Source organism: Triticum urartu, chromosome 3A (genome assembly GCF_056163025.1).
Source record: "Triticum urartu cultivar PI428250 chromosome 3A, HENAU_Tu73, whole genome shotgun sequence".
NCBI lineage: Eukaryota > Viridiplantae > Streptophyta > Magnoliopsida > Poales > Poaceae > Triticum > Triticum urartu.
This window is the reverse complement of record NC_141875.1, coordinates 475,959,428-476,031,516: the sequence shown is the minus strand read 5'-3', so window position 1 is coordinate 476,031,516 and position 72,089 is coordinate 475,959,428. Positions and strand designations below refer to the sequence as shown.

Here is a 72,089-nt window from a genome sequence, read left to right as displayed (position 1 = left end):
AGGAATGCTACAGAGCTCCCACTCACTTTCTTGTAAATACAGACTTCTCCAAAAGTCTGTATGAGACCATATGCTTTGATCACACTATCAAAACATTTATTCCAACTCCGAGAAGCTTACACCAGTCCATAAATGGATCGCTGGAGCTTGCACACTTTGTTAGCACCCTTTGGATCGATAAAACCTTCAGGTTGCATCATATACAACTCTTCTTCCAGAAATCCATTCAGGAATGCAGTTTTTACATCATTTGCCAAATTTCATAATCATAAAACGCGACAATAGCTAACATGATTCGGACGGACTTAAGCATCGCTACGGGTGAGAAGGTCTCATCGTAGTCAACTCCTTGAACTTGTCGAAAACATTTCGCAACAAGTCGAGCTTTATAGACAGTAACATTACCATCAGCGTCTGTCTTCTTCTTGAAGATCCATTTATTCTCGATGGCTTGCCGATCATCGAGCAAGTCAACCAAAGTCCACACTGTTGGGGAACGTTGTAGAAAACAAAAATTTTCCTACGGTTTCACCAAGATCCATCTATGAGTTCATCTAGCAACGAGTGATCGGATTGCATCTACATACCTTTGTAGATCACGCGCGGAAGCGTTCAAAGAACGGGGATGATGAAGGCGTACTCGACGTGATCCAAATCACCGGAGATCCTAGCGCCGAACGGACGGCACCTCCGCGTTCAACACACGTATGGTCAGCATGACGTCTCCTTCTTCTTGATCCAGCAAGGAGGAAGGAGAGGTTGAGGAAGATGGCTCCAGCAGCAGCACGACGGCGTGGTGGTGGTGGAGCTGCAGTACTCCGGCAGGGCTTCGCCAAGCACTATGGAGGAGGAGGATGTGTTGGAGAGAGAGAGGGAGGCACCAAAGGCGTGGGGTGAGAAGTCCTCCATCTCCCCACTATATATATGAGGGCCAAGGGGGGGCGCCGTCCCTAGGAGATCCAATCTCCTAGGGGGGGCGGCGGCCAAGGGAGGAATCCCTCCTCCCCAAGGCACCTAGGAGGTGCCTTCCCCCTTTGGGACTCTTCCCTTCTTGAACCCTAGGCGCATGGGCCTCTTGGGGCTGGTGCCCTTGGCCCATGTAGGCCAAGGCGCATACCCCTACAGCCCATGTGGCCCCCCGGGTCAGGTGGCCCCACCCGGTGGACCCCCGGGACCCTTCCGGTGGTCCCGGTACAATACCGGTGACCCCGAAACTTGTCCCGATGCCCGAAATAGCACTTCATATATATAATTCTTTACCTCCGGACCATTCCGGAACTCCTCGTGACGTCCGGGATCTCATCCGGGACTCCGAACAACATTCGGGTTACTGCATATACATATCCCTACAACCCTAGCGTCACCGAACCTTAAGTGTGTAGACCCTACGGGTTCGGGAGACATGTAGACATGACCGAGATCGCTCTCCGGTCAATAACCAACAGCGGGATCTGGATACCCATGTTGGCTCCCACATGCTCCTCGATGATCTCATCGGATGAACCACGATGTCGAGGATTCAATCAATCCCGTATACAATTCCCTTTGTCAATCGATATGTTACTTGCCCGAGATTCGATCGTCGGTATCCCAATACCTTGTTCAATCTCGTTACCGGCAAGTCACTTTACTCGTACCGTAATGCATGATCCCGTGGCCAGACACTTGGTCACTTTGAGCTCATTATGATGATGCATTACCGAGTGGGCCCAGTGATACCTCTCCGTCATACGGAGTGACAAATCCCAGTCTTGATCCGTGTCAACCCAACAGACACTTTCGGAGATACCCGTAGTATACCTTTATAGTCACCCAGTTACGTTGTGACGTTTGGTACCCAAAGCACTCCTACGGTATCTGGGAGTTACACGATCTCATGGTCTAAGGAAAAGATACTTGACATTGGAAAACTCTAGCAAACGAACTATACGATCTTGTGCTATGTTTAGGATTGGGTCTTGTCCATCACATCATTCTCCTAATGATGTGATCTCGTTATCAATGACATCCAATGTCCATAGTCAGGAAACCATGACTATCTGTTGATCAACGAGCTAGTCAACTAGAGGCTTACTAGGGACATGTTGGTGTCTATTATTCACACATGTATTATGATTTCTGGATAACACAATTATAGCATGAATAAAGACAATTATCATGAATAAGGAAATATAATAATAATGCTTTTATTATTGCCTCTAGGGCATATTTCCAATAGTCTCCCACTTGCACTAGAGTCAATAATCTAGTTACATTGTGATGAATCGAACACCCATGGAATTCTGGTGTTGATCATGTTTTGCTCTAGGGAGAGGTTTAGTCAACGGATCTGCTACATTCAGATCTGTATGGACTTTACAAATTTCTATGTCTCCATCTTGAACATTTTCACGAATGGAGTTGAAGCGACGCTTGATGTGCCTTGTCTTCTTGTGAAACCTGGGCTCCTTGGCAAGAGCAATAGCTCCAGTGTTGTCACAGAAAAGCTTGATCGGCCCCGACGCATTGGGTATGACTCCTAGGTCAGTGATGAATACTTCACCCAAATTGCTTCATGCGCTGCCTCCGAGGCTGCCATGTACTCCGCTTCACATGTAGATCCCGCCACGACGCTCTGCTTGCAACTGCACCAGCTTACTGCCCCACCATTCAATATATACACGTATCCGGTTTGTGACTTAGAGTCATCCAGATCTGTATCGAAGCTAGCGTCGACGTAACCTTTTACGACGAGCTCTTCGTCACCTCCATAAACGAGAAACATTTCCTTAGTCCTTTTCAGGTACTTCAAGATATTCTTGACCGCTGTCCAGTGTTCCTTGCCGGGATTACTTTGGTACCTTCCTACCAAACTTACGGCAAGGTTTACATCAGGTCTGGTACACAGCATGGCATACATAATAGAACCTACGGCTGAGGCATAGGGGATGACACTCATCTCTTCTATATCTTCTGCCGTGGTCGAACATTGAGCCGAGCTCAATTTCACACCTTGCAACACAGGCAAGAACCCCTTCTTAGACTGATCCATATTGAACTTCTTCAATATCTTATCAAGGTAGGTGCTTTGTGAAAGACCTATGAGGCATCTTGATCTATCTCTATAGATCTTGATGCCTAATATATATGCAGCTTCTCCAAGGTCCTTCATTGAAAAACTCTTATTCAAGTAGGCCTTAATGCTGTCCAAGAGTTCTATATCACTTCCCATCAAAAGTATGTCATCTACATATAATATGAGAAATGCTACAGAGCTCCCACTCACTTTCTTGTAAACACAGGCTTCTCCATAAGTCTGCGTAAACCCAAACGCTTTGATCATCTCATCAAAGCGAATGTTCCAACTCCGAGATGCTTGCACCAGCCCATAAATCGAGCGTTGGAACTTGCACACCTTGTCAGCATTCTTAGGATCGACGAAACCTTCCGGCTGCATCATATACAATTCTTCCTTTAGGAAACCATTAAGGAATGCCATTTTGACGTCCATTTGCCATATCTCATAATCGTAGAATGTGGCAATAGCTAACATGATTCGGATGGACTTTAGCTTCGCTACCGGTGAGAAAGTCTCATCGTAGTCAACCCCTTGAACTTGTCGATAACCCTTAGCGACAAGCCGAGATTTATAGATGGTCACATTACCATCCGCGTCTGTCTTCTTCTTAAAGATCCATTTATTTTCTATGGCTCGCCGCTCAACAGGCAAGTCAGTCAAAGTCCATACTTCATTTTCATACATGGATCCTATCTCGGATTTCAAGGCTTCCAGCCATTTGTCGGAATCCGGGCCCGCCATCGCTTCTTCATAGTTCGAAGGTTCACTGTTGTCCAACAACATGATTTCCAAGACAGGGTTGCCGTACCACTCTGGTGCGGAACGTGTCCTTGTGGACCTTCGAATTTCAGTAGGAGCTTGATCAGAAGTATCTTGATCATTATCATTAACTTCCTCTCTAGTCGGTGCAGGCACCTCAGGAACATTTTCTTGAGTTGCGCCATTTTCCGGTTCAAGAGGTAATACTTCATCAAGGTCTACTTTCATCCCACTTACTTCTTTCGAGAGAAACTCCTTCTCTAGAAAGGATCCATTCTTGGCAACAAAGATCTTGCCTTCGGATCTGAGGTAGAAGGTATACCCAATAGTTTCTTTAGGGTATCCTATGAAGACGCATTTTTCCGACTTGGGTTCGAGCTTTTCAGGTTGAAGTTTCTTGACATAAGCATTGCATCCCCAAACTTTTAGAAACGACAGCTTAGGTTTCTTCCCAAACCATAATTCATACGGTGTCGTCTCAACAGATTTCGACGGAGCCCTATTTAAAGTGAATGCGGCAGTCTCTAAAGCATAGCCCCAAAAAGAAAGCGGTAAATCGGCAAGAGACATCATAGATCGCACCATATCTAATAGAGTGTGATTACGACGTTCGGACACACCATTACGCTGAGGTGTTCCAGGCGGCGTGAGTTGTGAAACTATTCCACATTTTCTTAAGTGCGTGCCAAACTCGTGACTCAAGTATTCTCCTCCGCGATCTGATCGCAGGAACTTGATTTTCCTGTCACGTTGATTCTCAACCTCACTCTGAAATTCCTTGAACTTTTCAAAGGTTTCAGACTTGTGTTTCATTAAGTAGACATACCCATATCTACTCAAGTCATCAATGAGGGTGAGAACATAACGATAGCCACCGTGAGCCTCAACACTCATTGGACCGCACACATCAGTATGTATGATTTCCAATAAGTTGGTTGCTCGCTCCATTGTTCCTGAGAACGGAGTCTTGGTCATTTTACCCATGAGGCATGGTTCGCACATGTCAAATGATTCGTAATCAAGAGACTCTAAAAGTCCATCAGCATGGAGCTTCTTCATGCGTTTGACACCTATGTGACCAGGGCGGCAGTGCCACAAGTATGTGGGACTATCATTATCAATCTTACATCTTTTGGTACTCACACTATGAACATGTGTAGTATTACGCTCGAGATTCATTAAGAATAAACCATTCACCATCGGAGCATGACCATAAAACATATCTCTCATATAAATAGAACAACCATTATTCTCGGATTTAAATGAGTAGCCATCTCGAATTAAACGAGATCCTGATACAATGTTCATGCTCAAAGCTGGCACTAAATAACAATTATTAAGGTTTAAAACTAATCCCGAAGGTAAATGTAGAGGTAGCGTGCCGACGGCGATCACATTGACCTTGGAACCATTCCCGACTCGCATCGTCACCTCGTCCTTCGCCAGTCTCCGCTTATTCCGCAGCTCCTGTTTTGAGTTACAAATGTGAGCAACCGCACCGGTATCAAATACCCAGGAGCTACTACGAATACTGGTAAGGTACACATCAATTACATGTATATCACATATACCTTTCGTTTTGCCGGCCTTCTTGTCCGCTAAGTACTTGGGGTAGTTCCGCTTCCAGTGACCACTTCCCTTGCAATAAAAGCACTCAGTCTCGGGCTTGGGTCCATTCTTTGGCTTCTTCCCGGCAGCTTGCTTACCGGGCGCGGCAACTCCCTTGCCATCCTTCTTGAAGTTCTTCTTACCCTTGCCTTTCTTGAACTTAGTGGTTTTATTCACCATCAACACTTGATGTTCCTTTTTGACTTCTACCTCTGCTGATTTCAGCATTGCAAATAATTCGGGAATGGTCTTTTCCATCCCCTGCATATTGAAGTTCATCACAAAGCACTTGTAGCTCGGTGGAAGCGACTGGAGGATTTTTTCAATGACCGCGTCATCCGGGAGATTAACTCCCAGCTGAGTCAAGCGGTTATGTAACCCAGACATAGTGAGTATGTGCTCACTGACAGAACTGTTTTCCTCCATCTTACAGCTGAAGAATTTGTCAGAGACTTCATATCTCTCGACCCGGGCATGAGCTTGAAAAACCATTTTCAGCTCTTCGAACATCTCATATGCTCCATGTCTCTCAAAACGCTTTTGGAGCCCCGGCTCTAAGCTGTAAAGCATGCCGCATTGAACGAGGGAGTAGTCATCAACACGTGTCTGCCAAGCGTTCATAACGTCTTGGTTCTGTGGTACGGGTGCGTCACCTAGCGGTGCTTGTAGGACATAATCTTTCTTGGCAGCTATGAGGATGATCCTCAGGTTCCGGACCCAGTCTGTATAGTTGCTGCCATCGTCTTTCAGCTTGGTTTTCTTTAGGAACGCGTTGAAGTTGAGGACTACGTTGGCCATTTGATCTACAAGACATATTGTAAAGATTTTAGACTAAGTTCATGATAATTAAGTTCATCTAATCAAATTATACAATGAACTCCCACTTAGATAGACATCCCTCTAGTAATCTAAGTATAACATGATCCGAGTTAACTAGGCCGTGTCCGATCATCACGTGAGACGGACTAGTCAACATCGGTGAACATCTTCATGTTGATCGTATCTTCTATACGACTCATGCTCGACCTTTCGGTCTTCTGTGTTCCGAGGCCATGTCTGTACATGCTAGGCTCGTCAAGTCAACCTAAGTGTTTGCATGTGTAAATCTGTCTTACACCCGTTGTATGTGAACGTTAGAATCTAACACCCGATCATCACGTGGTGCTTCGAAACAACGTACTGTCGCAACGGTGCACAGTTAGGGGGAACACTTTCTTGAAATTATTATGAGGGATCATCTTATTTACTACCGTTGTTCTAAATAAACAAGATGCAAAACATGATAAACATCACATGCAATCAAATAATAAAAGTGACATGATATGGCCAATATCACATAGCTCCTTTGATCTCCATCTTGGGGCTCCATGATCATCTTGTCACCGGCATGACACCATGATCTCCATCATCATGATCTCCATCATCGTGTCTCCATGAAGTTGCTCGCCAACTATTACTTCTACTACTATGGCTAACGCGTTTAGCAATAAAGTAAAGTAATTTACATGGCGTTTCTGAATGACACGCAGGTCATACAAAAAATAAAGACAACTCCTATATCTCCTGCCGGTTGTCATACTCATTGACATGCAAGTCGTGATTCCTATTACAATAGCATGAACATCTCATACATCACATATATATCATTCATCATTCATCACAACTTTGGCCATATCATATCACAAAGCACTTGCTGCAAAAACAAGTTAGACGTCTTCTAATTGTTGTTGCAAGTTTTACGTGGCTGAAATAGGGTTCTAGCAAGAACGTTTTCTTACCTATGTGAAAGCCACAACGTGATTTGTCAACTTATATTTACCCTTCATAAGGACCCTTTTCATTGAATCCGCTCCAACTAAAGTGGGAGAGACAGACACCCGCCAGCCACCTTATGCAACTTGTGCATGTTAGTCGGTGGAACCGGTCTCACATAAGCGTACGTGTAAGGTTGGTCCGGGCCGCTTCATCCCACAATACCGCTAAAGCAAGATAATACTAGTAGCGGCAAGAAAGTTGACAACATCTACGCCCACAACAAATTGTGTTCTACTCGTGCAAGAGAACTACGCATAGACCTAGCTCATGATGCCACTGTTGGGGAACGTTGCAGAAAACAAAAATTTTCCTACGGTTTCACCAAGATCCATCTATGAGTTCATCTAGCAATGAGTGATCGGATTGCATCTACATACCTTTGTAGATCACGCGCGGAAGCGTTCAAAGAACGGGGATGATGAAGGCGTACTCGACGTGATCCAAATCACCGGAGATCCTAGCGCCGAACGGACGGCACCTCCGCGTTCAACACACGTACGGTCAGCGTGACGTCTCCTTCTTCTTGATCCAGCAAGGAGGAAGGAGACGTTGAGGAAGATGGCTCCAGCAACAGCACGACGGCGTGGTGGTGGTGGAGCTGCAGTACTCCGGCAGGGCTTCGCCAAGCACTATGGAGGAGGAGGATGTGTTGGAGAGAGAGAGGGAGGCACCAAAGGCGTGGGGTGAGAAGTCCTCCATCTCCCCACTATATATAGGAGGGCCAAGGGGGGGGGCGCCGGCCCTAGGAGATCCAATCTCCTAGGGGGGCGGCGGCCAAGGGAGGAATCCCTCCTCCCCAAGGCACCTAGGAGGTGCCTTCCCCCTTTGGGACTCTTCCCTTCTTGAACCCTAGGCGCATGGGCCTCTTGGGCTGGTGACCTTGGCCCATGTAGGCCAAGGCACATACCCCTACAGCCCATGTGGCCCCCCAGGGCAGGTGGCCCCACCCGGTGGACCCCCGGGACCCTTCCGGTGGTCCCGGTACAATACCGGTGACCCCGAAACTTGTCCCGATGCCCGAAATAGCACTTCCTATATATAATTCTTTACCTCCGGACCATTCCGGAACTCCTCGTGACGTCCGGGATCTCATCCGGGACTCCGAACAACATTTGGGTTACTGCATATACATATCCCTACAACCCTAGCGTCACCGAACCTTAAGTGTGTAGACCCTACGGGTTCGGGAGACATGTAGACATGACCGAGATCGCTCTCCGGTCAATAACCAACAGCGGGATCTGGATACCCATGTTGGCTCCCACATGCTCCTCGATGATCTCATCGGATGAACCACGATGTCGAGGATTCAATCAATCCCGTATACAATTCCCTTTGTCAATCGATATGTTACTTGCCCGAGATTCGATCGTCGGTATCCCAATACCTCGTTCAATCTCGTTACAGGCAAGTCACTTTACTCGTACCGTAATGCATGATCCCGTGACCAGACACTCGGTCACTTTGAGCTCATTATGATGATGCATTACCGAGTGGGCCCAGTGATACCTCTCCGTCATACGGAGTGACAAATCCCAGTCTTGATCCGTGTCAACCCAACAGACACTTTCGGAGATACCCGTAGTATACCTTTATAGTCACCCAGTTACGTTGTGATGTTTGGTACACCCAAAGCACTCCTACAGTATCCGGGAGTTACACGATCTCATGGTCTAAGGAAAAGATACTTGACATTGGAAAACTCTAGCAAACGAACTATACGATCTTGTGCTATGTTTAGGATTGGGTCTTGTCCATCACATCATTCTCCTAATGATGTGATCTCGTTATCAATGACATCCAATGTCCATAGTCAGGAAACCATGACTATCTGTTGATCAACGAGCTAGTCAACTAGAGGCTTACTAGGGACATGTTGGTGTCTATTATTCACACATGTATTACGATTTCCGGATAACACAATTATAGCATGAATAAAGACAATTATCATGAACAAGGAAATATAATAATAATGCTTTTATTATTGCCTCTAGGGCATATTTCCAACACACACTTTGTTCTCATACATGGATCCCATCTCAGATTTCATGGCCTCAAGCCATTTTGCGGAATCTGGGCTCATCATCGCTTCCTCATAGTTCGTAGGTTCGTCATGGTCTAGTAACATGACCTCCAGAACAGGATTACCATACCACTCTGGTGCGGATCTTACTCTGGTTGACCAACGAGGTTCGGTAGTAACTTGATATGAAGTTTCTTGATCATCATCATTAGCTTCCTCACTAATTGGTGTAGATGTCACAGGAACCGGTTTCTGTAACGAGCTACTTTCCAATAAGGGAGCAGGTACAGTTACCTCATCAAGTTCTACTTTCCTCCCACTCACTTCTTTCGAGAAAAACTCCTTCTCTAGAAAGGATCCATTCTTAGCAACAAAAGTCTTGCCTTTGGATCTGTGATAGAAGGTGTACCCAACTGTCTCTTTTGGGTATCCTATGAAGACACATTTCTCATATTTGGGTTTGAGCTTATCAGGTTGAAGCTTTTTCACATAAGCATCGCAGCCCCAAACTTTAAGAAACGACAACTTTGGTTTCTTGCCAAACCACAGTTCATAAGGAGTCATCTCAACGGATTTAGATGGTGCCCTATTTAATGTGAATGCATCCATCTCTAAAGCATAACCCCAAAACGATAGCGGTAAATCTGTAAGAGACATCATGGATTGCACCATATCTAGTAAAGTACGATTACGACGTTCAGACACACCATTACGCTGTGGTGTTCCAGGTGGTGTGAGTTGCGAAACTATTCTGCATTGTTTCAAATGAAGACCAAACTCATAACTCAAATATTTTCCTCCATGATCAGATCATAGAAACTTTATATTCTTGTTACGATGATTTTCCACTTCACTCTGAAATTCTTTGAACTTTTCAAATGTTTCAGAATTATGTTTCATCAAGTAGATATACCCATATCTGCTCAAATCATCAGTGAAGGTGAGAAAATAACGATACCCGCCGCGAACCTCAATATTCATCAGACCACATACATCAGTATGTATGATTTCCAACAAATCTGTTGCTCGCTCCATAGTTTCGGAGAACGGCGTTTTAGTCATCTTGCCCATGAGGCATGGTTCGCAAGTACCAAGTGATTCCAAAAGTCCATCAGAATGGAGTTTCTTCATGCGCTTTATATCAATATGACCTAAACGGCGGTGCCACAAATAAGTTGCACTATCATTATTGACTCTGCATCTTTTAGCTTCAATACTATGAATATGTGTATCTCCACTATCGAGATTCAAAAAAATAGACCACTCTTTAAGGGTGCATGACCATAAAAGATATTACTCATATAAATAGAACAACCATTATTCTCTGATTTAAATGAATAACCGTCTTGCATCAAACAAGATCCAGATATAATGTTCATGCTCAACGGTGGCACCAAATAACAATTATTCGGGTCTAATACTAATCCCGAAGGTAGATGTAGAGGTAGTGTGCCGACTGCAATCACATCGAGTTTGGAACCATTTCCCACGCGCATCGTCACCTCGTCCTTTGCCAATCTTCGCTTAATCCGTAGTCCCTATTTCGAGTTGCAAATATTAGCAACAGAACCAGTATCAAATACCCAGGCACTACTGTGAGAATTAGTAAGGTACACATCAATAACATGTATACCACATATACCTTTGTTCACCTTGGCATCCTTCCTATCCGCCAAATACTTGGGGCAGTTCCGCTTCCAGTGACCAGTCTGTTTGCAGTAGAAGCACTCAGTCTCAGGCTTAGGTCCATACTTGGGTTTCTTCTCTTGAGCAGCAACTTGTTTGCCGTTCTTCTTGAAGTACCATTTCCTCTTCCCTTTACCCTTTTTCTTGAAACTGGTGGTCTTGTTAACCATCAACACTTGATGCTCCTTCTTGATTTCTACCTCCACAGCCTTTAGCATTGCGAAGAGATTGGGAATTGTTTTATTCAGCCCTTGCATGTCATAGTTCATCATGAAGCTCTTGTAGCTTGGTGGCAGTGATTGAAGAACTATGTCAATGACACTATCAACTGGAAGATTAACTCCCAGTTGAGTCAAGTGGTTATGGTACCCAGATATTCTGAGTATATGTTCACTGACAGAACTATTCTCCTCCATCTTGTAGCTGTAGAACTTATTGGAGACTTCATATCTCTCAATCCGGGCATTTGCTTGAAATATTAACTTCAACTCCTGGAACATCTCATATGCTCGATGACGTTCAAAATGTCGCTGAAGTCCCGGTTCTAAGCCATAAAGCATGGCACACTGAACTATCGAGTAGTCATCAGCTTTGCTCTACCAGACGTTCATAATATCTGGTGTTGCTCCTACAGCAGGTTTGGCACCTAGCGATGCTTCTAGGACGTAATTCTTCTGTGCAGCAATGAGGATAATCCTCAAGTTACGGACCCAGTCCGTGTAATTTCTACCATCATCTTTCAACTTTGCTTTCTCAAGGAACGCATTAAAATTCAACGGAACAACAGCACGGGCCATCTATCTACAACAATATAGACATGCAAAATATTATCAGGTACTAAGTTCATGATAAATTAAGGTTCAGTTAATCAAATTATTAAAGAACTCCCACTTAGATAGACATCCCTCTAATCATCTAAGTGATCACGTGATCCATATCAACTAAACCATGTCTGATCATCACGTGAGATGGAGTAGTTTTCAATGGTGAACATCAATATGTTGATCATATCTTCTATATGATTCACGCTCGACCTTTCGGTCTCCAATGTTCTGAGGCCATATCTGCATATGCTAGGCTCGTCAAGTTTAACCCGAGTATTCTGCCTGTGCAAAACTGCCTTGCACCCGTTGTATGTGAACGTAGAGCTTATCGCACCTGATCATCACGTGGTGTCTCGGCACGACGAACTTTCGCAATGGTGCATACTCAGGGAGAACACTTGTACCTTGAAATTTAGTGAGAGATCATCTTATAATGCTACCGTCGATCTAAGCAAAATAAGATGCATAAAAGATAAACATCACATGCAATCAATATAAGTGATATGATATGGCCATCATCATCATCTTGTGCTTGTGTTCTCCATCTCCGAAGCACCGTCATGATCACCATCTTCACCGACGTGACACCTTGATCTCCATCATAGCATCGTTGTCGTCTCACCAACTATTACTTCTACGACTATCACTACCGTTTAGTGATAAAGTAAAGCAATTACAGGGCGATTGCATTGCAGATAATAAAGCGACAACCATATGGCTCCTGCCAGTTGACGATAACTCGGTTACAAAACATGATCATCTCGTACAATAAAATATAGCATCATGTCTTGACCATATCACATCACAACATGCCCTGCAAAAACAAGTTAGACGTCCTCTACTTTGTTGTTGCAAGTTTTACGTGGCTGCTACGGGCTGAGCAAGAACCGTTCTTACCTACGCATCAAAACCACACCGATAGTTTGTCAAGTTAGTGCTGTTTTAACCTTCGCAAGGACCGGGCGTAGCCACACTCGGTTCAACTAAAGTTGGAGAAATTGACACCCGCCAGCCACCTGTGTGCAAAGCACGTCAGTAGAACCAGTCTCGTGTAAGCGTACGCATAATGTCGGTCCGGGCCGCTTCATCCAACAATACTGCTGAACCAAAGTATGACATGCTGGTAAGCAGTATGACTTGTATCTCCCACAACTCACTTGTGTTCTACTCGCGCATATAACATCTACGCATAAACCTGGCCCTGATACCATTGTTGGGGAACGTAGTAATTTCAAAAAAATTCCTACGCACACGCAAGATCATGGTGATGCATAGCAACGAGAGGGAAGAGTATCGTCCACGTACCCTCGTAGACCGTAAGTGGAAGCGTTATGAGAACACAGTTGATGTACTCGAATGTCTTCACGATCTGACCGATCCAAGTACCGAACGCACGGCACCTCCGAGTTCAGCACACGTTCAGCTCGATGACGTCCCACGAACTCCGACCCAGCAGAGCTTCACGGGAGAGTTCCGTCAGCACGACGGCGTGATGACGGTGATGATGTTGCTATCGACGCAGGGCTTCGCCTAAGCACTGCTATGATATGATCGAGGTTGATTATGGTGGAGGGGGGCACCTCACACGGCTAAGGGATCAATGATCAACTTGTGTGTCTAGAGGTGCCCCCTGCCCCCATATATAAAGGAGCAAGGGGGGAAGCCGGTCGGTCCTCTATGGCGCACCAGGAGGAGGAGTCCTCCTCCTAGTAGGAGTATGACTCCCCTTTTTCCTACTCCTACTAGGAGGAGGAAAGGAAGGGGGAGAGGGAGAAGGAAAGGGGGGCGCCCCCCCCTCTCCTAGTCCAATTCAGACCAGAGGGGGAGGGGCGTGCGGTTTGCCCTAGGCCAGCCCTCTCTCTCTCTCCACTAAGGCCCATAAGGCCCATTATTTCTCCCGGGGGGGGGTCCGGTAACCCTCCGGCACTCCAGTTTTCTCCGAAATCACCCGGAACACTTCCGGTGTCCGAATATAGTCGTCCAATATATTGATCTTTACATCTCGACCATTTTGAGACTCCTCTTCATGTCCATGATCATATCCGGGACTCCGAACTACCTTCGGTACATCAAAACACAAAAACTCATAATATCGATCATCACCGAACTTTAAGCGTGTGAACCCTACGGGTTCAAGAACTATGTAGACATGACTGAGACACGTCTCCGATCAATAACCAATAGTGGAACCTAGATATTCATATTGGCTCCCACATATTCTACGAAGATCTTTATTGGTCAAACCGCATAACAACATACGTTGTTCCCTTTGTCATCGGTATGTTACTTGCCCGAGATTCGATCGTCGGTGTCTCAATACCTAGTTCAATCTTGTTACCAGCAAGTCTCTTTACTCGTTCTGTAATACATCATCCCTCAACTAACTCATTAGTTACAATGGTTGCAAGGCTTATAGTGATGTGCATTACCGAGTGGGCCTAGAGATGCCTCTCCGACAATCGGAGTGACAAATCCTAATCTTGATCTATGACAACTCAACAAGTACCATTGGAGACACCTGTAGAGCACCTTTATAATCACCCAGTTACGTTGTGACGTTTGGTAGCACACGAAGTGTTCTTTCGGTAATTGGGAGTTGCATAATCTCATAGTCACATGAACATGTATAAGTCATGAAGAAAGCAATAGCAGTAAACTAAAATGATCAAGTGCTAAGCTAACAAAATGGGTCAAGTCAATCACATCATTCCCCTAATGATGTGATCCCATTTATCAAATGGCAACTCATGTCTATGGTTAGGAAACATAACCATCTTTGATCAACGAGCTAGTCAAGTAGAGGCATACTAGTGACACTCTGTTTGTCTATGTATTCACGCATGTATTGTGTTTCCGGTTAATACAATTCTAGCATGAATAATAAACACTTATCATAATATAAGAAAATAAATAATAACTTTATTATTGCCTATAGGGCATATTTCCTTCAATATGGTCAAGACGTGATGAGATATAAATTGTTGTATGAGATGACCATGTTTTGTAAAAGTTATCGGCAACTGGTAGGAGCCTTATGGTTGTCGCTTTATTATATGAAATGCAATCGCCATGTAATTGCTTTACTTTATCACTAAGCGATAGTGATAGTCATAGAAGCAATAGTTGGCGAGATGACAACAACGTTGCGATGGAGATCAAGGTGTCAAGCCGGTGACGATGGAGATCATGACGGTGCTTTGGAGATGGAGATTAAAGGCACAAGATGATGATGGCCATACCATGCCACATATTTTGATTGCATGTGATGTTTATCCTTTATGCATCTTATTTTACTTAGTAAGGCGATAGCATTATAAGATGACCCCTCACTAAATTTCAAGGTATAAGTGTTATCCCTGAGTATGTGTCGTTGCCAAAGTTCGTCGTGCCGAGACACCACGTGATGACCGGGTGTGATAAGCTCTATGTTCACATACAACGGGTGCAACCCAGTTTTGCACATGCAGAATACTCAGGTTTAAACTTGACGAGCCTAGCATATGCAGATATGGCCTCGGAACACTGAGACCGAAAGGTCGAACATGAATCATATAGTAGATATGATCAACCTAGTGATGTTCACCATTGAAAACTACTCCATCTCACGTGATGGTCGGACATGGTTTAGTTGATATGGATCACGTGATCATTTAGCCGACTGGAGGGATGTCAATCTAAGTGGGAGTTCTTAAGTAATATGATTAATTGAACCTTAATTTATCATGAACTTAATACCTGATAGTTTTTGCATATCTATGTTGTTGTAGATCAATGGCCCGTGCTACCGTTCCCTTGAATTTTAATGTGTTCCTAGAGAAAGCTAAGTTGAAAGATGATGGTAGCAACTACACGGACTGGGTCCGTAACTTGAGGATTATCCTCATTGCTGCATAATAGAATTACTTCCTGGAAGCACCGCTAGGGGCAAGATGCGCTGCAGGAGCAACTCCAGATGTTATGAACGTCTGGCAGAGCAAAGCTGATGACTACTCGATAGTTCAGTGTGCCATGCTTTACGGCTTAGAATTGGGACTTCAAAGACGTTTTGAACGTCATGAAGCATATGAGATGTTCCAGGAGTAGAAGTTAATATTTCAAGCAAATGTCTGAGTTGAGAGATATGAAGTCTCCAACAAGTTCTATAACTGCAAGATGGAGGAGAATAGTTCTGTCAGTGAACATATACTCGAAATGTCTGGGTATCATAACCACTTGACTCAACTGGGAGTTAATCTTCCTGATGATAGTGTCATTGACAGAGTTCTTCAATCACTACCACCAAGTTATAAAGGCTTCGTGATGAACTATAATATGCAAGGGGTGGAGAAGAGTATTCCCGAGCTCTTCGCGACGCTAAAAGCTGCGGAGGTAGAAATCAAGAAGGAGCATCAAGTGTTGATGGTTAACAAGACCACTAGTTTCAAGAAAAATGGAAAAGGGAAGAAGGGGAACTTCAAGAAGAACAACAAGCAAGTTTATGTTGAAGGGAAGAAACCCAAGTCTGGACCTAAGCCTGAGACTGAGTGCTCCTACTGCAAAGGGACTGGTCACTGGAAGCGGAACTGCCCCAAGTATTTGGGGGATAAGAAGGATGGCAAAGTGAAAGGTATATTTGATATACATGTTATTGATGTGTACCTTACTAATGCTCGTAGTAGTGCCTGGGTATTTGATACTGGTTATGTTGCTCACATTTGCAACTCGAAACAAGGGCTATGGATTAAACGAAGATTGGATAAGGACGAGGTGACGATGCGCGTGGCAAATGGTTCCAAAGTCGATGTGGTCACCATCGGCATGCTACCTCTACATCTACCATCAGGATTAGTTTTAGACCTAAATTATTGTTATTTGGTGCCACCGTTGAGCATGAACATTATATTTGGATCTTGTTTGATGGGAGACGGTTATTCATTTAAATCAGAGAATAATGGTTGTTCTATTTATATGAGTAATATCTTTTATGGTCATGCACCCTTGATGAGTGATCTATTTTTGTTGAATCTCGATTGTAGTGATACCATATTCATAATATTGAAGCCAAAAGATGCAAAATTAATAATGATAGTAAAACTTATTTGTGGCACTACCGTTTAGGTCATGTTGGTGTAAAGCGCATGAAGAAACTCCATGCTGATGGGATTTTGAAATCACTTGATTATGAATCACTTGATGCTTGCGGACCATGCCTCATGGGCAACATGACTAAGACTCCGTTCTCTGGAACAATGGAGTGAGCAACTGACTTATTGGAAATAATACATACTGATGTATGCGGTCCGATGAGTGTTGAGGCTCGCGGCGGGTATCATTATTTTCTAACCTTCATAGATGATTTGAGTGGATATGGGTATATCTACTTAATGAAACATAAGTCTGAAACATTTGAAAAGTTCAAAGAATTTTAGAGTGAAGTGGAAAATCATCGTAACAAGAAAATAAAGTTTCTACGATCTGATCGTGGAGGCGAATATTTGAGTTATGAGTTTGGTCTTCATTAGAAATAATGTGGAATAGTTTCTCAACTCACGCCACTGGGAACACCACAGCGTAATGGTGTGTCCGAACATCGTAACCGTACTTTATTGGATTTGGTGCGATCTATGATGTCTCTTACCGATTTACCGCTATCGTTTTGGGGTTATGCTTTAGAGATGGCTGCATTCACGTTAAATAGGGCGCCATCTAAATCCATTGAGACGACACCATATGAACTGTGGTTTAGCAAGAAACCTAAGTTGTCGTTTCTTAAAGTTTGGGGCTGTGATGCTTATGTGAAAAAGCTTCAACCTGATAAGCTCGAACACAAATCGGAGAAATGTGTCTTCATAGGATACCCAAAGGAGACTGTTGGATACACCTTCCATCACAGATCCGAAGGCAAGATATTCGTTGCTAAGAATGGATCCTTTCTAAAGAAGGAGTTTCTCTCGAAAGAAGTGAGTGGGAGGAAAGTAGAACTTGTTGAGGTAATTGTACCTTCTCCGGAATTGGAAAGTAGTTAATCACAAAAATCAGTTCCAGTGATTCCTACACCAATTAGTGAGGAAACTAATGATGATGATCATGAAACTTCAGATCAAGTTACTACCGAACCTCGTAGGTCAACCATAGTACGATCCGCACCAGAGTGGTACGGTAATCTGATACGTCTCCAACGTATCTATAATTTTTTATTGTTCCATGTTGTTATATTATCAATCTTGGATATTTTATAATCATTTTATATCATTTTTTGGTACTAACCTATTGACATAGTGCCAAGTGCCAGTTGCTGTTTTTTCCATGTTTTTTACATCGCATAAAATCAATACCAAATGGAGTCCAAACGCAACGAAACTTTACGAAGATTTTTTATGGATCAGAAGGAACATAATGGGCCCTTACTGCGCCTGGGGGGTGCTCCGAGGAGAGCACAACCCACCAGGGCTCGCTAGGAGGCCCAGGCGTGCCCTGGAGGGTTGTGCCCACCTCGGGTGCCCCCCGCACCGCCTCTTTGCTCTATAAATACCCCAATATTCCAGAAACCCTAGGGGAGTCGACAAAATATTGATCCAACCGCCGTAGAGTCCAGAACCACCAGATCGAATCTAGACACCATCTCGGATAGGGTTCACCACCTCCATTGGTGCCTCTCTGATGATGTGTGAGTAGTTCTTTGTAGACCTTCGGGTCCGTAGTTAGTAGCTAGATGGCTTCCTCTCTCTCTCTCTCTCTCTCTCTCTTGATTCTCAATACAATGGTCTCTTGGAGATCCATATGATGTAACTTTTTTGCGGTGTGTTTGTTGGGATCCGATGAACTTCGAGTTTATGATCAGATCTATCTTTTTATATCCATGAAAGTATTTGAGTTTCTTTGATCTCTTTTATGCATGATTGCTTATATCCTCGTATTTCTTCTCCGATATTTGGGTTTTGTTTAGCCAACTTGATCTATTTATCTTGCAATGGGAAGAGGTGCTTTGTAGTGGGTTTGATCTTACGGTGCTTGATCCCAGTGACAGAAGGTGAACCGACACGTATGCATCGTTGCTACTAAGGATAAAATGATGGGGTCTATCTCTACATAGATAGATCATGTCTACATCATGTCATCGTTCTTATTGCATTACTCCGTTTCTCCATGAACTTAATACACTAGATGCATGCTAGATAGCGGTCGATGTGTGGAGTAATAGTAGTAGATGCATGCAGGAGTCGGTCTACTAATCTTGGATGTGATACCTATGTAATGATCATTGCCTGGATATCATCATGAGTATTTGAAGTTCTATCAATTGCCCAACAGTAATTTGTTCACCCACCCTTTGCTATTTTTCTCGAGAGAAGCCACTAGTGAAACCTATGGCCCCCGGGTCTCTTTCTCATATATTTGCCTTTGCGATCTACTTTTCTCTTGAATTTATTTTCAGATCTATTAATCCAAAAATCCAAAAATACCTTGCTACAATTTATTCTTATTTTATTTGGCATTCGATCTATCAATCTACTACAAATTTACCTCACATCAGTTTGCCTATCTTGAGGCGCCGTACCTGGAAAGGGATTGACAACCCCTTTAACACATCGGGTTGCGAGAAGTTGTTATTTGTGTGCAGGTGCCGTTTACGTTGTGTTGCTTGGTTCTCCTACTGGTTCGATAACCTTGATTTCACATCTGAGGGAAATACCTACCGCCATTGTGCTGGATCATCCCTTCCTCTTTGGGGAAATACCGACGTAGCTTCAAGCGACATCATAATCCTGTTCTGGAAGTCATGTTACTAGACCATGACGAACGTACGAACTATGAGGAAGCGATGATGAGCCCAGGTTCCACGAAATGGCTTCAAGCCATGAAATTTGAGATGGGATCCATGTATGAGAACAAAGTGTGGACTTTGGTTGACTTGCCCGATGATCGACAAGCCATAGAGAATAAATGGATCTTCAAAATAAGACCGAGGCTGACGGTAATGTTACTGTCTACAAAGCTCGACCTGTTGCGAAAGGTTTTCGACAAGTTCAAGGAGTTGACTACGATGAGACCCGTAGCGATGCTTAAGTCTGTCCGGATCATGTTAGCAATTGTCGCATTTTATGATTTTGAAATTTGGAATATGGATGTCAAAAATGCATTCCTTGATGGATATCTTAAAGAAGAGTTGTATATGATGCAACCAGAAGGTTTTGTCGATCCGAAAGGTGCTAACAAAGTATGCAAGCTCCAGCGATCCATTTATGGATTGGCGCAAGCCTCTCAGAGTTGGAATATATGCTTTGATAGTGTGATCAAAGCATATGGTTTTATACAGACTTTTGGAGAAGCCTGTATTTACAAGAAAGTGAGTGGGAGCTCTGTTATATTTCTAATATTATATGTGGATGACATATTTTTGATTGGAAATAATACATAATTTCTGGATAGCATAAAAGGATACTTGAATAATAATTTTTAAATGAAAGACCTCGGAGAAGCTGCTTACATATTGGGCATCAAGATCTATAGAGATAGATCAAGACGCTTAATTGGACTTTCACAAAGAACATACCTTGATAAAGTTTTGACGAAGTTCAAAATGGATCAGTCAAAGAAAGGGTTCTTGCCTATGTTACAAGGTGTGAAGTTGAGTCAAACTCAATGCCCGACCACTGCCGAAGATAGAGAGAAAATGAAAGTCATTCCCTATGCCTCAGCCATAGGTTCTATCATGTATGCAATGTTGTGTACCAGACCTGATGTGTGCCTTGCTATCAGTTTAGCAGGAAGGTACCAAAGTAATCCAGGAGTGGATCACTGGACAACGGTCAAGAACATCCTGAAATACCTGAAAAGGACTAACGAAATGTTTCTCGTTTATGGAGGTGACAAAGAGCTTCTCGTAAATGGTTACGTCGATGCAAGCTTTGACAATGATCCGGATGACTCTAAGTCACAAACCAGATACATATTTATATTGAATGGTGGAGCTGTCAGTTGGTGCAGTTCCAAGCAAAGCATCGTGGCGGGATCTACGTGTGAAGCGGAGTACATAGCTGCTTCGGAAGCAGAAAATGAAGGAGTCTAGATGAAGGAGTTCATATCCGATCTAGGTGTATTACCTAGTGCATCGGGTCCAATGAAAATCTTTTGTGACAATACTGGAGCAATAGCCTTGGTGAAGGAATCCAGATTTCACAAGAGAACCAAACACATCAAGAGACGCTTCAATTCCATCCGCGATCAAGTCAAGGAGGGAGACATAGAGATTTGCAAGATACATATAGATCTGAATGTTGCAGACCCATTGACTAAGCCTCTTCCATGAGCAAAACATGATCAACACCAAGACTCCATGGGTGTTAGAATCATTACTATGTAATCTAGATTATTAACTCTAGTGCAAGTGGGAGACTGAAGGAAATATGCCCTAGAGGCAATAATAAAGTTGTTATTTATATTTCCTTATATCATGATAAATGTTTATTATTCATGCTAGAATTATATTAACCAGAAACTTAGTACATGTGTGAATACATAGACAAAACTGAGTGTCCCTAGTATGCCTCTACTTAACTAGCTTGTTAATCAAAGACGGTTAAGTTTCCTAACCATAGACATGTGTTGTCATTTGATGAATGGGATCACATCATTAAGAATGATGTGATGGACAAGACCCATCCGTTAGCTTAGCATTATCATCGTTTAGTTTTATTGCTATTGCTTTATTCATGACTTATACATATTCCTTTGACTATGAGATTATGCAACTCCTGAATACCGGAGGAATACTTTGTGAGCTATCAAACGTCACAACGTAACTGGATGATTATAAAGATGCTCTACAGGTGTCTCCGAAGGTGTTTGTTGAGTTGGCATAGATCAAGATTGGGATTTTTCACTCCGTGTATCGGAGAGGTATCTCTGGGCCCTCTTGGTAATGCACATCACTATAAGCCTTGAAAGCAATGTGACTAATGAGTTAGTTGCAGGATGATGCATTACGGAACGAGTAAAGAGACTTGTCAGTAACGAGATTGAACTAGGTATGATGATACCGACGATCGAATCTCGGGCAAGTAACATACCGATGACAAAGGGAATAACATATGCTGTTATGCGGTTTGACCGATAAAGATCTTCGTAGAATATGTAGGAGCCAATATGAGCATCCAGGTTCCGCTATTGGTTATTGACCGGAGATGTGTATCGGTCATGTCTACATAGTTCTCAAATCCGTAGGGTTCGCACGCTTAACGTTCGATGACGATTTGTATTATGAGTTATGTGTTTTGGTGACCGAAGTTTGTTCGGAGTCCTAGATGAGATCACGGACATGATGAGGAGTCTCAAAATGGTCGAGTGGTGAAAATTCATATATTGGAAGGTAGTATTCAGACATCGGAATAGTTCCGAGTGATTCGGGTATTTTTCCGGAGTATCGAGGGGTTACCGGAACCCCCTGGGGAATTGTTGGGCCAACATGGGCCTAAGGGAGAGAGAGGGAAGCCTGTGGGTAAGGATGGCAATGGGTCGGGTTTGGATCGGGTTGAACAATCTCAAATCCATATCCATGTCCATGAAGACAGTCTTTGCCCGCCCATGAAAAAATCCATGGGTGAAAAATTGTGTCCATGTCCAAATTCGATGGATATCCATACCCATTGGATATCCATTGGGTCCTCTCGAGACATATAAATAAGACATAACACAATATTAACATAAACTCTTCCATTCTTCACCTCGTGGTAGGCTAGGCTTCACTTATGATAAATCAACATCCACTAACAACCTAAGATCATTTAGTATTTTTCTAACAGATGAGAATGACGAGTCATTTAAGAATGAGGTAAAAATAAGGGAAGGGGTGTTGGAGTATGTTACAGAGGGGATTGAATGTCAACTAAAAAAGTTACGATGGGGATTGTGTAATTTCTTATGCATGTTTTAGATAAAAAAAAGTGTAAAATTGTTGTGGGACATACGACCGTGGGGCAGGGATAGCAGATTTTCCCCCATTAAGTCATACTATCGGGTCAGGTTTGGGTATATCCATGGGTACAAGATTATATCCATGCCCTATCCACGAACAATCGGGTCGGGTTTGGGCGCCGCCCATGGACACAAAAGCATATCCAAACCCTATCCATTCGGGTCGGATATCCATGGATATCCATGTCCATGGATATCCATGTCCATGGATAAATTGCCATCCTTACCCGTGGGGGGTGGCCGCCCCCCCCCCCTCCTTGGGAGTCCAAATAGGACAAGGAGGAGGGGCGGGGCCCCCCTTCCCTTTCCCTCTCCCTCTCCTTCCTATTCTCTCCGGTGGAAGAAAGGAAAGGGGGGGCGAATCCTACTTGGACTAGGAGTCCAAGTAGGACTCCCCCATGGCGCGCCCCTCCTGGCCACCGGCCTCTCTCCCCCTCCTTTATATACGTGGCCAGGGGGCACCCCAAAGACAACAGTTGTTTTCTTAGCCGTGTGCGGTGCCCCCTACATAGTTTACTGCCCCGGTCATAGCGTCGTAGTGCTTAGGCGAAGCCCTGCGCGGATCACATCACCAATACCGTCGCCACACCGTCGTGCTGGCCGAACTCTCCCTCGTCCCTCTACTGGATCAAGAGTTCGAGGGACGTCATCGAGCTGAACGTGTGCTGAACACGGAGGTGTCGTACGTTCGGTACTTGGATTGGTTGGATCGTGAAGATGTTCGACTACATCAACCGCGTTTACATAACGCTTCCGCTTTCGGTCTACGAGGGTACGTGGACACACTCTTCCCCTCTCCTTGCTATGCATCTCCTAAATAGATCTTGCGTGATCATAGGATTTTTTTAAAATTGCATGCTACGTTCCCCAACATAGGAGGCCATCCGTCTGGTGATAGGTCCGTCTGGCACTGTCGACACTGATGTTGTCTACATCTCCAACGACGTGTATGCTAGGTTCTTCTACATACTGTATTTATGTAGCTTTGATCTAATATGGATTTGAGGAGTAAATTATACCTGGTATGTGATTGCAACGGTTTAAAATGAGTGTTGATCACGTGTCCACGGACGTTTGAGCGGCATATTTTACTAGGTTCGGTTGCAGATGCTCTCGTGCACCGTTGGCGGCGACATAGTTCACTAAAATAGAGTAACTAACTCTAGCCGATTTTGTGTGTGGTCTTTTCACATTACTTCAGTATAATAGAGTAACTTATTCTTAAAAACTGCAGCATTTATAAATTTTGCACTCATATTTTTCTTATGTGTATTGCATAACACTCTACTTGAGGTTTGAATTCACGTTAATATAAACCAAGACTTTCATGTTTTAAAACCAAACACCATAGATCGAAAAGCACGAATAAAACATGATAATCATCATCTAGTAACGAAGTTCATCCATAGCTCCAACATAAAGGGCGTCACATGTCGCGGATACCACTCCCTCCTTCCAAGTGTGCCTTACTCGATTGCAATCTAGATGATACGATCTCTGTTGTCTTATCTATCAAAAGGTTATCGCCTTCTCATTCATCTCTTGCCTAAACCAGTTCTCCTTGGGAAGAAAACTAAACTCCTTGTATTCGGCCTTGTGCTTCTCGTTCTCTTTCTTCTCTTCCCACCTCGCCATCTTCTTCTGTCGCTTTCGCTAACTCCACCTCGCCATCCTTCCGTTCTCGGTTGGTACAATTTTTGTTCCTTTTTTGAAGATCCATGAAGACACATATAATTTCTATTTACCGGGAATGAAAGGGAACATCAACTTTTCCGAGATCTCATGTAAGGAATACTATGAAAGCAGAGGAAAAGATCTAAAAATGTCTTCCTCACAGAAGACTGAACTCCTCATAGCATTAACATGGAACACTGCTATTCCATTAACTTGGGGGCATCGAATAAATTGTCGGCCACTAGACAAGCTCCATCACCGGATACCCAAGTCAACCACATAGATACGAGCAACTCTTCATCAATATTACACAAAAAAGGAAATTGAGTGTAACTCAGATGGTTAGGTTATTTAGATTGGCATATGAAGCATGTGTCCAGTGAAGATTTGAGAAACAACCTCCTCTTCCAAGCTTAGGTTTTCTCTGCCTCCCGTCGGAGCCGCCGCCGGTCCGCCTCGTCTCTGGTGGCCTTAGGGCCATGGAGGCACGGTAGATCCCGGGCCTTGCCGGTGGGAGGGCTTCCTTTTTAGATGTTACTTTGAGTTTTATTAAGGTTTGTGTACTGCTCAGTAAGGTGAGATGACGGCGACTCCCTGAAGATGAAATAAGATTCTCCCCGCATAGGCCCTGTTCCGATGGTATGTCTAGCACCACCGGTGGACATGTGGAGGTGTGTCTTCAATGGATCTATCTTTGGTGGATCTGCTGGGATATGTTCATCGTTCATCTACGTTCATGTGTCTTTAGGTTGGATCCTTCTAATCTACGCTACTCTTCATCAGCGACGGTTGCTGTTTTGGTACGCTGGTCCTATGGGGTTTTAGCACGATGACTTTTCAATTGTTTACTACAACAAGTTTTGCCCGGCTTCGATGAGGAGGGGTGATGGCGGCGGCGCGCCTTCGGCTCGCTTCAATTCTTGTAGTCGTCGCTAGGTGGTCTATGAATCTGAATGTAATTTTTATTATTTCTGGTGTTCATTGTACTATCATGATTAGAGATGAATATATCGAAAGTTTTCTCGCAAAAAAATTCTTTGTGGTGGAAATATCCTATCAAGGTTTAACTTTTAGATTTGACACTAATACTCGCATTTTATGAGTGCATATGCGTATATATGAGCATCATAAAAGGCTCACACCTCTTATATATGGAGTAAAAGAAAGAAAACCAGGACACGATGAATAGGAAAAAAACAACATTTTTTTTAACACGGTACAATTGTAGTCGCTCACATGCATGGGTATACACTCACCCCTCAAGAGACTGAGCTAGCGTAGCATCTTGAGATTTTACAAAGTCACCACATGTGGCTCGTAGTCGACGGAAACGTCTTCTCTCACTGAACGAACATCAGCAGAAGTCCGAATTCAAAAATATTGCGACCATCAATGTCAAGTCTAGAACTAAAACCCGACGGGCTGGGAATATCACTATACTACTAACCATAGAGCGCTTGTGTCTATAATGATGTTTAAAACAAAAGTATTCAATCGCAGGTTGATTGAAAAGAAAAAGCTTTTGCTCCGCGGCCCAACGTGTGACTAGGGCCCGGCCGGTCGGTTGGTGCGTTCGACCCGAGCCCTGTCAAACCCTCACACGGAACTTGGTCGTCATTCAGTCGTGCACCTGCTGCTCTCTTGGCAAAACTTTGGCTGATGGAACCGCCGACGCTTACGACGACCTTTACGGTCCGGGCAAACTTTTCTCAGCTCCGTGTCTTATTCGACTGCGAGGTCTTAATCTACGGTGATCGGGAAGAAGATGCACCAACTCTGGATCGGCCGACGGCAACAACACGACGAGAAGACGGAGAGCCCGATGGAAAAGAAACATGCGCGCATCTGACAGACAGACAGACAGACAGCCATCGGTCTCTGTGACCTTGGAGGCGAAGCCACTCCATCAACAACCGCTCGAGAACAACAGCCGAAGACCGGCTGGTGCTTTTCGTTCCTTGGATGATCCGATGCTGATCACCAGCTTACGTCTTCCTTCATCGCGTCGCCATGGCATGCGCTTCTCAACCAGCACATCACCTGAAGAGCAGTACAGCAGATCAGGTCGAACCTGAGAAACAACGAAGACATTCATAAGCGACGCTCCAATCATTTTCGCCCAATCTAGCGCCGATACACGCTTCCATGGCGTGGGCGACACGCCTGCAGATGTAAAGCTGCTAGCTTGCGAGAATCAATTACTCCCGGTAGGTTTACAAATTGACAAGCCGTGACAGCGAGAAGGTCACATCAATGAGCCAGGGAAATGACATGATGCCAGGTGGAGAAAGAGGAGAAGGTAGTAGTACCATTCACCGGCCTCAATGATCAACATGCTATGTGCTATTTTTTTGTTCGAAAAAAAGAGGTTAAAAACTCCGGTCCCTGCATCATTGCGATGCACACAACCAATTTTATTAAAGTTGGTGCTAATGAGTGACATTTAATTAGCCTGTGCATTTATATAATGTATGGCTACTTAACATGAGAGAGTATCCAATGGAAACCAGATTTCAAAGAAAACTTCATGAAAACCATCTTTGAAAGTTTTGAAAAAAAAAAAAAAATATATATATATATATATATATATATATATATATATAACAAGATGTGAACAGGGTGATGTTCTATTGTCATGTAAAATTTCAAGTTCAAACACGTTACCATTTACGAGCTATGAAAAGAACAAATTCAACAATGAATAGTGATGTTTACTGTTTGACACTATTCAATGATGATTTTGTTTTTTGTACCTTATAAATGGTAATGTGTTTGAACCTGGGGAATTTCATATGCTAATAGAGCACCACACTATAAAACATTTCATATTTTTCCAGACTTTTCCAAAACTTCAAAACAACGTTTTCACATGGTTTTCATTGGTTTTCATTGAAACTTGGTTTCCATGTGGTATTCTCTCGCTTAACATATGACCAGCCTGATGGACATATTCAAAAGGGCCTGCTCATTTTTTCTTGTCACGAGAGAGAGATATGTTTAGTCAATATTCGAAGCGCGATAGTACCACTACATTAGGAATTCCGATGATAAAGGTAATGTGATTGTTCTTTGTCCTTTTGACTCTGGCACATGATGGACGCTGGGATTACTTTAATTATTTTAAAGAGTAGCAAGCTACATCATTACTTTAATTTTTGAAAAAAGGACTAGCAAGTTTCATCATTACTGGTTCACACTAGTACCTTCGTCTTAGGTTATTGGCCCTCTTCGTATTTTACGTCAAATTTTGATCATAGATTTAATTAACTAAATGTTAATACATGAATCATGCATTAATATTTTATTAGTTAAATCTAAGATTAAAATTCGACACAAAATATAAAAGGACAAATAAACCAGGATGGAGATAGTAGTGAGTATTTTCTTGTGGGTTTTGCTCCCATCATCAGCCAAAATTAGACACTTTAACACCTTGGCACATAACTCTTGGAACACACACTAGCCACCTCCATGTTTCTGTGACTCACGTAACCTGTTCTTTCACAGAACAGAGAAAATGATTAACCTTTGCTCCATTGTAGTACGGACATGAATAATCACGAGGCCAACCATTGCTATAGCCCGTATTCTAGGGAAAAAAACACATTTCTATAGCCCTACCTTACCAACCCCTGATGCTGTCGGGCCTGCCTCTGCCTGATGGTAAATTAACATCAGATAAAGACATCACCTCCGGTATGTGAGCCCATGAATTTTCATGTGAACCAAAAAGAAGTGAACTTCAACATGGCACATAGCCTGCCTGTGCAGACAACAAGCGACATCACGTCAGTGTCAACTATCCTCACCTACTATAATCACGCGCCCTGCTCCATTACATATCTCTCGCCACCACAAACGTGCGTTCAGAGCTACGCAAGAAGAAGAGGGAGAGAGGGTAATGGGTGACGAGGCGATGAGAGACAGAGGAGAGGAGGAAGAGACGGAGGGGATGGAGAGGAAGGATGTGGGCGCGACCAAGAAGGTGGCCTTCTTCGGCATGTTCAGGTACGCCAGGCGCGCCGACGTTGCGCTGATGGGCGTGGGCACGGTGGCGGCAATGGTGAACGGCATGTCGGAGCCGCTCATGACGGTGGTCTTCGCCGCGGTCATCGAGTCCTTCGGCGGCAGCGACGACAGCGCCGTCCTCCACCGGGTCAGCAAGGTACGTACGACGAGCGCCGTAGGTTTTCTGCACGCCACCGGTTCCCAGCGAGCCGTGCCATACATCGCCACGCGCTAGCTTCAGGCGAACGCTAAACCAGTGGCAGCTCGGCTATCAGGGCCACGCGCTGCAGATATGCTCGCTGGCACGGCTCGCCGCGCGCAAGCATGGTGGCCGGTGCCCGCGCGCGCACAGGCGTGGAGTGCCGCACCCTGCAGTTAGATATACGGCGTGGAGTGACCGGGCCGGCCGTCAAGGTGTGGCGGACAATACGCGCACGTACGTATCGTAACGTAGGCACGGGCGGACGATGGGTCTGCATGGCGTTGAGACGTCACTGCACTATGGTTCCTCCAGCAAGCATGTCTGCTAGCAAGTCGGGTGCTACTTGCTAGGCTGCTTTTTGTTTGTTTGTTTGTTTGTTTGAGAAAAGGTTATTGGCCGGCTTTATAAATTGGGTGTGGCGACGATTCAGATTTAACCGAGTCTCAGTCAAGTGATAAAACATATAAAATAAACAAAAAAAATTTATACAAATCTTCACGCAAGATCCCATGAATATAGCATCGACTGAGACTTGGTTATGCCCTAGTCGACTGAGATTTAGCAATCCTGTTATAAATTAATAAAACCCTTACAGATAACCTACAACACAAGACCGGAAGCAAAGCATGCGCTAGACATTTTGTGTGTGCACAAAACATGCGCTGGACTGAGTTTTACCTGGTCAGTGAATATGCCCGACGATTTCTTTAGATGATAATCCATGCCATGCGTGTTCTCGAAAAGGAACGAGCATCACCCAGAAAAAAGATGAGAAAATCAAGGAGCATCTCCGCCGGATGCTAGCTACATACTGTCAGTCTCGAGTGGAGATAAGTACAGTACAGTACTAGATAATGGTACTGGCGATCATGGTGGAGGTCGTTGCCGTGGTCCTGAAATTATCCTCATCAACGGATTTGTTGATTTGCAGTTCTAGTCTGTGGCCACTGCTAGCACACGTGTGAAACAACACACGTGGAGCGCTGATTTGACGCTTGGGCAACTATTTGGAGTACATATATGGACCCTGGTTCTCAGTTGGGAATATACACCCTCCTATTATTAACCTCAGAACACAAACAGGAAAAAAGAAGGGAAAACCCTGAAAACAGCAATAAGAAATGACAGTTTGCTCTCAAACCCAGTCCTGCTTTCCCATGCATCACACAGGAATGCCCCCAACTTCAGTACTATTTCATCTCACATTTGCTTTCTCCAGGTTGTTGTGTACTACATCTATTTGGGAATTGGGACGGCACTAGCTTCATTTCTCCGTAAGTACGCTTCCACTCGTGGACTAAATGTTTCCAGAATTGATAGCCAAAACTCGACCCTATTTTGTTCTGAACTGTAATCCATGCATGGAGAGTTTAATTTGTACAAATGACTGGATACCAGTAGTTGCTACTAATCTAGTAATATTCCTATATTTTACATTAGTGCCAGCTCTTCACAAACTTTGATTGTTTTTCAAGTACAACACAAGTTCACATCCAAGTACCCCAGCAATTTGCAGCAAGGTACCAGTCAGATATGAAACTTCATGGTACTACTCATTCTCAACAAAGAAGAAATAAATAGTGCATGACAGTTAACACAGTAAAAATGCACTCCCTCTGTAAAGAAATATAAGAGCGCTTAGATCACTTTAGTGATCTAAGCGCTCTTATATTTCTTTACAGAGGGAGTAAAACCTACAAGCACAAGTTCACAAGTTTTAACTTAGAAAATGAAGTGCCAAACAGTATGAAATGGAGTTGGCAACATGCATATCACACATAGCAGAATTTCAAATGAGTGATTGAATGCCATTAACGTTAACCTGTTACCCATGCCAGAGGTGTCGTGCTGGACAATGGCTGGAGAAAGGCAGTCAGCACGCATCCGATCTCTCTACCTCGAAGCTGTTCTCAAGCAGGATGTTTCATTCTTTGATGTGGAGATGACAACTGGGGAAGCAATTTCTAGAATGTCTGCAGATACTGTACTGGTACAAGATGCTCTTGGAGAGAAGGTAACAAATGCATTTATTAGATAACCTAGAAAGGATAAAAAAACTATTTTCTGTAAATGCATCATTTGGTTTGAAATGAATAGGGCTACTTCATGTTCAGGTAGGCAAGTATGCACAGCTTTTGACAACCTTTGTTGGAGGTTTTGTCATCGGATTCATAAGAGGCTGGATGTTAGCTCTGGTTATGCTGGCATGCATACCACCAAGTATTCTCTCTTTTGCAACTGTCTCTCGACTACGTGCTCAAATATCTGCCAGGAGGCAAGCATCATATGACGACGCGGGCAATGTTGTCGAGCAGAGCATCAGAGCTATAAGAACGGTCGGTTTTAATGGTTTTAATTTATAAGTAATTATTATTATTTGATGGTTCGTTGTGATTGTATAATACTGGTGACATTTCAAAGCAGGTTGTCTCCTTCAATGGTGAGAAGAAAGCAGTTGCATTGTATAATGCTCTCATAAAGAAGGCGTACAAGGCTACTGTCTTGGAAGGGCTTGTCACTGGTCTTGGAATAGGCTGTATCTTTTGTGTTGTCTTCTGCAGTTACTCTCTAGCCTTTTGGTATGGCGCGAAGTTAATCATCAGCAAAGGATATACTGGAGGGCAGGTCATCAATGTTGTATTTGCAATTCTTACTGGATCAATGTGAGCTTTCCCAATTTTGACTATAGCATCGTAAATAATAATATAAGATGTTAGTAAACTAGCGCTTAGGTGTTCACGCACAAAGTAAAAAAAAAACTTTCTTAACCTAAAAAATAAGATATTTCTTCCATGCATCTAAACTATATAGAAATACCTAGAGCTGGAGATGTTACTAGTTCATATTTCTAGGCAACCACATTACTGCAATCATTATAGGTAATTGGTTATTATTGTTACTTCTGGCAGAGAGACCTTATACAACTTGTCAAGCTCAAACAGACAAGCACAATACTTTTGTCAATCAAATTAAATGTACTGTAATCATGCTTCAGAATTGGATCAAATAATGTGGATAGCCAACAGTATTGTTTACCATTGGAATTAATAGCAAATTTTGGCACTAAGGTATTTATTATTTGCAACAGGGCTATAGGTAATGCATCACCATCGATTTCTGCTATTGCAGAAGGCCAATCTGCAGCACACAGGTTGTTTGAAATAATTAACAGAAAACCAAAGATTGACATCAGCGACACTTCTGGAATAGAATTAGATGATATCAAGGGCGACGTCGAACTGAACAATGTATTCTTTAGATACCCAGCAAGGCCTGAGCAATTGATACTTAATGGGTTGTCTCTACAAGTGCCTAGTGGTACTACCATGGCTATAGTTGGAGAGAGTGGAAGTGGAAAATCAACATTAATTAGTCTGGTAGAGAGATTCTACGACCCACAGGCTGGTGAAGTGCTGATAGATGGAATCAACATCAAGAGTTTGAAACTCAAGTGGATAAGAGGGAAGATCAGTCTTGTTAGTCAGGAACCATTACTTTTTATGACCTCCATCAAAGATAACATAACCTATGGTAAAGAGGATGCTACGCTTGAGGAGATCAAGAGAGCAGCTGAGCTGGCAAATGCAGCAAACTTCATCGAAAAGCTGCCTAATGTACTTAAGAAAAACTACTTACTTACAGAAGTATCTTACTCAAGTATCCTGCAATTAATGCTTATCTTACTTCCACATAATACAGGCATATGAGACAATGGTTGGTCAGAGTGGTGCTCAGCTTTCTGGAGGGCAGAAGCAACGGATTGCCATTGCAAGAGCGATCCTTAGAAGTCCAAAAGTCCTTCTGTTGGATGAAGCTACTAGTGCTTTGGATGTGGAGTCTGAGCGAGTAGTTCAAGAAGCACTAAATAGGATCATGGTAGGGATAACGACACTCATTGTTGCTCACCGTCTGAGTACAGTCAGGAATGCAGATTGCATAGCAGTGGTTCATCAAGGAAAGGTAGTTGAACAAGGTAAGAGATACTACATGTCTTTCTTCTTTGAACCAATTAACCAAAGTGAACTGGAGGTTATTGAATTATTTTCTTTCATAAATCCATTTTATACAGGTGCCCATGACCAGTTGATCAAGGATCCTGACGGAGCTTACTGTCAGCTTATTCAGTTACAACAGGTCCATACCGAAGGAATGCATGAGGTGCCATATTCATCAGGTTCAAGACTTAAAAGTAGAAGTTTATCTTTGGAACAATCTATGAGAGATTCTCCCAGGAATAGAAGACAGCACTCTGTAAAACCCCTTGGACTCTCTGGATCTGATGATTTGCACGGGTCTGCTGATACCAGCAGACAAGAGCACAAAGAATTTGGTGATAGTGAAGCTCCTAAGAAAGCACCAATTGGACGCCTTTTTAATCTTAATAAGCCAGAAGCACCAATTCTCCTATTAGCTGTTATAGCTGCTTTTGTGCATGGACTTCTTTTCCCATTATTCAGTATTATGATGTCTGGTGGTATAAGGACATTCTACTATCCAGCACACAAACTTCGAAAAGATTCTACATTTTGGGCATTGCTATGCCTTCTGTTGGCAATCATTTCTCTGATTGCAATCCAATTGGAATTTTTCTTATTTGGAATGGCCGGTGGGAAACTTGTAGAACGTGTCCGTGCTTTTTCTTTCCAGAGCATCATGCATCAAGAGGTTGCTTGGTTCGACGATCCTTCTAATTCCAGGTTTGTTACTTATTTTTTCACTCTGCAACTCTATCTTTATCTGTGACAGTGTGAACATCATGTTTTCCTTCTAACTTTTACAGTGGTGCACTTGGTGCAAGGCTGTTTATTGATGCTTTGAACATCCGACGCCTTGTAGGAGATAACTTGGCTATACTAGTGCAGTGCACAATAACACTTATTTCTGGCTTCGCCATAGCATTTGCTTCTGACTGGAAGCTTACACTGATCGTCATATGTGTCATTCCTTTTCTGGGTTTACAGAATTATATTCAAGTAAAGTTCTTGAATAGTTTCAGTGAAGATGCTAAGGTGAGATTACAGTAAACCCTGCTTTGAACAATTGTTTTTTATTAGAGAAGAAACAAATAATTCTTGATATTTTTCACACCGTGAAGATAAAGATGTGCACTTCTTAAGAGACCATGCAATTTTAATTTTACTAGTCACATATTCGAAGCTTATCATCAAACATAATGTGGTTCTTCCTAAATGAGGTATATGAATAATCTCTCCTAGAACAAATGATTGCTACAGGTGATGTATGAAGATGCAAGTCAAGTTGTAGCCGAAGCAGTCGGCAGTATTCGAACTGTAGCATCTTTCTGCGCAGAGAAGAGAGTAATTACGATGTACAGCAAAAAATGCCAAGCTACAATGAAACAGGGAATTAGAAGTGGAATGGTTGGAGGCCTCGGATTCAGTTTCTCAAACTTAATGTTGTATCTCACATATGCTCTTTGTTTCTATGTTGGTGCATTGTTTGTACATGACGGCAAATCAACCTTTAAAGATGTTTTCAGAGTAAGATGCACGCATTTGACATGTGAGGTTGTTTTATTCAGTGACTTGACAAATGGGCCTGGTTGTTTGCAGGTTTATTTTGCTTTGGTTTTCACAGCTTTTGGAATTTCCCAAACAAGTGCAATGGCATCAGATTCAACAAAAGCTCAAGAGTCCACAACATCCATACTAGCTGTCATAGACAGGAGGTCCAAAATTGACCCAACTAGTGATGAAGGCATAAAGCTAGAGAAAGTTGATGGCAACATAGATTTCAACCATGTGAGCTTCAAGTACCCATCCCGCCCAGATGTTCAAGTATTCAGTGACTTTACTCTGGGCATTCCCTCCGGAAAGGTACAGTTAACTTGATACTTGCAATTTTTTTAATTCATCGCAAAAAAGGAAGAAAAGTCTAACCGAACCTAGTTTACTGCCTGATATGGCGATTAGTGATCACACTCCACCACGTAATCAACGACTGAGATAATTTAGTACAAGTGGATAACCATAGTGACTTCTTTTGCCTTGTTTTAATAATATAATTACTGTGCTAAATGTTTTACAAGAGTGTTGTAGCAATCTTGAACTGCTTTGTTTCAGCATGACTGACAGGAGGAACATGAAGTGCTACAGAATGTATATACAGTTTTTTGCATACCCCAAGTGTTAGAATGCTGAACCCATAGCAAAAATTTCACGAGAATATTAGATATGCGAAACTAATTTCTATGTAACGAAATTCCGTCGAGTTTATTATTTTCTCCACAGTTGCAGTGACAGGTTTGCAACTGTTTGTCATTTGCAGACTACTGCACTTGTTGGAGAGAGTGGCAGTGGCAAGTCCACAGTAATTGCTTTGCTAGAGCGATTCTATGATCCAGACTCTGGCACAATCTCACTAGATGGAACAGAACTCAAAAACTTAACACTGAGTTGGTTAAGAGACCAGATGGGGCTGGTAAGCCAAGAACCAGTGCTTTTCAATGACACGATTGGTGCCAACATAGCATATGGAAAGCGCGGAGAAGCAACTGAAGAAGAGATTATCACTGTCGCCAAGGCGGCCAACGCTCATGAGTTCATATCGAGCTTGCCTCAGGGATACAACACCAACGTCGGTGAGAGGGGAACACAACTATCTGGTGGGCAAAAACAACGGGTAGCTATTGCAAGGGCAATCTTGAAGGACCCTAGAGTACTTCTGCTAGACGAGGCAACAAGTGCCCTGGACGCTGAATCAGAGCGTATTGTTCAAGATGCATTGGACAAGGTGATGGTAAGCAGGACCACCATTGTTGTAGCACACCGTCTGTCCACGATCAAAGGGGCAGATACAATCGCAGTCATCAAAGATGGTTCGGTTGCCGAGAAGGGGAAGCATGAATCGCTCATGGGCATCAAGGGTGGAGTCTATGCATCGCTGGTCGAGCTACACTCAAAGGCGTCAGCGTCATAAAAGGGTGTGTGCAGATTTACATTGTTCAGATCTTTTTCACAACTAGTAGAAGATGAAAACTGTATTGTGTATTTTGTATTAGAAGTCGCGCGATGTAAAATGTACGGAAATTTTAAGCCAATCACCTGTATTTCTTGTTTTGGCTTGGCCTAAGACATTAGAGGTAATATTGCCTCAGCATAGCATCTGTTCTAGTTGTTCTAGCTACTGCCGAGTGCCGATGTATGCATTATAACAGAACAAAAAACACATCACTCTAGTGCATCAACATGTATGAACAGGGATAGCCTAGGAAATGGTGAACATCAACTATCTAAATTCCACTATCAGAATTCTGAAATTGACGACGTGGGGTATGTGAAGAGTAGAACGGAGTAACCTTCGATACTGCGAGGTCTCCCACGTGTCCTTCTGGAACATCCAACGCCAAGCTAGCCGCGGCGCACCGACTCTGCCGGCGAACCCGTCATTGCTGCCCTCAGGGAGTCGCCGCCGGCCGCCGGCCGCCGGAGATGGATTCGCCGCCGCCGCCGACGGAACTGCGAGCGCGTTATTTCCCGCCCTTGTAATCCACAGTTCGTTGTCCGCGCCGTCTGAAAAGCTGGATCAAGGGCCTCGATTGCTTGAGAGGGCGTTTGGATGCAACGAACTTATTTTAGTCTGACCAAAAATAGTCTTTTTATAAGAGGCTAAAGTTCTAAACACCCTTACTAAAGAAGGGTTAAAACGAATAAAAAAAAGGTAGCCCGGTGCATGTAGCTTCCGCTTGCGCATGGTCCGGGGAAGGGTCCAACCACTTTGAGTCTACGGTTAAAACTAATCTTGAGACTAAATTTTTTTAGTAGGGTACCCCTACTAAAATGTGGATTAGTCTTCTCTCCTCATTTAACTCCTCTCCTTTAACACATGCGAGTTCTGGATTGAAGGGTTTGGACGATAATAAATGCTCATTAATTTGATTTTAGTCTCTTTAATATTTGGATCCAAGCATGAGTGAGGCTAACAAGTTTTAGTCCTAATACTTTTAGTCATAAGACTAAAATATATCCAAGCGCCCTCTCACTCGCGTCGTCGTCAGTCACGCCAGATGGACCTGGGCCAGCAAGAGAGAGAGAATGTCTGTTTTTTTGTTTTCTTTTTTTCTCATTTCGTATTTTTCTTTTCGGCCAGTTTAATTTTAATTTGGGAAAAAAATCAAGAAAACAAAGAATGTTAATGAATTCAAAAATGTTCATGAATTCAAAAAATATTCCTGAAATAAAAAAATGTTCTGAATTCTGAAAACTTCATGAATTTAACAAACCGCTAATTTAAAAGAATCAGGAATTAAAAAATTGTTCTTGAATTCAAAAAAGGTTAATGGATTCGACAAAATGTTTGCATATTCAAAAATTGTCATAAATTCCAAAAAAGTGAAGATGCAAATATTTTATGGAAAATATGAACATTATTTGAAATTCAAACTTTTTTATTTTTTCAATTCTTAATATTTTAAATTTCGATTTTTTAAAAAAAATTGAGCAGTTTTTTAAAAAGCAAACAATTTTTTAATATTTTTGAAATTTAAAAAAATAAAAAGGAAAGGAAAAAGAATAAATAAAGATAAAACACACATGAAAAAAAATCCTTTCCTTGGGGCCTTTGGGGCAGCGAGGTAAGGGTGCTTCAAATCGATTCAAGTGTTCAACGACGTTGATTGCGGCTCCAAGGTGTTAGTCCTTAGGAGCATGTGCGGTCATTCGGTGGTATAGGGACCTCGGTATAATTTTCATTATGTTGAAGATTTTTTACCTCCCATGAACTTTATTATAGATTCGGACCTTTCTTCATAAAAGAAATATCAACAGATTAAGAAGGTAGAGAACAATGCAAGACAGAGGAGAAATAACAACAGAAAAAGGAGAACGACCTGCGGGACAGAGTATGATTAATGCATGACCAATCAGATATAAAATCACTTAAAAGGGAACTAGGCATTCAGTGTTGCTAGGAATATTTCTAGTCACCATCATTGGAACCACTACTGTACACTAGAAATCTCGTTCTTTGTTGAGACTTGAGAATAAAGGTGGCGAGACTGTCCTTTAATTTGTTCTCTCTTTGACTCACATGCAACGTCGTCAAGCTCCATCATAAGCAGCGTATATATTTTGTCTTGTGCTATATGCCCACTACCTAGCGTAAGATTACAATTTTTCACTTTATACATTCCATCATGGGGAGTTCATATAATTAATATTTTCCTCAAACAAGTTACTTTTGTGATTTGCATAAAGTTACTTTTATGACTTGCGTACATTTATCGATACCTCAAAAGAGCAGGGGAGCTGCTCCATTTTTTGGATATAAACAAAGAACTGTCCATTTAATTAAGGAAAATAATGTGAAACCCAGATATGAAGAGAATAAGATCGCCACCAGCTGACAGGGAAACTGAGACCACATAGAAACGCATTCCCAACCCAAACAATGAATACCGAGAAGCACAAAAGCCCTCCACACTTCTGAACACAACAAACTTTTGCTGGGCTCGTATACAACAGGTGGTCATACATCCGGCCTCTATATTGATTGAAGGAAGATAAGATGAAACCTTGGATGTAAACTAACACATGAATACTTACTTATTCAGGCTTTTTTTATGAAAGAAACTTTCAATTTATTCATCATATGTCATGGCAGTACAAAGAATACCATAAATAACAAAATTTTTACTTTTCCACAAATAAATGAGCTAAGCAGACTAAACCATTAATGATGGGAGCTCTTTTACGGTGATTGGAGAGTTACGACTCGTAATTTCGTGTAACTCCACCTCTGATTTTTTCTAGCCGTTAGATCTAGGAAAATCATTTAAAGGTTTACTTTTTTATAGAAAGGGTATAATAGTCTCTGTAATTTTTTGGCCGACCTGATTCTCTCATTTTCCGTTTTTCCTCCAATCACCGTAAAAGAGCTCCACCGCCTAGGTTTGTGCCTGCAGCCGGCTCCTCACTCCCCGGCGGTCGGGACTGGGATCCGGTGGTCTCCTGGAACCGCGAGAGGGTCAGGGATTGTGACTTTGACGTAGACATGTTCTAGCCGGAGGCCGACTCGTCGCACAAGCATCGTCGTATCTCGCCGCCCCTGTGACGACAACGGCGGCGGCGGCGGCTGATGGCTTCAGCTGGGGAGGACGACGACGAGGACCTGGCCCACGTTCGCATCATTCGCGGGAACCTCCACCTGAACAAGGCCTCGTCGTCGTGCACTGCCGTCCTCACACGCTCGATCTTGCGTCTGCCCCCCATATCACACGGAGGATGATGATCAAGGATGAGGATGCAACGCTACTTCTCGCACTACCACTCTGGTGAGTCAACTCGTGATCTGGTTCCTTCAGATTCCAATTTGGAACACTGATTATTATCATGCATATGCGGTTATAATTTGAAAACTAGAACAAGACAACAGCATGACCTGCTCTTTTTTCCAATCACGTACTTGAATGGGTTCTCAATATGTTATTGAATTGTGAGTACAGAGACTCCAAAATTGTCATTTTAGTGCAGCTATTTCCAGATCTGATTGTTCTGAACAAGTAGTGATGCTGTAATGTTTGTGAATATGCTTACAAGTTCACTATGACATGAAGAGAAAATGTATGTCCAGTTCAATGCTCGCGCTATCTGACTGTTGCTTCTCGACAGAAACCATTAAACTTCTGTGAGCAGTTTGCAGATTCTTCATTGATGGTATTGGTATACTATTAAACTTCAGAGGTGAAGGAAAATGTGTGGTTTCAGGCTTGTTCTCGCGGCACAAAATTGAAGTCAAAGACTACCCCTTCACAAAATTGCAAGCAGGTTGATTGGTAGCTGAATTATGTTTGAATGGAGGCAAAATTAATCGTCTAATGCACTGTGAGAAAGGTGGATATTCAACTGTTGGCATTTATGCTTGCAGGTCTTGTTCTGCCATAAACAGCAGACGTGGTATACAAGTAAGCACCAAAGAAGCTTCTTCAGATGTTAAAATATTTGTTATCTAGACTAAATTTCTGTTTTTTGACGTGGATAAAATAATAGTAATATCGCCCATGAATATGATTTCACCACAAAGAATTGAGATTACAAAAGGTGGAACTACCATGGAGCAATGAAGAAACCAATATTGCTTTGCAAGCAGATGGAGCTTTTAGAGTAATTATATTTCTTTGTTGTGTAGGACATGATGGCAGCAAACTTGATGTTAAATGCATTTTGTTGACAAGAAAAATCCTGTAGTTTCTTTGTCGCGACATCAGTTACTTTGTGTGTAATACAGTACATTTTAATTTGAATTGCATGCATGATTGTTTTAGACTGTTTCCGTATGTGAGATTGTTGGATTACTTGTGTTGCATCTTTCACCTGCCAGTCAATTTTTTTTATTGGTGTGAATGTGGCAGCGAACTCCTCAAACACTACCACCATCGATGTATTGCTTCGTCATCAAATAGTAGCATGATGTGCCGAGAAACTAAAATGGAGAACTTCGGAGCATGTACTCAGGATCTACATGGAACAGAAGAACCTAATCGATATGGCCATATAGGTTGTGTATCTGGTACTGTATTAGAGAGAATGGACGGATTAATTTCCTCATGTACTCAAATATTTGTCAAATATATATGTTGATGTAGTTTTTAGTGACCAACATGTTTAGCTTCTTGCATAATTAACGATGTCATACAAGTCACTATCGTACTTAAATACACATGGATTTTATGCAATATATGAGCAACTCTGATGTTGTACAACTCAATAACTATCCGATCTTAGTGGCAATGGCGGAGCTACAGCAAGGCCGGGTGGGCCATGGCCCACCCAATATTTTGAAATTTATACACTACTTTGTTTACTGTTGGGCCTTATAACTCCGGCCCACATGCTATTTCTTCCATTTTGGCCCGCCAGCCTACCCAGAGTTGGCCTTCAAGCTCCACCACTGCTTAGTGGTCACAACATGCCGGAATGACCCATAGTGCTGGAAGGGACCAGGCGAACGATAGTGATAGTAGTAGGATAGGAGTAGGACGACTCATGCTAGTAGATATTTGACCACATGACGCGTGGAGCAGATGACCCCCAATGGTAGTTACATGTCGGGACTACCTATAAAGGTAGTTATGGTCCAAATGACCTGTAGTGCAGTTATGGATCTGGACAACCCATACTGTTAGTTATGAGTTAGTGCTAGTTGTGGGTCCGGACAACCCATACTGTTAGTTCTGGGTTTGGATGACCAGTAGTGCTAGTTGTGGGTCCGGACTATCCATTGTGCATGCTAGTTGCCGGACCAGGTGACCCATAGTGGTGCTTTTGGACCCAAACACCCCGCTCCTCTAGTGCCAATCATGTGCTCGGTCTACCCATACTGGTAGTTATGGGTTTGGACGACCAATAGTGCTAGTTGTGAGTCCAGACTATTCATTGTGCATGCTAGTTGCCGGACGGGGTGACCCATAGTGGTGCTTTTGGACCCCGAACACCCCATAGTGTTAATCATGTGTGCGGTCTACCCATACTGGTAGTTATAGGTTTGGATGGTTTATAGTGCTAGTTGTGGGGTGGAACAATCCCATAGTTCTAGCCGTGGGTTCGGAAGACCCGTAATGTTAGTATTTTGTCGAGACAACATGTAGTATTAGTCAAGGGACCAAATGACCAGTTGTGCTAGTTGTATGTCAAGATTATCTGGTATGGTAGTTGTGGGTTTGGATGACCTGTTGAGTGACCCATAGTGCTAGTTGTGGGCCCAAAAGTCAGACCTAAGTCGTTCAGGCTCATAAGTACCACTACAGGTCATCCGAGTCCACCAATACCACTCGTTCCCCTCTGTTATCTAGGCCACCAATACCGCTACTAATTACTCTAGATCATCGGAGCAAACAAATACCGGTACCGATCACTAGTCACTCTGATCGTCCATGCAAACAAATATCACGTCCGTGCAAACAAATACCACTACGAATCACCGTGGATTGTCAGGGCCCACGCATACCATTAAGAATCACTTCGAGTCGTTCGGGCTCACAAGCCGTAGTTGTCCGAGGTCAAAAGTATTGCTCTTAGTCGAAGCTCACAAGTACCGCTCTGAGTCGTTTAGGCTCACAAATACGGATCTTGCTCGTTCAGGCTCACAAGTACCGACTTTAGTAGTTCGGGTCCACAAATACCATTTTGAGTTGTATATACTTTATTAGGTGATTTTATTTGTTGACAACAAATCACAGGTGATATCGTTTTTTGAAGGATATTTCAGGTGATACCTACAAAATTACTGGTACACCTTTAGCACACACGAGCAAGAAAAAAAGGACTAATCTGCACGCTATCATGTTCCAGTTCCAACCTCTCCGTAACTCACGCACCCCACCTCTCCTGAAATCCCTCGATTAGGAGTCGTTCCCCCTAACCACCACGACCCTTGCATCTCGCAAAAATAAAATTAAAAGAAAGAATCACTCCCTCTCTCCCTCGATCCCATCTCTCGTGACTGCGTAGATGGCGGCAGCGGCAGCGGCGCGAGGATCTGAGGCGACGATCCGGTCGAAGGAATCTGCCGCCGGCGGGAGCGGCGGCCTGGAGGTGAACGAGCTCAGCAGAGGTAAACCGCGTACCATATGAAGGAGTTCCTGCCTATGTACAATGCCTTCACACTGGTAAGTCTGTCGTCCTCTTCCTTCCCGTCTTGTCTTACCACGGTACGAGGTTTTATGCGATTCTTCAAAACATGACCAGGCTGTTGTGTTGCTTCTGCTGAAACAAAAGAATAGTAAATTAGTAATGATCACATCAGCAGCAGATTTACATGTGCAAACCGAACAACTTATGAAAGCTGTGGCCCTGATTGTTAGGATTTTTCCTCCTCTTTTGAGTACATGCAAGATGGCATCTACTTTGGCTAAATGACAAAACAATGCCAAAGTTCCTGGCACCAAATGTTTTTATAGCCAAATAGTGAATGCATGTTCGTCCTCACTGGGTTTGAGTTTTATTGTTGTTCTTATATAACATTACTTGAATTTGTCATCATGGTTATGCAGGCTGCCACATTTGAAGGGTCAAATTTACAGTGGGCAAAAATAAACTCAGTCTAAACCAAGGTCTTAGCACTGCAACAAAAATAATTGTGAAAAATTTCTATAGGTTAAGAATAGATATGTAACTCAGTCAAAAACAAGGAGTAGGGTTAGCTTTAATATCTTTGTTTCATCAGTCTAAATAACAAACAATTGTTCTGACACACATCCATTGATCGTGAGATGGAAACATGCCCAACTCAAGCAGGTGTACCTCATTTAATTTAGTATCACTCAGGGTCAATCTTGAACTTGCTACAAGGGCGTTAGATGTAGGCAAAACTCGTTTCTATAGATAACCTGTTTCAGAAATTGACCTTGTTTCTGTCAAACATTAAAACCCAAGATTGATGCTGAAAGTAACTTAAGAAAAACTTATAAAACTGATGTGAAATAAAATGGCGGAAAGGCCCACGCGGAGGTGTGAAAACTTCATCGACTTTATTTGGGTTTTCTCAATTCCTTCATATTTCTGCTGCTTGACAAATTTTCTGTTGTTATAATTGTACAGGCAAAGCTTAAAAGTACTTTGCAGCTGCAAGCTGTTAGATGCAAAAAGAATACTTGTACCGTGTGCTAGCTAGGTGAGCACCTAAGCATGCTGCAGGACGATTTCATCAACCCGGGGAGCCTGGAGTGCGTCCAGAGGGCGAACAAGATGGCAAGCAAGTACTAGGGCATCTCCTTACCTACCCGTTTGCCGTCCTTATATAGTTATATTACCACATAGAGCAGCAAAAAAAATCTGCAATTGTATAGTCGCAGTCTCTGCGATGGTAGATGTTGCTTCTGTCTAGATATGGATGCACTTTCAGCATTGTAAGCTTATTTTGTATTGATGGTTCTGTTCTTACTGTATGAGATGCAAATATGTAACAATATCCTTGACAAGTCATTTGTTATTTGGTTGTTCTTGTCATGGGCATGTATGTATAACTAACCAGAAATCTACTTGACGAGAGAAGGATGGAACTTGACAAATAATGGAATTAATCTGATGGCATGAAAAATAGATAAAAAGAACTCTCATCTTTGGGAGAACAAAGCCTCACTAAAGGATAACCCTAAGTAATGACCCGAACAAGACACAAGACAAAACTCTTGTAGAGCTCATTTCTAGTGCAGTTGGTAGTGTAATTTCCTCCCTTTTAATTTTGAGAAGGGCATTAAGCACCAGCATTCATTACTCATCTTCAAATTAGCATTTTCAAGAAACCATGTACTCCCTCCGTTCCTTTTTAGTCTGCATATAAGATTTGGTCAAAGTCAAACTTCGTTAACTTTGACTAAGTTTATAGAAAAGAACATCGAGATTCACAGTATGATATCAATATTGTTAGATGCATCATGAAATTAATTTTCATACCATATAGCATTAGTATTGTAGGTGTTGATATTTCTTCCTACAAAGTTGGTCATACTCAAAGTTTGACTTTGAGCAAATCTTATATGTAGACTAAAAGGAAACAGAGGGAGTACTTGGATAGAGACATTCGAAGTCAGATGCCTGCACCTTTTTTACGTGAAATTAAGGAGCTTTATTGCATGATTGAGATCCGGTTACATTCAGCTAAGAAGCCGCTAACTAAGAAGGGTGGACAAGAGTCCAGCCAAACGTCTGATACTGAAAGATTAGTCGCATGTTTCGCGCAAAGATCAACCGAACAATTGGCTTCTCTTAAGACATGCTGGATCGAGAAGGAAACGAAGTTTGCAGCTCTATTGCATGATTGAGATCCGGTTACATTCATCTAAGAAGCTGCTAACTAAGAAGGGTGGACAAGAGTCCAGCCAAACGTCTGATACTGAAAGATTAGTCGCATGTTTCGCGCAAAGATCAACCGAACAATTGGCTTCTCTTAAGACATACTGGATCGAGAAGGAAATGAAGTTTGCAGCTCTTGTTTTGATTTCATCGAAGATAGGCTTCACAATCGATCTAGGACTGATGCGAGTTCCAGAGGTTCGCTACCTCCAAGCAGTCCACCTCCATTACCACGTGCGAGAAGCCCCTCGGTTGGGCAAATATCACTCCCTCTCACAATGCTAGAGTTTCGTCATTGAAGGGGTCAGTTACACCGGCGATTGGCTTGCTCCATGCGCCAATGAAGGAGAGGTGTGAGAGAGCAACTCCTCCTGCGCCTCCCACTTGGAGCTGTGTGTCGAGAACGCCATCCGTGTTGATTTTGATCCACCCGGGCTAGGGTGGACTCCGGTTCTGAACCCCCATGTTGCGTCGCTGGGTCGTAGGTAGATCTGGTAGAGCCAGGTCCAGATGCCTACACCTAGTTTCAGCAACTTAGGGTCAGTTTGGTTGGCACCCTGGCCATCTCGTGCCTGGCCACAAACTCGCCTGGAACCTTCCTGGTGTTTGTTTGGTTAACGTCCTGAACGATCGAACATGTGCCTGGCTGGAGCAAACCTGGAATCGTCGTTAGCCTGAGCCAACCGTGGCATCACCATTAGCCTGGCCCAGGCCATCCGTTCCGGATGCCTGGTGCATGCATGGTGCTGCCTGGCTATAGATTATAATATTAAAATAATTGGCTGGGCTGATGGGCTCCTGTTACGGCATATCTCTCTCAAGGTAGTTTTGGTGATTGATGACAACATGTTTGCGGACTAATCTTGTGCGTTGAATTATTCTCAGATTCTCCCCTGGCACAAGACGCTTTCTTCCCCTCGGAGTGTATTTCAAGACGGTGTAACTCTTTCGTTTCTTTTTAGGTGGACTAGTTGCGTAGAGGCCACCGTACTATCAAGAGGGGGTCTGCTGGGGTTTTGCTTGGGTGGAATCATCACGTACACACCAGCTTCTCACCCTCTGAGCTTTTCCTGTCCATTGAAGAGATCTCTCCTCTCTTTCTTGTTCTGTCTGGGTCTATGCGGCAGTACCGCGCACCCAGCGGTAATACCGCTGAGAAGCCACAAGCGGCAGTACCGCTTCACAGCGGTAGTACCGCTGTGGCTCCACAGCAGTAGTACCGCTGGGGGCCTGGCACATCCGCCGTGTCCTCAGCATATTTGAGAGATCCCTTCTCTCTCTCGCGCGCCCCAGCGGTAGTACCGTACTACCTGTGGTACAAGCGGCAGTACCGCTCCACAGCGGTACTACCGCCCTTGACCCCACTGCCGTAGTACCGCTGGGTAGTCTGGCTCCTACCGCCTCGATTCGAGAGGTCTTTTTCTCGTGTCGGGTTTTGCGGCACTAGTCACGGTTGTAGTGGCGGTAGTACTGTTCCAGGAGCGGTAGTACCGCCCTACCACCGCGGTAGTACCGCATTTGGGTCCGTTCCCTACTAAGTCTCCTCAGCGCAGCAGTACTGCTGGTTGGCGCGGCAGTACCGTCGCCTGGCGGTAGTACCGCCCCCTCTCAGCGGTAGTACCGCCCTGTGCGGGGCTGGTTGGTGGGGGGCAACAGGATTGTTGCCCTCACTATAAAAGGGAGTCCCCTTCTTCCTTCTCACTTACCTCTTCCTCCCCAAGCTCCATTTATTGCTCAAGCTCCATTAAATACTCCAAGCTTCATTTCCGCCCGATCTATCTCTCTAGCCAATCAAATTTGTTGATTTGCTCGGGAGTGGTTGAGAAGGCCCCGATCTACACTTCCACCAAGGGATTTTCGATTCCCCCACTCATCCCTAGCGGATCTTGTTACTCTTGGGTGTTTGAGCACCCTAGACGGTTGAGGTCACCTCGGAGCCATATTCCATTGTGGTGAAGCTTCGTGGTCTTGTTGGGAGCCTCCGATTAAGTTGTGGAGATTGCCCCAACCGTGTTTGTAAAGGTTCGGTCGCCGCCTTCAAGGGCACCAATAGTGGAATCACGGCATCTCGCATTGTGTGAGGGCGTGAGGAGAATACGGTGGCCCTAGTGGCTTCTTGGGGAGCATTGTGCCTCCACACCGCTCCAACGGAGACGTACTTCCCCTCAAAAGGAAGGAACTTCGGTAACACATCCTCGTCTCCACCGGATCCACTCTTGGTTATCTCTTACCTTTACTTGTGCAAACTCTTTATTGTTTCTACCCTTGCTTGCTTGTATGCTTGTTGTTATTGCATCATATAGGTTGCTCACCTAGTTGCACATCTAGACAACCTACTTTGATGCAAAGTTTAATATTGGTAAAGAAAAGCTAAAAATTGGTAGTTGCCTATTCACCCCCCCTCTAGTCAACCATATCGATCCTTTCAATTGGTATCAGAGCCTCGTCTCTTTATTAAGGACTTTACCGTCCAAAGAGTATGGTTGATACCGTAGACGGTGTGGAGGAACACTCCGGTGTGAATCCGATCTCGTCTACGGGAGATGGGGGAACTTCGGTGTCTCGTGAGGAGTTCAATGTGGCCTTGGAGACATTGAAAACCTCCATGACGACCAAAGTTGAAAGCATGTTTACTAAATTTCTTGAGGGGCTTAAACTTTCCACCGCACCGTTGAAAGTGGGTGATCCCGCCAACAAGGTGTCAGATGCTATCCCCGACAAGGGGGAAGCTAGTAGTGAAAAGGCTCCTTCTAGTGGCAAGAATGGCACCGACATCTTTGCCCATGTGGAACCACCACTTGTTTATGGTGGACTGGTTCCTTCCACTCATTTGAATCATGCCGGTCCTCCCCCTAAGATTGTGAAAAATGAGGATTTTGATTCTTGGGTTTACCGCTTTAAACATCATTTAAATCATGTGAACACTAACCTTTGGAGAATCATTGAAGAAGATTTCTATCCACATGATCCAAGCAACTTCACTCCTTGAGAAGCCGTGGACAATCAATTCAATGAGAATGCTCTCTTCATCATTCAAGATGCAATTCCACCCGAAGACCTACCTCATCTTCGTCCCTTCGCCTTGGCCAAAGATGCATGGCATTGTGTCGTGTCTCTCTACCGGGGAAGCGCAAGCATTCAACGGTCCAACTATGAAGTGGTACAAGATGAGGCCGATGAGTTTGCAATGAAGGAAGATGAAGAACCTCGTGAGCTTTATCGGAGAGTAACCAAACTCGCGGTCTCACTACGAGATCACGGGAGCAAGGACACGGATGACAATTGGATCAAGTGCAAATTCCTCAAGGCAATGATGCCCTACCACAAGGTCATGTCCTCCGTCATTCGTCAAAGACCGGACTTCCACACTTTGACCTCAAGCGAAGTGTTGGATGAGTTTGTGGCCATGAACATTTTGGACAAGACCGCCGACAATGCGGTGCTCCGTTCTCAACGGGCAAAGAAGCCTAACCTTGCATTGAAGGCCAAGCTCACCGTGGAAGAAGAAGAAGAGGAAGAAGAGGAGAGCAACCCCGAAGATACGAAGTATGCATATCATGAACACATGGCACTTGCTTCAAGGCAATTTTGGAGCAAGAAAAACTCGAGGCCCAACTTTAGCAAAAACAACTCGAGTGGCACAAGGGGCAAGCAACGTGTGAGAACTTGCTACAATTGCGGCAACGTGAGTCATTTCGTTGCGGAATGCCCGTATGAGAAGAGGGAAGACAATGGTGGCAAACTCATCCGAAAGGACAAGGCCAAGTCATTCTCCAACAAGAACAACTTCACCAAGAAGACTCCTCCCAAGGCTTTGGTTGTGCAAGAAGAGTACAATGAGGATGATGACGATGATGAAGATGATGAGTCGGTTGCCATGGCCTCCGTTGCCATTGCAACAACGTCACGGGTGTCTTTCTTCGACTCACCCAACGAGAGCATCACCGCTAAGTGCCTCATGGCTAAAGCCACCAACAAGGTAACCTCCAACATCAAAACTACCATCATTAATCATCCTTCCCCAACGGATAGCATTAATGAACTTGAGGGAGCTAATGTGGAGGCTAACGAGTTTGAGGCGTTTATGGGCAAACTCAAGGGAAAATCCAAGAAGCACTTTGTTGCTCTCTTGGAACAACTTGGTGAGGCCAATGACATGATTGAGGCTCACGAAGACACCATCTCTAAGATGGAAGGGCATAGTCGTGACTATGCCGATGAGATTTCGGATCTTTCCAATGCTCTTGAGGAAGAGCGTGGTCTTCGTTTGGCTCTTGAGGAGTCACACAACGTTGATCATGCTAAGTTAAAGAAAGATTATGATCATTCCCTCATTGTTTCTCGTGTGCTAAATTCTGAGAAGGCCAAACTCGGGGTTGATCTTGCTACTCAAAGAGGAGTTTGATATACTTGACAAGGCCCACAAGGCCTTGAAGGGTATTCACGCTAGTCTCAAGGAGTCTCATGATTAACTCCAAGTGAAGCTAACTAAGGAGAAAGCAACTTTTCCTCATATGGTTTTAATTGATAATGCAAATGCTACTAACCCGTGTTGTGAGCATATACATCTTGTTGAGGAAAATGCTAAGTTGAAGGAGCAACTTGAGAGAGGTCTTGTGACTTGCATACAAGGTAAGAAGAACCTCAACGATCTCTTGATCAACCAAAAGGGAGGTGTGGCCAAGGAAGGGGTTGGGTACGTGCCCGACTCCAAGAACAAGAAGAAGAATGACAAGACCAAACGACCTCCTCCCCTCATGCAAACCTTTGTGAGGGAGGGAGAGAGTGCCCTCGAGGAGAAGAAGAAGAACAGTGTCAAGAAGGGCAATGTCACCCCTCCCAACAAAGCCGACGATTTTAATCCTTATGTGTTATGCCGTGCAAGTGATGGGCATGTTTATGCCAAATTTGTTGGTTCTCTTCATGAGTATATTGAATGGTCTATTTGGGTTCCTAAGATCCTTGTTACTAACATCAAAGGACCCATCACAAAATGGGTACCTAAAACCAAGCATTGATCTCTTGTAGGTGTTTGCTTCCGGTGGTGGATCATGGTTGCTCGATAGCGGAGCTACAAATCATATGACCGGAAGCAAGGACTTGGTGGTGGACATGCACAAAGTTCCATCTATGCCCACCAATGTCGAGTGGGGTGACGCCTCATCCTCTAAGGTATTGGGACTTGGCAAGGTGGTCATCTCTCATGATCTCACGATCGAGAAGGTCATGCTTGTTGAGTCCCTTGCATACAATTTACTTTCCGTTCGTCAACTTGCAATCATGGGCTTTGCCACTTTCTTTGATATCGATACCGTGGCCCTCTTGTGGAGCAAGACTCTTAAAGTAGTCTTTGTTGGGCATGTCGAGAACGGTTTATATGTGATTAACTTTTCGAAGCGACCCACTAAGACCGCGACATGCCTAATGGCTAAAGTTGATGTGGGATGGCTTTGGCATCGCCGTTTAGCCCATGTCAATATGAGATCTTTGCAAAGTCTTCTCAAGGGGACCATGTCCGTGGACTAACGGATGTTAGTTTTGTTAAAGATCGTGCTTGCAGTGCCTGTATCGAAGGAAAGCTACATGAGAAGGCTCACCCTCCCACGACTATCATTTATTCAAAGAGGCCCTTGGAGCTCCTTCACATGGATCTTTTTAGGCCCCCATCCTTCGATAGTCTTGGAGGTAGGAAGTATTGCTTGGTGATTGTGGATGACTACTCAAGGTACACATGGGTGTATTTCTTCAAGAGGAAGAGCGAGACCCAACAAACCGTCATTGACTTTGCAAATGAAGCACAACGTCAACACAATGCAAAGATCTTGACAATAAGAAGTGACAACGGCACCGAGTTCAAGAACTACACCTTGGATGAATTTCTTAGTGATGAGGGAATCAAGCATCAATATTCCGCACCATACACCCCTCAACAAAACGGTATCGCGGAGAGGAAGAACCGGACGTTGATGGATGCGGCAAGGACCATGATGGCGGAGTTCAAGTCTCCATACAACTTTTGGGCCGAAGCCATCAACATCGTGTGTCATGCATCCAATCGGCTCTACCTCTGCAAGGGCTTGAACAAGACCCCATATGAGATACTCACCGGCAACAAGCCCAACCTCAAGTACTTTCGGGTATTCGGGTGTAAGTGTTTCATTCTCAAGAAAGGTGTTCGGTTGTCTAAATTTGAGGCTAGAGCTTATGAGGGCATATTTGTTGGTTATGCTACAAACTCTCATGCTTACCGTGTCCTCAATAAATCCACGGGACTTATTGAGGAGACGTGTAACGTGGAGTTTGATGAGAATAACGGCTCCCAAGTGGAGCAAAGTGGCACTTGTGATGTAGGTGATGAAATTCCTCCTCAAGCCATAAGAAGAATGGGTGTTGGTTTCATCCTACCCATTGAGGAACCCCTTGTGGCCGAAGGAGAAGGACAATGCTCCACTCAAGTGGAGCCATCACCAACCCAAGGCCCACACGCTTCCGAAGAACAAAGTGAAGGCCCTCAACCTCATGAACAAGACCAATGGCAAGATCATACTCAAGACGGTGTTGACACACCAAGTGATGCCCAAGGTCAAGTTCTCTCCCCCGAGCAAGTTCAAGATCAAGAACAAGTTCATGACGGCTCTCAAGATGATCAAGTAACCGCTCCTCAACTCACCACCAAGGAGGAATTAGAGCGTCGTGCCGCCAAGGTTGCTTCCAAGCTCTCCACCAAGGATCATCTCATGACGAATGTGCTTGGAAGCTTAAGAAAGGGGGTAAGCACTCGTAGACAATTAGCAAATTATTGTGAGCATCACGTGTTTGTCTCTTGTGTGGAACCCCACAAGGTCTATGAGGCGCTAGAAGATCCGGATTGGCTCAATGCCATGCATGAAGAACTCAACAACTTCGAGCGCAACAAAGTGTGGAGATTGGTGCCAAGGCCAACGGGGAACCATAATGTCATTGGAACCAAGTGGATATTCAAGAACAAGCAAGATGCTCATGGGATTATCATTCGCAACAAGGCTCGTTTGGTAGCACAAGGCTACTCCCAAGTCGAGGGTATCGACTACGGTGAAACCTTTGCTCCCGTTGCTCGTCTTGAATCCATTCGCATGGTGATTGCATATGCTTCTCATCATAACTTTAAGTTACAACAAATGGATTTGAAGAGTGCTTTTCTTAATGGTCCCATTAATAAATTGGTTTACGTCAAGCAACCCCCCGGGTTCGAGGATCCCTACTTTCCCGATCATGTGTATCAACTCGATAAGGCACTCTATGGCCTTAAACAAGCCCCACGTGCGTGGCATGACCACCTTACCGAGTTGTTACAAGACCGTGGTTTTGAAGTTGGGCTAATCGACCCCACTCTTTTTACTAAGAAGGTCAAAGGGGAGTTGTTTGTGTGCCAACTATATGTTGATGATATTATCTTTGGTTCTCCTAACAAAGCTTTCAATGAGGAATTTGCCGCTCTCATGACCTCAAAGTTCGAGATGTCCTCCATGGGAGAGTTGAAGTTCTTTCTAGGGTTCGAAGTGAAGCAAAGAAGAGAAGGAACCTTCATTAATCAATCCAAATACACCCAAGACATGCTCAAGAGATTCAAGCTAAGTGACGTCAAGCCGGCCTCCACTCCAATGCCCACCAAGTGCCAACTTGACTTAGATCCCAATGGTAAAGTGGTGGATCAAAAGGTATATCGTTCCATGATTGGTTCCTTGCTTTACCTTTGTGCATCTAGACCGGACATCATGTTGAGTGTGGGAATTTGTGCACGGTTTCAAGCCGCACCTAAGGAAAGTCACTTTGTGGCGGTCAAACGAATCTTTCGATATTTGGCTCATACCCCAAACTTTGGCTTATGGTACCCAAGAGGATCAAACTTCAAGCTTGTAGGGTACTCGGATTCCGATTGGGCGGGAGACAAAGTGGATAGGAAGTCCACTTCCGGAGGGTGACAATTCCTTGGTTGCTCATTGGTAAGTTGGTCTTCCAAAAAGCAAAGTTGTGTGTCTCTCTCGTCCACTGAGGCGGAGTATGTTGCCGGCGGTAGTTGTTGTGCACAACTTCTATGGATGAGGCAAACTTTAAAGGATTACGGTGTCACTCATGACAAAGTGCCTCTTTGGTGTGACAATGAAAGTGCCATCAAGATTTCTCTCAACCCAGTGCAACACTTCAAGACGAAGCATATTGAGATTCGGTATCACTTCATCCGGGATCACATTAGGCGAGGAGAGATCGAGCTCAACTATGTCAACACTCATGACAACCTTGCAGATATCTTCACGAAGCCCTTGGATGAAGCAAGATTTCGCGAGTTAAGGCGTGAGCTAAATATCATTGATTCGAGCAATGTTGCTTGAACCCGCGCACACCCTATCACGCTCAACTTGTTGTCTAGTTTAGGTGTAGGCATGGACATAGGGGGAGTGTTGTTCTCTCACTGAACTCTCCCTCCCCCATTATGCATAAATTGATCAAGTCTTTCACTTTAGCCATTGTTGATGGCACTTGTGCTTAAAAGACGAGTTTTCGTCATGGGCCCAAGGTTAAAATCTTCGCGGTGCCATACCTTTTGACTCAAACATAGGTGGCCTCGGCCACCGCCCTCTTGTGAAGAGGTGTGTCTTGGTCGTTTGCTGGTGTGTTTGCCGTTGTTTTGTCGTTTCGTCGAGCTAAAGCCGTGTCTGTTTAGTTGCCGTGGCGTGCTGGGCGGTACTACCGCTGGTGGTGCGTGGTACTACCGCTTATAAGCAGTACTACCGCCCCCCAGCGCGGTACTATCGCTGAGGGACGGGACCAGGGGGTTAAGTTGGGGCAGGGGGAGGTTTCTTCTTCCCCATCCCATTCACTTCGCCCCTCTTGTCTCTTCCTCTCTCCAGCCTCCTCTCGCCGCGGGAGGGCTCCGGCGGATCTCTGTCTCCGGGGCGTCCCTCTCCATTTCCCTTGGTGGAGTCGATCCCCACCTCGTCCTCTTGCCATGGATGCCGGTATTGCCCCCGTTCTTTCTTTCGTTTTGTTTCCTTTTTAGTTCTTGTTTCTTAGGGGCAATGGTGGTTGCATCTCTAGATTTTTGGCGAAATCTAGGCATGAGTTGGTTGGAGAAGGCAACTAGACTTTCTAGATTAGAGTTTGGTAGGATTATTTTTGAATTTGGTAGGCCGGTAGTGCCGGATCTGACCACGGCAGTAGGAAACCACTGTTTCACCGCCTCGTGCTATGAAACTGCTGTTTATCCGCCTCAAGCCGTACTACCGCTCCCTTTGGAGCGGTACTACCGCTTGACCTAGAGCGGTACTACCGCTCCCTTTGGGGCGGTACTACCGCTTGGGGCGGTACTACCGCGGGCAGGTCACGATACTACCGCTGCATGCCAATTTCCATCATTCTCCTGCCTTACCTTGATCTTTTTGTTGTGTTTGTTGGCTTATGCTCGTTCTTTCTGTTTGTTTCGCGTTGTTCTTGTGTTTGGCTCCAGGTGATGACCGTTCCGAGCAGCAAGGTCGCTGTATCAACCCCGGGCGTGCCACATCAAAACGCTACCGCTCAGAGCCTGCCGGTGGTTCCTCGAGCACCCAACCGCCTCCAGCAAGTGCTTCTGCAAGTGTTCCTCCACCTCCTCAGTAATCGAAGCGAGCCGCCAACAAGCCAAAAGGGAAGACTGTGACTGAGATGACCAACAAGGAGTTTTGGGAGAAGCGTCGCCGCAACCCCTATGCGGTGGACCAAGAATCCACTTTGGTCAACCGCCCGTTCTGGAACCGTTTTCAGTTTGCCATCTACTTTGATGTGATCAAGGCCAAGAAGAATCTTTTTGTTGATGTTCGCTCCATTGACACTGATGCTATGGAGAAGGATCCGGAGTACTTTGGCGAAGCTCTTCAGATGTGCACTCAGCTAAACATTCTCAGGATCATGCAATTCAATAAGGATTTCGATGCGGATTTGGTGGCTCAATTCTATGCCACCGTCCACCTTGGGACAGATGTCGACAGGACTCTGACATGGATGACCAATGGCAAGCTGCTTTCTGTCAAGTGGAAGGCTTTCATGGAGTTACTTGATGTGGTGGATACCGGGCTTGAGACTCCTGTCGGTTTCCGTCCTCACCGCAATGCTACATCCACCCACAAGCAAGCTCTTTGGCCCTACTGCACTGTGAAGGTTCACCCAGTCACTCAGAAGAAGACCTATGAGCTGTCTCCGTATCTGGACATTCTTCATCGCATATTCCGTGAGACTCTCTTCCCTCAGATCGGGAATCTGGATATGGTCCACTCTTACCTCGTGGACATGCTCCTTTTCTGTCAGCATGAGAAGGAAGCAAGCACTGGAGAGAGCCTGGATATCTCTCATGTCATGTGGTCTGAACTTCTATCTGCCGTGTCTGAGCGCAAGTGTCCTATCTATGGTCCGTTCATCATGAGGCTCATTGAGAGGGCCTGGGCACAGACTTATCCCAGAGTGCTGCTAGAGACTGGAGACTTGGTGTCTCATGAGATCAAGCGTTTGAGGAAGAAGGACAACTGGACAGCGCCTCACACAGGGGGTCCATCTGCTACTGCTGCCACAGGGGGTCCGTCTGCTGCTGCTGCTGCCATGGGGACCGAGGGTGAGGCTGCTACTGATGATCATGAGGAGAACTTTGGCCCCTCTAGTGCAGAACCGTCGTGGGCACAGAAGCTTAAGAGCAAGATGAAGAAGCTTTTCTGCATGGAGTCTCATGGTCAGTACATGACTCTATGGTGGAGAAGCATGCCAGGACGCGCCACAAGGAGCTCATGCGTCAGATGGGAGCAACTGTTGTCAGTGGGTCTGAGGGTCAGATCACTGAAGAGGAGGACTGGATTCATCAGAATTGCCACTGGACCGACTCCGATGCCAAGCAATTTTCGACCCACGATGAAGATGCAGAGATGTGATGTTCGAGACCTTCCCCTCCCATCACCTGGAGTCGTAGTGTCACTCTATGCCCTTTTTGGTGTCTCGCTGCCAAAGGGGGAGAGAGTGTAGGGATTTGCTTCTTGTGTCGTGCTTTGAGTCGTCTTGTGTTTTCTTGTGTGTTCCTTCTTTGGTTTGGTTTGGTGTGAGACCTAAGTCCTAGTCATATGGTGTAAGACATATGCTCCCTTTCGCTACCTTATTACTTATGTCACTTCAGAGTACTGTAGTTTATATTGAGATGCATGCTTGTCCTGTTTATTCTCTTCTCTCATATATCTTGTGCTTAGTGTTGTTGGACTATAAAATATAGGGGGAGTGTTGATCCGAATGTGTGTGTCGTGCCTTATCTTGGTGCACACATTTTGGGGGAGCCCGTCTATATTTTGTAGTTCTTAGTTTTATTCGTTTTAATTCTTTTCCTTGCGCAAATCCCTTGTTGTCATCAATCCACCAAAAAGGGGGAGATTGTTACAGCATATCTCTCTCAAGGTAGTTTTGGTGATTGATGACAACATGTTTGCGGATTAATCTTGTGCGTTGAATTATTCTCAGATTCTCCCCTGGCACGAGATGCTTTCTTCCCCTCGGAGTGTATTTCAAGACGGTGTAGCTCTTTCGTTTCTTTCTAGGTGGACTAGTTGCGTAGAGGCCACCGTACTATCAAGAGGGGGTCCGCTGGGGTTTTGCTTGGGTGAAATCATCACGTACACATCAGCTTCTCACCCTCCGAGCTTTTCCTGTCCATTGAAGAGATCTCTCCTCTCTTTCTTTTCTGTCTGGGTCTATGCGGCAGTACCGCACATCCAGCGGTAGTACCGCTAAGAAGCCACAAGCGGCAGTACCGCTTCGCAGCGGTAGTACCGCTGTGGCTCCACAGCAGTAGTACCGCTGGGGCCCTGGCACATCCGCCGTGTCCTCAGCATATTTGAAAGATCCCTTCTCTCTCTCGCGCGCCCCAGCGGTAGTACCGCACTACCTGCGGTACTACGGCTGAAGGGTCACAAGCGGCAGTACCGCTCCACAGCGGTACTACCGCCCTTGACCCCACTGCCGTAGTACCGCTGGGTAGTCTGGCTCCTACCGCCTCGATTCGAGAGGTCTTTTTCTCGTGTCGGGTTTTGCGGCACTAGTCACGGCTGTAGTGGCGGTAGTACCGTTCCAGGAGCGGTAGTACCGCCCTACCACCGCGGTAGTACCGCATTTGGGTCCGTTCCCTACTAAGTCTCCTCAGCGCGGCAGTACCGCTGGTTGGCGCGGCAGCACCGTCGCCTGGCGGTAGTACCGCCCCCTCTCAGCGGTAGTACCGCCCTGTGCAGGGCTGGTTGGTGGGGGACAACGGGATTGTTGCCCCCACTATAAAAGAGAGTCCCCTTCTTCCTTCTCACTTACCTCTTCCTCCCCAAGCTCCATTTATTGCTCAAGCTCCATTAAATACTCCAAGCTTCATTTCCGCCCGATCTATCTCTCTAGCCAATCAAATTTGTTGATTTGCTCGGGAGTGGTTGAGAAGGCTCCGATCTACACTTCCACCAAGGGATTTTCGATTCCCCCACTCATCCCTAGCGGATCTTGTTACTCTTGGGTGTTTGAGCACCCTAGACGGTTGAGGTCACCTCGGAGCCATATTCCATTGTGGTGAAGCTTCGTGGTCTTGTTGGGAGCCTCCGATTAAGTTGTGGAGATTGCCCCAATCGTGTTTGTAAAGGTTCGGTCGCCGCCTTCAAGGGCACCAATAGTGGAATCATGGCATCTCGCATTGTGTGAGGGCGTGAGGAGAATACGGTGGCCCTAGTGGCTTCTTGGGGAACATTGTGCCTCCACACCGCTCCAACGGAAACGTACTTCCCCTCAAAAGGAAGGAACTTCGGTAACACATCCTCGTCTCCACCGGATCCACTCTTGGTTATCTCTTACCTTTACTTGTGCAAGATCTTTATTGTTTCTACCCTTGCTTGCTTGTATGCTTGTTGTTATTGCATCATATAGGTTGCTCACCTAGTTGCACATCTAGACAACCTACTTTGATGCAAAGTTTAATATTGGTAAAGAAAAGCTAAAAATTGGTAGTTGCCTATTCACCCCCCCCCCTCTAGTCAACCATATCGATCCTTTCAGCTCCACGCTTGTATAGATTCTTAGCCTTATAATATTCTCTCTAATACTTTTTCAGGCCAGGCTACCAACCAAACATCCCACTTCCAGGTCAGCCTGCCCAGGCACAAAACACATATTCTCCAGGCTCAACTCAGGCACCGAATTTCTCCAGGCAAAGTGGCCAGGACACGAACCAAACATGCCCTTAATAATAAGGTTTCGACGAATACATTGGACTCTACCACAAGCAACACAAACTGGACTAGCAGACCAAGTTAGAGGCATTCATGTGGACTGACCACGGCACACAACAAGTGGCAGGTGAGAAAACTCTAGAGTTGCTCCTTGGCAGCACCCCCTGCTGCTCTAGCTCGCTGATGATGCCTTGCACGATCTAACCAACCAAGGGAACCCAACGTCAAAATGAGACCGCTTCCAGGTGCACCTAACTATCAGCAAAGCTAAGAAAATCTGCAAAATCCAAGCTTGCGGAACTCCCTCGATTGCGTGGAATCAAAGATCAGCCACACCTTGTCGAAGTCCTGCGCAACAGAAAATCACAATCAAAAATCTATAACTCAGTTATTACATATTAGCCATATTATTCAGATGCAAAGCTCTTGACATTAGGTCATCCGGTACGACCATGAAGAAAATAACATACAAGGCAAAGAAGAAATGCAATACCATACCCATACCCTCTGAAAAAGAGTTATGATCAAAGTCATCCATGAACACTTTATGGCAATCATCATCATGAGATTCCTACAGAGAATAACAGTTATGATGCTATATTATTTATGAATCGCATGCAAAATTAAACAAGGAAAAAGGGTACCTTTCGACCAATACAACAAGTAAAAGCATTGCTCCTACAAAGGGAAACATTGACTACATTTGTGCACTCAATACTTAGTGGCTCAGTACCAGAGTGATCATTACAACTAGCAAGTGAAATCCAATGAATTGTAGCATGTTCAGTATTACCTACTGAATGAAATATGTAATTGAAATCACCGGGACAAGCTCCTTAATGAGAAGGGGGGAAGATACCTTTTTACTCCGGCGAGCTTCAGGTGAGCTCCTCCACTGGTCCTAATCCATTTTCCTGATCCACACAAGCAAATAAAAAGAATGTCAACAACTCCTCCACCGCATTATAGGACATTAAGTTGTACTAGTAACAACAATGAGAAGTTTGTGAATAAATATACCAAATTTTATAAGGTTGTTAACAAAGCACATTTTCCATCTGTGTGAACATCATAATTATACTAAATCCCATAGTGATTAAATATCTGAATGTATTTTAACAAATTCTATAGTTGTCAACAAATTCCAAGAGAACTTGAAATTTCTGAACCTTCCACTTTCAGTCGATGATGGGCTGGCTCGTTGAAAAAAAAACAGGAATGCAAGCATAACCTTGACTAGACTGGATCCTGAATATCTTGTACAACTATGAGTAAAAGCAAACTAAACATCACCAGTTTCCTACTGAAAGTTTAAACTTATGTATGTCAGAGTGGCTGGTGAGTGGTGACTATGTATTTTCGGGTTATACAGAAAATAAGGGCAAGATCAGAAGACAGCATGTTGCAAGACATTGAACAAAGCAAAAAGATTCAGATAAAGAGTAGAGCAAATACATGAAGATTCAGATTGAGCCACATGCTGGTGAGTGGGAAGGGGAGTGGATGCTGCCTACCCACGGACTGGTGGCCGGTGTTGGGCGTCACCGGCTGCTCGACGGAGGGAGCCGCTGCAGGGGGCGGTGGGGCAGGGAGGCATCGGGCAGGATCGGCACACCACAGCGGAGGGTTTCCAGGGAGGCGGCACACTGCTGCAGGGGGCGCCGGGCTGGAACCCTCGCGGCAGGAGCGAATCCAGGGAGGCGGGCCGGTGGTTGCTTCCCTGCTGGATTGGGGCCGCCGCGGGATACATGGAGACGAGTGGATCAGACGATATTGCGATGGGCAATTTACCAAATTATTAGTGACGGATCTACCTTCGAAAAATTAACTGGTCCCACCAAAAAATTGTACCGGTCCCACCGTTAAATGTAATTTTCCGTAATTTTTGTTTTGTAACTCTTTGTAACTCCTATTTTTCCACCGTTGGATTAAGGTGAATGGACGGCTTGTAAAATCGCCAATCACTGTAACAGTTGTATAATGATGGAACCTTGGTTCGGCGAGAATTCTTGGCAGATCTCACGGCAAGACATGAATAATCGTATTGTAATTGTAAAATGTTGTGGACCATTCCAATTTTTTCCTTTCTAAATTATGCTACATTGTACAATACCCAACAACTTTGAACACACACCTTTGAAATCAGGGGTCCCGCCACTGTTACAGGAATAATCAGGAGGCCATCCATTTATTTAGCAACCACGCACGCATCCAGACAACATAAGCGACGTCCTATCAGTTTCGCTTGGCTAACACATATTAGCGCCCAACGCTCATCACCACAGGCATGCCAAGAGGGAGATAAGCTAAGCACAAGTAGCTAGCTAGCAGCTGCTAGGAGGAGGAGAAACATCAATCAACATAGCATAATGGATGACGAAGCGATGAGAGGCAGAGGGGAGGATGCAGAGAAGGGCGAGAGGGAGAGGAAGACCGAGGGGGCTAGGAAGGTGCCCTTCTTCAGCATGTTCAGGTACGCCAGCCGTGCCGACATGGCTCTGATGGCCGTCGGCACCGTGGCGGCCATGGTTAACGGCATGGGCGACCCGCTCATGACCGTCGTCTTCGCCGCGGTCATCGACTGTTTTGGTGCCGGCGACAACGTCCTCCAGCGGGTCAGCAAGGTATCGACGTATACCTTTTTGAGAGTATCTCTAGTTCAGTTCATCATGAAACTCCCCTGAGAACAGATGTCACCGCAGGCAAATCACAGGGTATGCAATAGATTGTTGCCTCATGTGCTAGCAAGTACTCCCTCTGTAAAACTGCAAAAACGTCCTACATTAGTTTACAAAGAGACTAGCAAGGATGAAACGTGCATGTACGGCACATGACATAATCAACTGGTTTCCGACAAAAAATAAGATATAATCAACCGGAGATAAGTAGATAAACCCTGCTGCTCAATGGGAACATGCCCCCTTCAATTTTATCCTATTATTATTGACCTAGCAGATAGAAGACAATAGCTTTTTTGCAGGTCAACAAGCTCCATGGCACCCCTAATTCTTACCCTCCAACATTGCTTTGAGATCTATGCTAACCAACGAACTTACTACATGAAAGTCTCTCTTTTTCGTTTCTCTCAAATGAAACAACATATGGACTCCAAACTTTGTAGGTCAACCAAACTTTAGAACTTCAATGTGTGAAAAAACTTTCAGATTTTTTGGTCCGACATAAATATACAAAATGAGATTATTATGTTTGACCAAAAAGTTATTATAATTATTTACTCCCTCCGTCCCAAAATAAGTGACTCAACTTTGTACTAACTTTGTACAGTATGATGCATGAAAAATTCCAAAAGTTTTTCCCACATTATAGTTAGAATATTTTGTTGTCCTGCAAAGTTTGAAGTTCATATGTTGTTTTATTTGGGATATAAAAAAAAGACAAAAGTGCTTGCATGGGTCATGACGCAGAAAATGGGCGTCTAGATAAGGGGTGCCATGGAGCTCGGCCTAGGCAACAACTTTCCGATAAAGAAAAGAAGACAAAATTTGCTTACGTGAAAAAACAAATAATGACACACATTAATCTCAAACCCTCAGTTCTACTTCCTATGATAACCAAAGAACGCCCCAGTAGTTCACATACTAATTTATTTTTGACATTTGCTTTCTCCAGGTTGTTATGTACTACATCTATTTGGGAATTGGGACGGCACTAGCTTCATTTCTCCGTAAGTACACTTCCACTCGTAGACTAATGTTTCTAGAATTGATAGTCAAAACTCAACCCTATTCTGTTCTGAACTGAAAGGTCAACATGGCACGTGATAAACAGTCGAGCACTCAAAAAGAATCAACAAATAAAATATTGACATTCACTATTGTAATCCACACACTGAGAATATAAATTGGCCACAAATGATTGAATACTAGTTGCTATTAATCCAGTAATATTCATGTATTGTACATTGGTGTCAGTGTCTCACAACTTTGATGTTTCCAAGAATCGACAGACCTGTTCATATCCAAGTACCCTAACAATAGCATGACTTACCAGGCAGATCTGGAACCTCATGAAATAATTGATTCTCAACAATAACAAAATAAAAAAATAATGCATGAAATCTACCACAATTGAAATTTAAAACTTACAACTAGCAGTAATTTTCCAATTTTAACTTGAACCAAAATACCGAGCAGTACGAAGGAGTTGCATAATCTCTGCTTTTAGTTCGATTGCATTCACACTCTAACAGAATTTCAATGGAGTGGCTGAAAGCCTTAAACATTAACCTGCTTGCTACCTGTGCCAGAGGTGTCATGCTGGACAATGACTGGAGAAAGGCAGTCAATACGCATCCGATCTCTATACCTCGAAGCTGTTCTAAAACAGGATGTTTCATTCTTTGATGTGGAGATGACAACTGGGGAAGCAATTTCTAGAATGTCTGCGGACACTGTACTGGTCCAAGATGCCCTTGGAGAGAAGGTAACAAATGCATTAGACAACATAGATAAAATACCTTAATAAATCTATGTTTTGTAAATGCATCAGTTGATTTCAAGTAAATATGGATTCCTCGTGTTCAGGTAGGCAAGTATGCACAGCTTTTGACAACCTTTGTTGGATGTTTTATCATCGGATTCGTAAGAGGCTGGATGTTAGCTCTTGTTATGCTCGCATGCATACCTCCAAATATTCTGTCTTTTGCAATTATGTCTCGGTTACGTTCTCAAATATCAGCCAGGAGGCAGGCATCATATGCCGATGCGGGCAATGTCGTCGAGCAGACCATTGGAGCTATAAGAACGGTGGGTTCTAAACATTTGAATTATGTATAACTACTTTATCGTCAGTTGCGAGGCCGAGCATCTGCTCAGGCGGCTAGCTTGAGCAGGTGTGCTCATAGGCCCACCCACCCACTTTTCGAGGTGCAACCTCCGCAGGGTGGTGCTCAGATTTCTTCTAATATAAAAAATGAAACCAGGGCAAATCCCTGGTTGGTCGAGTTTACTAAAAAATATGGTAACATTTCAAAGCAGGTTATCTCCTTCAATGGTGAGAAGAAAGCAATCGCATTGTACAACACTCTCACAAAAAGGGCATATAAGGCTACAGTCTTGGAAGGGATTGCCACTGGTCTAGGAACAGGCGGTATCTTTTCTGTTTTCTTCTGCGGTTACTCTCTAGCCTTTTGGTATGGTGCTAAGTTAATCATCAACGAAGGTTATACTGGAGGGCAAGTCATCAATATCGTACTTGCAATGTTAACTGGTTCAATGTGAGCTTCCAATTTTCTATCATATAGTGTTGTCAATGATAATATGAGATGTCAGAGTAAAGTAGCACTTAGTCTTGCACAAATAAAACTCCAAACTCTTCTTAACCTAAAAACAAGAATGCTACATTTATTTATTAAAAGCATAAAAAAAATCTAAATCTGGAAAATTTACTAGAAACTATTTCTAAATTACCCCATCACTGCTATGAATATAGTTTACATAGTTGATATTACTATTGGTAGCGAAGTGATGGGCCTAACATTTTTTTTTCGCGAATACGCAAAAGCTTTGCGTATCATTGCATTGATAGGTAGAGTAGCGATACATGTGGGTCTTACAAGATGAATGGTGGGCTAGTTAGCTCGTGCGCAAGGATGGCCAGCATCGATAGCCTTGGCACACAGACGACGGGGTGTGCTGCCCGATCAGACAGAGCCTACGTCTCTGGCAGGATGAGGGCCATGCCCTTGGCACCGGCGCGCGCCCATAGCCGCGCCTCCTCCTGGATCATGTGCACTACGCGTCCCACAGCAGGCTGGTCGCCGTCGAATAGGCACCCGTTCCGGTGTTTCCAGAGGTGCCAAGCGGTAAGGACGGCAATGGAGGCGAGGCCGCGGCGAAGAGTAGCCGAGGTGGGTAGGGATTGCAATTTTTCTCGCATTTTCGTTTTTTCACTCAAACTCAAGGGAGAAACTTTGCTTCTTATCTTTTTTTTAAAGATTGACGAATCAAATGATATTTCTGTTCTAATTTTTGCCGCTTCTTCTCCCTCTGAATCAAACTTTTTTTTGTGGAGATGGCCGTGGATAGCCAGCTGGCGAACTCGTCGTCTGGTGCAGGGATCGCGGTGGTGAAACGGCACCACGAGAGCACCTCATGCCAGGTTTGGCGGGAGAAGGAGCAGCCCGTCAGGATATGTTGCATGGTTTCCGGTTCTTGATCGCATAGTAGGCAGCGAGGCTCGTGGGGAAGGCCATGCCGTGCCAGGCGATCGGCAGTCCAGCACCTACCCAGAAGAGCAAGCCATACGAAGAATTTGATGCGCAGCGGAGCCCATGGTCTCCACGTGATACGCCAATGCGGGTCGGTGATGGAGCCGGCGAAAAGAGCCTGATAGCAGGAGCGGGCAGAGTAGATCCCTGATTCAGTCCATCGCCACGACAGTCGGTCCTCCTCGTCAGTCAGGTTGAAGTGCCTGAGGCGCCGCCAGAGCGTGACATACTGGACGGTCATGGCCGCGCCCATGGCGCCTTGAATGTCGCCGATCCACGCCTAGTTGAACAGGCCCTCTCGAACCGTGCGTGACTTGCGCCGGCGTTTGGCCACCCTGCAGTAAACCAACGGCGCAATCTCGGAGATGCTTTTCCCGTCCAACCAGTAGTCTTCCCAGAATAGACATGACTCGCCACTGCCAACGCACCAAGAGGTTGAAGCCCTGAAGATGGCCCGGACCTCCGGGCAGTGGGGGATGTGCAGGTGCTGCCACGGCCGCGAGGCGTCGGATCTTTGCTGCCACAGCCACCGGGCGCGCAGCGAGATGCCGGCGCGCTGGAGGTCTGGGATCCCGAGGCCGCCGAGGGAGATGGGTCTACATACCCGGCGCCAGTTGACCTTGCAGTGGCCACCGCTCGCGTCCTTCCGGCCGTACCAGAGGAAGTTGCGTATCAAGCGGTTGATGCGCTTGAGGATGGGCGGGTTGACGGCCATCGCAATCATGATGTGTGTTGGCATGGCCGAGAGAACATGACGGCACAGGGCGAGCCGGTCGCCCCTCGACATGAGGGATGCCCACCACGGCGAGAGTCGGCGCTCCAGCTTGTCGATGATGGGCTGTAGAGCGGTGGAGCTGACTTTACGGACCGATAGCGGCAGCCCGAGATAGGTGGTGGGGAAGTCTTGCAGCGGGCAGGCGAGGTTCGTGGTGATCATGGCCCGGTCCGCGTCCGTGCACTGGATGGGGGAGGCCGCACATTTGGCATAGTTGGTGTGCAATCCCGAAGCCGCCCCAAATACCCGTAGCAGCTCGCGGACGGCAGCAAGATCGTGCCCGTCCGGTCGGCAGAAGACAATGACGTCATCGGCGTAGATGGAGACGCTTGACGACATGTGGCGCGCAGTCAGGCGTTGCAGCACCCCCTCGCTGGCCGCACGGCATACGAGGTTGTTGAGGGTGTCGATGACCGTGAGGAAGAGCATGGGGGACACGGGATCCCCCTGCCGCAGTCCGCGACGGTGCTGGATGGGTGGACCGGGGACGCCGTTGGTGAGGACACGTGTGCTGGCCGTACCCAGAAGAATGCATATCCACTCACACCATCGGCAACCAAATCCGAGGTGGCGTAGAGTCTCCAGCAGGAAAGCCCAGGACACGGAGTCGAAGGCACGTGCGATATCGAGCTTGAGCATGACTCGCGGGTTCTTCAGGTTGTGGAGCTGCCTCGCTGTTTGCTGCACGAGCAGGAAGTTGTCGTGTATACATCGGCCGGCGATGAAGGCGCTTTGGTTGGCGGAGATCATGTCATTGAGGCGTGGCGCGAGGCGGAGCGAGAGCACCTTAGCGAAGAGCTTGGCAACGATGTGAATCAGACTAATCGGCCGATAGTCTGAGAGGGATGCGGCATCTTGCTTCTTGGGTAGGAGGATGAGTAGTGCCTCGTTTAGCCGCTGGAACCCATGGCCATTGAGGTGGTATAACTTGTCGAAAGCCGCCACGAAGTCGTCTTTGATGGTTGCCCAAGAGGCACAGAGGAACTCCAACGTGAAGCCATCCGGGCCGGGCGCCCGTCCCTTTGGGAGCCGCCGAACGGCCTCCCATATCTCGTCCTCGGTGAAGGGGAGCTCGAGGTCCAGCAGCTCGAAGGAGCGCGGGTCTAGGGCGTCCAGGTCGATGGATGAAGTACGCTCGACGCCGGTGCCGAGGATCGCCGTGAAGTGGTCAAATGCTGCATGAGCGATCGCCGCATGGCCATGGAGGTGGTCGTCACCGTCATGAAGCTGAAAGATGTGGTTCTTGCGGGCACGTTGGGCGACATGGAGCCGGAAGAAGGCAGGGCCAGAGTCGCCCGCGTTGAGGAAGCTTAGTCTCGTACGCTACCGCGCCAGGGATCGCTCCAGGGAAGCCAGCCCTAGGTAGGCGGCTTTGAGCCGGCGTCGGAGCCAGGCCTCGGATGGAGAGAGCGCTCTCCCATCTTGCGCCGCGTCGAAGCGCGCAATCAGCTCACGGGCAATGGACAGCTGCAGCGAGACGTTCCCCACCGTCTTGGAGCTCCATCGTTGCAGACTCTTGGCAGTGGCCCGAAGCCTCGCGAAGATGCGACGGAATGGGTCTGGCTCGTGGGGCGTAGAGTTCCACGCTTGCGCGACCACCTCGTGGTAGCCCGGGAGCGAGGGCCTAACATTTTTGTCAGTCAAATAACATGCACAACTAGAATCTATTTCAAAATATGAAAATAATGAGGATAACCAATAGTATATGCTAGGATTGAATCTATAGTAAATACTAACACAGGCCTTAATTTGTAACAGGGCTATAGGTACCGCATCGCCCTCAATTTCTGCTATTGCAGAAGGGCAATCTGCAGCATATAGGTTGTTTGAGATAATGAACAAAGAACCAAAGATTGACATCACCGACACTTCTGGAATAGTATTGGACGATATCAGGGGCGATGTTGAACTCAACAATGTGTTCTTTAGATATCCTGCAAGGCCTGAGCAGTTGATACTTAATGGGTTGTCTCTACATGTACCTAGTGGTACTACAATGGCTATAGTTGGAGAGAGTGGAAGTGGTAAATCAACAATAATTAGTCTGGTGGAGAGATTCTACGACCCACAAGCTGGCAATGTGCTGATAGATGGAATCAACATCAAGAGTATGAAACTCCAGTGGATAAGAGGAATGATCAGTCTTGTTAGCCAAGAACCATTGCTTTTTATGACCTCCATCAAAGATAACATAACCTATGGTAAAGAGGATGCTACGCTTGAAGAGATCAAGAGAGCAGCTGAGCTTGCAAATGCAACAAATTTCATCGAAAAGTTGCCTAATGTACTTACATAAAAAAATAGTTAGTTACAAAGTACCTTAATCAAGTTCGCTGTAACTAATGCTTATCTGATTTCCACATGATACAGGCGTATGAGACAATGGTTGGTCAGAATGGTGCTCAACTTTCTGGAGGGCAGAAACAAAGGATTGCCATTGCAAGAGCGATCCTTAAAAATCCAAGAGTCCTTCTGTTGGATGAAGCTACTAGTGCTTTGGATATGGAGTCTGAGCGGGTAGTTCAAGAAGCATTAAATCGGATCATGGTAGGGATAACTACACTCATTGTTGCTCATCGGCTGAGTACAGTCAGAAATGCAGATTGCATAGCAGTGGTTCATCAAGGAAAGGTAGCTGAACGAGGTAAGAGATACTTCCACACCCAATATATGGTTTTCTTCTTCCTGGAACCTAGTCCATTCTTTTCCTTCACAATTTATTTCATGCAGGTGTCCATGATGACCTGATAAAGGATCCTGATGGAGCTTACTCTCATCTTATTCGGCTACAACAGGCCAATACTGAAGAAACACCTGAGATGCCATATGTGGCAGGTTCAAGATTCAAAAGTACAAGTTTATCTTTGGAACAGTCTATCAGGGATTCTCCCAGGAATAGAAGACAACACTCCAGTAAATCCGTTGGACTGTCTAGATCGGATGATTTGTTCAGGCATGTTGCTAGCAGAGAGGAACACCTGGAAATTGGTGATAGTGAGGCTCGAAAGAAAGCACCAATTGGACGCCTTTTTAATCTTAGCAGGCCAGAAGCACCAATTCTCCTGTTAGCTATCATAGCTGCCACTGTGCATGGACTTCTTTTCCCATCATTCAGTATTATGATGTCTGGTGGTATAAGAACATTCTACTATCCAGCACACCAACTTCGAAAAGATTCAACATTTTGGGCATTGATGTGCCTTCTGATGGCAATCATTTCCCTGGTTTCAATCCAATTGGAATTTTACTTATTTGGAGTAGCCGGTGGGAAACTTATAGAACGTGTCCGTGCTTTGTCTTTCCAAAGCATCATTCATCAAGAGGTTGCTTGGTTTGATGATCCTTCGAATTCCAGGTTTCATACTCTCCTTTTTCTCCTAACAAGTTTATGTCTTCTCTAACATCGGGGATATTAAGTTTTGCTTCTAACTTTTACAGTGGCGCACTTGGTGCAAGGTTGTTTATTGATGCTTTGAACATCCGACGCCTTGTAGGAGATAACTTGGCCGTGCTAGTGCAGTGTACAGTAACACTTATTTGTGGCTTTGGCATAGCATTTGCTTCGGACTGGAAGCTTACACTGAGTATCATAGGTGTCATTCCTTTTCTGGGTTTGCAGAATTATATCCAATTGAGGTTTCTGAAAGGGTTCGGTGAAGATGCTAAGGTGAAATCAGATAAAACCACGTTATGAACATAAATGTTTTATTTATTAAAGAAAAGGAAACAATGCTTGATGCTTTTCACATTAGATAAAGGTGTCCACTTTTCCAAACAACATGAAATCTCCTATTACTAGTCACATATTCGAAGCTTAGCATCAACAGAAAGTGGTAGTTAGAAGTATGAGTTATAAAATAATCTTTCCCAACTAATGATTGTTACAGGTGATGTATGAAGATGCAAGTCAAGTTGTGGCTGAAGCAATTGGTAGTATTCGAACTGTAGCATCTTTTGGTGCAGAGAAGAGAGTGATTACCCTATACAGCCAAAAATGCCAGGCTTCAATGAAACAGGGAATTAGAAGTGGAATGGTCGGAGGTGTTGGTTTCAGTTCCTCAAATTTAATGTTGTATCTCACATATGCTCTTTGTTTCTATGTTGGTGCACAGTTTGTACATGACGGCAAATCAACCTTTCAAAATGTTTTCAGAGTAAGATATACACGGTTGGTATGTGAGGTCATTTTATTCAGTGACTTGATAAATCGATCTGGTACTGGCAGGTTTACTTTGCCTTGGTTTTCACCGCTTTTGGAATTTCCCAAACAAGTGACATGGCATCAGACTCAACAAAAGGTCGAGAATCTGCGACATCCATACTAGCATTCATAGACAGGAAGCCCAAAATTGACTCGACCAGTGATGAAGGTATAAAGCTAGAAAAAGTTGATGGCACCATAGAGTTCAACCATGTAAGGTTCAAGTACCCATCCCGACCAGATGTCCAAATATTCAGCGACTTCACTTTGGGTATTGCTTCCGGAAAGGTACACCCAACTTGACACTTGTCCTGATGTCTTGTAGAATTAAAAGTTTACTACTCATTCACTGCAAATTGGGGAGAGAAGTCATGTGCCTAGTTTACTGTCTGGCATGAAGATTAGACCATGCAGCAGCACACATCGACGTATTATCCTGCTATGTGTTTCACAAAAGGGTTGTAGCAACCTTGAACTGCTTTATTTTAACATCAATGACATGAAGAACATCAAGTGCTGCAAAAACTTTGTTAGTGTACTCCATGTGTTAGAATGTCCACCTATGAGTTTCACATAATTCTAGAGAGGTGACACCAATTTCATGTAGCACTGTACAAATGTTCAAGTTTAAACACCATGTTCACAAGAAAAAGTAAAATAAGCAATGAGATGAAGTTAGAAAACAGGAAAGTCAAGAAAGGAGATAAAGTTGCTATGCATTAAGATTTTTCTTTGTCAGTTATTTCGCCCCTTGGAAGGGCTGGCCTGGCACAATGGTAGAATATTGTGTGACCTGGAGGTCCTGGGTTCGAGCCAGCCTCCTTGCAGAAATATTATGCAAGGGTAAGGCTTTCTAGAAATCCCCTTCCCCAGACCCCCAACTTGTGTGGGAGCTTTCAGCACTGGGCACGCCCTTTTTTCAGTTGTTTCTTTGCATTTATATTTCCGTCCATGGTTGTACTGCACGTGTTAAAACTGATTATTATGTGCAGACTACTGCACTTGTCGGAGAGAGTGGAAGTGGCAAGTCCACAGTAATTGCTTTGCTGGAGCGATTCTATGATCTGGACTCTGGCACAATCTCACTAGACGGAACAGAACTCAGAAAGTTAACACTGAGTTGGTTAAGAGACCAAATGGGACTAGTAAGCCAAGAACCAGTACTTTTCAATGACACAATTCGTGCCAACATAGCATATGGAAAGCGAGGAGAAGCAACTGAAGAAGAGATAATCACCGTGGCCAAGGCAGCCAACGCTCATGAGTTCATATCGAGCTTGCCACAGGGATACAACACTAACGTTGGTGAGAGAGGAACACAACTATCTGGTGGGCAAAAGCAACGGGTAGCTATTGCCAGGGCGATCTTGAAGGACCCTAGAATACTTCTGCTCGACGAAGCAACAAGCGCCCTGGATGCTGAATCAGAGCATATTGTTCAAGATACACTGGACCAAGTGATGGTCAGCAGGACCACCATTGTCGTAGCACACTGCCTGTCGACGATCAAAGGAGCAGATATGATCGCAGTTATCAAAGATGGTTCAGTTGCCGAGAAGGGGAAGCATGAATCTCTCATGGGCATCAAGGGTGGAGTCTACGCATCATTGGTCGAACTACACTCGAAGGCGGCATAAGAGGATGTGCGGATATTTATTGTTCCTTTCTTGTTTTCCGAACTACGAGATGAAAAATGCATGTGTCAGTTTGTATTACAATTCGTGCAATGTAAATTGCACATAAATTTCAAGGGCATTCGCCTAAATTCTAGTTTTATTTTAGGCCTATGACATCAGAGGCGAGATTGCCCCAGCATGTGTTTCAGACTTTCAGTTGTTAAGGGGTACCAGAGATCGATGCATCATAGTACAAAAGAAACACATCATTCCAGTCATTCAGCATCCATCTACGAAAGAACTGGTGAACATCAACAATCGACAATTCCACTAGCCAAAAATTAACGATGTAGGGTAATGGGAAGAGTATAACGGCGTAACCTGTCGTTCTTGAACAGCGGACGCCAAGCTTAGCCGCGGCGCACCAACTCCGCCGGCGATCCCGTCGTTCCCGCACTCATGGTGCCGCCCCGGGCCGCCGGAGACGGGTTCGCCGCCACCGCCCGTTCCGCAGAAACTGCGAGCGCGTGGCCTTTCGCCCCCCTGATCTACCGTTCGCGTCTGCCAGCCGTCCGGAAAGCAGTTTTTTGACTCGATTCTGAACAGTCTGGAAAATCATAAATCGCAAAAGAGCTCTTCTTTTTAGAGATGTGCTAAAAGACCAGCCGGTCGCGAGCCATCAGATCTGCGTCGTATCGAGCGCTCAAACGTGCCTTCATTATTGCAACACCGATTTTATTACATGATTACATCCGCAACACAGATCTTGTTACAGGGCTACTTCTGCAACACAAGTCTTATTGCAAAATTATTTCTGTTACATTTTTTGCAACCGAGGTCTTGTTGTAGAAAAAAATTACAAGAAAAATTTCGTTTAAAAATAGACCTATCATAGACCATTGTAACACTACATATGTTTCAAAAATATAGCTCCTGTTGTAAAAGCGCGTTTTACAAATACGATATATGGGCTCTCACTGGGACACGTGTAAGACAGGGGAGGTGCCAAATATAGAAGTTACGATCCGCTAGGTGTTCGTAAGAGTTACGAATCGCCTAGAATCAACTCAAAATTGTATTTTAGTCGTCAAATGTTGGCGATTCTCGCCAACCCCTCAAAAAGCCGACGCTCGCGTCCGCCGGCCGAATTTTTTGATTTTATCCGTCGTCTTGACGGCCGTTCGATGCCCGATCTAATAGCCGCCCGATTTATTGCCTGTGTCCTGCATGCCTACTAGTTATTTTTCGCAACAATCGCTCTGTTGCAGAAATAATAGCACTCTTGCCCCCGGCCCCCGACGGATCTACGCCCCGCGCGGTTTCGCAACAAGAACATTTCCTGTAACGATGCTCTTGTTGTAAGATCTGGTCTTCTCTGATTTCCTGGAACAAGACCTTTGTTGTGAAACCTCGTGTTGTATAATTTTCTGCAACAAGATTCATGTTGCGAAACCTCCTCTTCTTTACTTTTCTGCAACAAGGCCCTTAGAAAAAAAATGCAACAACATCTCCCGCCGCGTCTAATTTTCTGCAACAACATTTTTCACGCGTCTAATTTTCTGCAACATCTTTCACGCGTCTAATTTTCTACAACAAGATCCTTGTTGCAAA

General features: G+C 44.6%; 2 protein-coding genes and 1 long non-coding RNA gene across 8 annotated transcripts; 2 read left to right on the top strand and 1 right to left on the bottom strand.

The window, feature by feature from the left end:
- Positions 1-27,579: 27,579 nt before the first annotated feature.
- LOC147980165 (uncharacterized) lies at positions 27,580-36,132 on the bottom strand. The gene is made up of 3 exons (XR_015619136.1): positions 35,929-36,132; positions 28,022-28,163; positions 27,580-27,893 (listed from the first exon to the last, which is right to left on the bottom strand). It is a non-coding gene; the product is annotated as an uncharacterized LOC147980165 (long non-coding RNA).
- LOC125531428 (ABC transporter B family member 9) lies at positions 28,253-35,756 on the top strand. Of its 3 annotated transcripts, XM_048695836.2 has the most exons (12): positions 28,253-28,565; positions 29,830-29,884; positions 30,449-30,624; positions 30,725-30,946; positions 31,035-31,273; positions 31,699-32,224; positions 32,310-32,583; positions 32,680-33,307; positions 33,391-33,619; positions 33,845-34,111; positions 34,184-34,447; positions 34,899-35,756. In XM_048695836.2, the coding sequence occupies exons 1-12, from the start codon at positions 28,302-28,304 to the stop codon at positions 35,547-35,549; spliced, it is 3,795 nt and encodes a 1,264-aa protein (XP_048551793.2). In that variant the 5' UTR covers positions 28,253-28,301; the 3' UTR covers positions 35,550-35,756. The 3 variants fall into 3 exon arrangements, with proteins under 3 accessions (XP_048551793.2, XP_087403527.1, XP_087403526.1); XM_087547401.1 differs by having other exon boundaries at positions 33,845-34,447; XM_087547400.1 differs by having other exon boundaries at positions 32,310-33,307.
- A 23,610-nt stretch (positions 36,133-59,742) lies between the features above and the next one.
- Positions 59,743-70,686, top strand: LOC125544465 (ABC transporter B family member 11-like). 4 transcript variants are annotated; one of them, XM_087547399.1, is made up of 12 exons: positions 59,743-60,314; positions 61,288-61,342; positions 61,925-62,100; positions 62,202-62,423; positions 62,655-62,893; positions 66,420-66,945; positions 67,032-67,305; positions 67,392-68,016; positions 68,100-68,328; positions 68,549-68,815; positions 68,887-69,150; positions 69,855-70,686. In XM_087547399.1, exons 1-12 carry the CDS (start codon positions 60,027-60,029, stop codon positions 70,497-70,499), a joined length of 3,810 nt encoding a protein of 1,269 aa, XP_087403525.1. In that variant the 5' UTR covers positions 59,743-60,026; the 3' UTR covers positions 70,500-70,686. The 4 variants fall into 4 exon arrangements, with proteins under 4 accessions (XP_087403525.1, XP_048564124.2, XP_048564125.2 ...); XM_048708167.2 differs by having other exon boundaries at positions 59,745-60,281; XM_048708168.2 differs by lacking the exons at positions 62,655-62,893; positions 66,420-66,945 and having other exon boundaries at positions 59,746-60,281.
- Positions 70,687-72,089: the final 1,403 nt, after the last annotated feature.

Excerpts from the sequence above, each read along its gene's own strand:
- LOC125531428 (XM_087547400.1), top strand. The coding sequence starts at position 28,302 with ATGGGTGACGAGGCGATGAGAGACAGAGGAGAGGAGGAAGAGACGGAG. Across the intron at positions 29,885-30,448 it reads GGCACTAGCTTCATTTCTCC|AGGTGTCGTGCTGGACAATG; the intron begins GTAAGTACGCTT and ends TACCCATGCCAG. Across the intron at positions 34,448-34,898 it reads TGGGCATTCCCTCCGGAAAG|ACTACTGCACTTGTTGGAGA; the intron begins GTACAGTTAACT and ends TGTCATTTGCAG.
- LOC125544465 (XM_087547399.1), top strand. The coding sequence starts at position 60,027 with ATGGATGACGAAGCGATGAGAGGCAGAGGGGAGGATGCAGAGAAGGGC. Across the intron at positions 67,306-67,391 it reads AGGAAAGGTAGCTGAACGAG|GTGTCCATGATGACCTGATA; the intron begins GTAAGAGATACT and ends TATTTCATGCAG. Across the intron at positions 69,151-69,854 it reads TGGGTATTGCTTCCGGAAAG|ACTACTGCACTTGTCGGAGA; the intron begins GTACACCCAACT and ends TATTATGTGCAG.